At 31.0% G+C, this 61,590-nt stretch overlaps 5 protein-coding genes across 7 annotated transcripts; 2 read left to right on the top strand and 3 right to left on the bottom strand.

The window, feature by feature from the left end:
- Positions 1 to 12,027: 12,027 nt before the first annotated feature.
- LOC107925901 (transcription factor TGA2.3) lies at positions 12,028 to 18,625 on the top strand. Of its 3 annotated transcripts, none has more exons than XM_041105098.1 (13): positions 12,028 to 12,087; positions 12,419 to 12,485; positions 12,720 to 12,911; positions 14,333 to 14,427; positions 14,768 to 14,838; positions 14,942 to 15,133; positions 15,349 to 15,423; positions 16,057 to 16,116; positions 16,308 to 16,385; positions 16,504 to 16,555; positions 16,687 to 16,958; positions 17,126 to 17,374; positions 18,103 to 18,625. In XM_041105098.1, exons 3-13 carry the CDS (start codon positions 12,814 to 12,816, stop codon positions 18,247 to 18,249), a joined length of 1,389 nt encoding a protein of 462 aa, XP_040961032.1. In that variant the 5' UTR covers positions 12,028 to 12,087; positions 12,419 to 12,485; positions 12,720 to 12,813; the 3' UTR covers positions 18,250 to 18,625. The 3 variants fall into 3 exon arrangements, with proteins under 3 accessions (XP_040961032.1, XP_040961030.1, XP_040961031.1); XM_041105096.1 differs by having other exon boundaries at positions 12,070 to 12,124; XM_041105097.1 differs by lacking the exon at positions 12,028 to 12,087 and adding an exon at positions 12,189 to 12,306.
- Positions 18,626 to 27,226: 8,601 nt separating this feature from the next.
- Positions 27,227 to 31,782, top strand: LOC107925938 (F-box protein At2g26850). The gene is made up of 5 exons (XM_016856699.2): positions 27,227 to 28,051; positions 28,925 to 29,004; positions 29,261 to 29,433; positions 29,649 to 29,723; positions 31,334 to 31,782. Exons 1-5 carry the CDS (start codon positions 27,353 to 27,355, stop codon positions 31,519 to 31,521), a joined length of 1,215 nt encoding a protein of 404 aa, XP_016712188.1. The 5' UTR covers positions 27,227 to 27,352; the 3' UTR covers positions 31,522 to 31,782.
- Positions 31,783 to 32,929: 1,147 nt separating this feature from the next.
- LOC121223516 (dual specificity protein phosphatase 12) lies at positions 32,930 to 38,466 on the bottom strand. The gene is made up of 7 exons (XM_041105095.1): positions 38,382 to 38,466; positions 35,658 to 36,160; positions 34,734 to 34,786; positions 34,451 to 34,515; positions 34,264 to 34,342; positions 33,440 to 33,742; positions 32,930 to 33,364 (listed from the first exon to the last, which is right to left on the bottom strand). Exons 2-7 carry the CDS (start codon positions 36,095 to 36,097, stop codon positions 33,210 to 33,212), a joined length of 1,095 nt encoding a protein of 364 aa, XP_040961029.1. The 5' UTR covers positions 36,098 to 36,160; positions 38,382 to 38,466; the 3' UTR covers positions 32,930 to 33,209.
- A 7,541-nt stretch (positions 38,467 to 46,007) lies between these two features.
- LOC107925712 (transcription factor bHLH106) lies at positions 46,008 to 48,638 on the bottom strand. Its single transcript, XM_016856428.2, has 2 exons — positions 48,273 to 48,638; positions 46,008 to 46,684 (listed from the first exon to the last, which is right to left on the bottom strand). Exons 1-2 carry the CDS (start codon positions 48,549 to 48,551, stop codon positions 46,262 to 46,264), a joined length of 702 nt encoding a protein of 233 aa, XP_016711917.2. The 5' UTR covers positions 48,552 to 48,638; the 3' UTR covers positions 46,008 to 46,261.
- A 9,458-nt stretch (positions 48,639 to 58,096) lies between these two features.
- On the bottom strand, positions 58,097 to 61,130 carry LOC107925879 (probable auxin efflux carrier component 1c). The gene is given in 6 exon segments (NM_001327256.1): positions 58,097 to 58,163; positions 58,788 to 58,864; positions 58,958 to 59,115; positions 59,186 to 59,271; positions 59,362 to 59,629; positions 60,029 to 61,130. Coding segments are annotated over 6 exon segments (1,758 nt in total).
- Between the last annotated feature and the right edge of the window lie 460 nt (positions 61,131 to 61,590).

The raw sequence follows: 61,590 nt of genomic DNA, 5'->3' as shown, positions 1-61,590 counted from the left end.
TGATTTGTATCTACAGTGTTGGAGAATTCCATGGGGTGCGTATTGGGCCAACATGATGAGACGGAAAGAAAGAAAGGGCAATATACTATCTCAGTAAGAAATTTACCGATTGCGAAATGAGGTACTCATCAATTGAGAAGTTGTGTTGTGCTCTAATCTGGGCAACCCGAAGACTGAGGCAGTATATGTTGTATCACACGACTTGGTTGATTTCAAAGTTAGATCCTTTAAAATATGATGGAATCGACTGCTTTGAACGGGAGAATGGCTAGATGGCAGATCTTGCTCTCAGAATTTGATATAGTATATGTCAGTCAGAAGGCCATAAAGGGAAGTGCAATAGCCGATTTCCTAGCTAGTAGAGCCTTGGAGGACTATGAGTCTTTGAATTTTGATTTTCCAAACGAGGATTTGATGTATGTGGCGAATACTGAAGAAAATCCTCAAATGGATCACGCATGGAAGTTAAATTTTGATGGAGCCTCGAATGCTACGGGTAATGGAATTGGGGCAGTCTTGGTATCCCCAAGTGGAGATCATTATCCTGTTGCTAGCAAGTTGGACTTCGATTGTACAAATAACATGGCAGAATATGAAGCATGTATTATGGGCATTCGTGCAGCCATTGAACGGAACATCAAAGTACTGAGAGTATACGGGGATTCAGCGTTGGTGATATACTAACTCAAAGGGGAGTGGGAGACTAGAGATCCTAAGCTAATCGGTTATAGAAACTAGTTCTTGAATTGGCTGAGGAGTTTGACGATATCACCTTCTATTACCTCCCACGGGAGGAAAACCAAATGGCTGATGCATTGGCTACTCTAGCTTCAATGATTCAGGTGAATAGACTTGAGGCAATGAGGCCTGTTCAGATGAGTATCTCTGAGACCCGGCTAATTGTTGCAATATTGAGGAGGAGGGAAAAGATGATTGTCCTTGGTATCGGAGTATCTTACAATATGTGAAGAATCGGGAATACCCTGATCAAGCGACAGAGAATGACAAAAGAACTCTGAGAAAGATAGCCATTGAATATGTCTTAGATGGAGAAGTGTTATATAAAAGAAGGAAGGATCAAGTACTGTTAAGATGTGTAGATGCGGTAGAAGCCAAGAAATTTTGGAAGAAGTCCATGAGGGTATTTGTGGACGCACGCCAGTGGTTTCACGATGGCCAGACAGATCATGAGATTTGGGTACTATTGGCCCACCATGGAAGGAGATTGCATTGATCATGCCAGGAAGTGCCACAAATGCCAAATTTACGGAGACAAAATACACGCGCCTCCTTCACCTCTTCACGTCATGACCTCTCCTTGGCCGTTTTCCATGTGGGGTATGGATGTTATTGGGCCAATATCACCAAAGGCTTCTAATGGGCATCGCTTCATCTTCGTAGTAATTGATTACTTTACCAAGTGGGTGGAGGCTGCTTCATATGCAAATGTCACAAAAGCAGTAGTCAGCAAATTCTTGAAGAAGGAGATCATTTGTCGATATGGAATGCCTGAGAGGATCATATCCGACAATGCGATGAACTTGAATAATAGCACAATAGCTGAAGTTTGTAGCAAATTTAAAATTAAGCATCATAACTCATCGCCGTATCGTCCCAAAATGAATGGTGCAGTGGAGGCGGCCAATAAAAACATTAAAAGGATTGTGGGGAAAATGACTGAAACCTACAAGGATTGGCATGAGAAATTATCATTTGCTCTCCTTGCCTATCGAACATCTGTTAGAACTTCTACTGGGGCAACGCCTTTTTCTCTGGTTTATGGAATGGAGGCAGTATTACCCATTGAAGTTGAAATCCCTTCTCTACGGGTGTTATCTGAGCTACAGTTGGATGAAGCCGATTGGATCCAATCTCGGTACGATCAGTTGAACCTAATAGAAGAAAAGAGGCTAAGAGCTATTCACCATGGGCAAATGTACCAGAAACGAATGATGCGAGCCTATAATAAAAAGGTTCGCCCCGAGAATTTCGTGAAGGGGACTTGGTACTAAAAAAGATTCTTCCTATGCAAAAAGATTTTAGAGGAAAATGGATGCCAAATTGGGAAGGCCCTTATGTTGTAAAGAAAGCCTTTTCTGGTGGAGCTTTGATCCTATGTGAGATGGATGGCAAAAGTTTACCAAATCCGGTAAACGCAGACTCCGTCAAGAAATACTTCACATGAAAGAAAGGGGAACCAAAGTGAAAACCCGTAAAGGGCGCTTTGCTTCCTAAAAAAAAATAAAAAAAAATAAAAATAATAATAATAAAAAAACTTTGGAGAGGCTAAGGTGGAAACCCGTAAAGGGCACTTTGAGACCAAAGAGGGCTTGAGTCGAAAACCCGAAAAGGGCGACTCAAGTATTGGGCAGGATTGGAACATCAGGACTTGAGCGGATCAAATTTTGATCAGGGGCATATGATGATCTTGCTTTACCAATAAGAAAGGATATGCAACGTCTTGGAACATTGACAGAGTATTGCAGATCTCCTGAACACATGTCAAACTTAGAAGGGTCTTCGGAAAGTTTGTACAGAGAAACTCAAGCGGCGATAACTGGGGCACCTAGTTCTTATGTGTATTCTTGAAAATACATTTCTTTTATTTTCTTTCTTTCTTCCTTTCCTTTTGTGAAAACGCACATTCTCAATCCACTTCTTTGTTACCTTTCTTTCGCCATCTTTGATGTTTTATTCGAGTTATGATCAGAACTAGCTTTATTCTTATCCATTGTTATGGTCTTTTTGCAAACATGTTGCATAGGAATAATGATTAATGTACTAATAGAACTTTCAGGAAAGAAGTTTTGCATATTACTCTGAGAATTTCTAAATAATATAGGGACCTGAAACATGACTATTGTTTAGAAAATACCAAGTTTAAAGGGTGAAATAGATAGGAAAGAAGAGTCTAAGTTAAAGACTATCCTTTCAGATTTCGTGGTCTAAACATTGTTTGAACAAAATGACAAGCTGTTGTGTTAACTACAAAGCTTAAATGAACAAGCAAGCAATGATCATCAGGCAATAGGAAAAGGTTACCTCGGAGAAGAGAGCCTTCACTTGCTCATAAGACTTTGGTACGACACCTTGAGAATGGTGTAGGAAACCAGAACGGTTCAGATCCTATATCCCGAATTGTGATAAAAGAGGACAGAGGAAAAGCCACACATTTCCACCCTTAGATTGCTGTGAGAGAATGATGGTACAAATTTTGGCGTCCCAGTGGATATAACTTTGAGGTTTACAATAGGGACAGTCTGGCTAAATGTTCCTTCAGAAAAATCAGTCAAGCGAGAAGGCGTTGTAGCACGTCAGTCACAAAACTTTGATAAACTGCGAGTAGTGATAACCTAAGCGAGATCATTCTCAGAAAAATAAAATTCTGAATTCATGCAAACACCATTCACATATGTCTAGTTAGGAGCATTTGTTTCATTTTGATCATGTCATCCTAATCATTAGGCATAATTAGGTTTATTATACAGGTCTTATCTCCCTGAGATTACAGTGGAACAGACCAAAGAATTTCAGATCTTATCTCCCTGAGATTACAGCGGAGCAGATCAAGGATAGTAATCCTATCTCCTTGAGATTACAATGGAGCGGATTAAAGGATCTTATCTCTCTGAAGTTACAGTAGAGAAGATCACATCAGGTCTTATCTCCCTGAGATTACAGTGGAACAGACCAAAGAATTTCAGATCTTATCTCCCTGAGATTACAGCGGAGCAGATCGAAGACACTATCCTATCTCCCTGAAGTTACAGTGGAGCGGATTAAAATAAGAGATCTTATCAGCGGAGCAGATCGAAGACACTATCCTATCTCCCTGAAGTTACGGTGGAGCGGATTAAAGGATCTTATCTCTCTGAGGTTACAGCAGAGTAGATCGCATCAAGTCTTATTTCCCTGAAGATGCAGTGGAACAGACTGAAAACAATAAGGCGTGTCTCCCTAAAGTTGTGGCGGAGCGGACAGAAGATAGTGATTCTTATCATGTCTAATCTTATTCCCCTAAAGTTGTAGTGGGATAGATGGAAGCGAAATCACAAACCTTGTCTCTCTGAAGTTGCAGTAAAGCAGGTTGAGGCCACAAATCTTATCCCCCTGAAGTTGCAGGGGAGCGGGTCAAAATGATGGACCTTACTCCCTGAAGCTACAATAGAGTGGATTGAAGCTACAAGTTTTGCCTTTTGGAAGTTACAGTGGAGTGAGTCGACGCAACAAGACACAGTGGACTAGAATAAAGTTACTTGAAAAGAAGCGTCAAGAGAAGTCAATACTCGGCAAAGACTGGACAAAAATTGGTCTTTCTTAGTCTTTGCTCTGTTATCGTTACACGACCACGAGCAAAGAGGGGCAGCTGTACAAGCCCAAGTTTTGACCCACAAACCCAATAACCCAACTAGCCTAACCCAATACCAGCAGACCCAATTACAATGCCCCCATCACCTACCCTCTGCCATCGCCACCAACTCCGCCGTTCACCTGCTTTCTGCCACCGTCCCATCACCCCACTTGCCTGCAAAGGAGAAAATCACGCAAAGAAGGACAAAACAGTAGTAGAGACAATAGGAAATGGTAAAATGGCTATTTAAAAGCCATTCAAACAGAGAGCAAGAGGATTTTTTTTTTTCGGTACAAAAACCGATTGAAAACATTGTAGAGATTTTTGGTAACGATTTTCACAAAAATAAGAAACAAGAAAATCAAAGGTGATTTCCGACCCTTTTTGTTTTTGCATATTTACCCTTTTTATTTTACTTTTCTTTTTGTTCATCTATTTATATACACATAATATAAATAATAATAAAAAGAAAAGGAAACTCACCGAGGAGAGAAGATTCGGTGAAAGGGGAAACTTTTGGTCTCCCCGCCGCCGTGCACGGCGGCGCCGGCGCCGGCGACCGGCGGCCGGTACGGTGGTCCTCGGCCGGACCCTTGGCCGGAGCTCAGAGAGAGAAGGGGAGGAAGAGAGAGTGTTTTTGGTTTTTTGAAAGGAGGGGAAGAAAAAATGAAATTTTTTGGAAGTTTTTTTGATTATATAGGCGTGTGAAACGACGCCGTTTTGGCCCAACTCCATAACGCCCAAAACGACGCCGTTTTAGCCAAGGGATCCGCGCGTCGACCCGACCCGAAGGATCCGCGTGTTTTTAATTTTTGGGCTATTTACGCGCGCAGTCTCTCTAACTTGTGGCGTGTTTCAATTTGGTCCTATTTCGCTATTTCTTTGTTTTTAATTTGACCACAAATTTTTATTTCTGTTTCATTTTAGTCCCCTGAAGCGCCGCATTTTGAGATTTTGGTCTATTTTCCACTTTGGTCCCTCTTCTTTCCGTGCGTGTTACAATTTAGCCTTTTTTAGTCCTTTTTTATTTCGAATCTACCCAGTATTTTTTATTTTACTTCGATTTAGTCCTCTTTTTAGTACTTTTGCTATTATTATTATTATTATTATTATTATTATTATTATTATTATTATCATCTTTACTATTATTAGTATTGGTATTATTGTTGTTTCTTTTATATCTCCATTCATATTTATTTATGTATCTTTAAATATATATGTCTTATTATATAAGGGCTTGTATATATACATGTACATATTTTACATATAATTGGTTTAATATATATACGTATACTCATATTTCTTTTTTATATATATCTATATACATATACATATTTATTTTTATAAGTATATATATTTATATGTATGTATTTATGTATTTTTGTATATCTTAATTTGCATAGACATATACATACATATTTTCAATATATTTTAAACATATATATATAAATTAACGTATTTATTTGTATACGTATGTATATTTTCATTATTTTTAAACTTTCATTTGTACATACATATTTTCATGTGTCTACTTTATATATGCATTTCATTATTTTCATATTCCATAATTTTATACACCTATATATATATGTACATATTTTTATATATATGCATTTTTTTTCTTTTTAAAATATACTTTATATATATATTGTAATTTATGAATACACACATATTTTATTTTTGTCTATACATATAAATATATATAAATCCCTTTACATTTTAATTGTATTCACTATTTATTTATTTCACTTTCATTATTGTTTTGAACGAATGTTTAATTTATTTGTTTATATACATTGTTATTTTATATGATTGTAGGTTTGACTTTTATTTATTTTATATTGTTGCTATTGCTCGTATCATTTTTACACTTTTGTATTCATTACGATTTTGTCATGTATAACAATGTAATTTGCTTTCACATTTTTTACTACGACTTCATGTTTTTATTTCACTCGATAATAAAATTTGTTTAAAAAATGATATTTTGTGTTTAGATTCGAGGAGGATCGTACCCTAACTTACTGGGTTTCGATTTCCACAATAAATCTAAACACACTAATCTTTTCAAACTCAAGTTTTGAAACGATCTCGGGAATTAAGAAAAGATCGTGTCCTAACTTACTGGGCATGATCCCTTTCCTAAACCCGAGATAATAAAATATCTTTTAAATAAGTAAAATTCTGGCATTCATTCACGTATTGGGAATTTGAGACATTGTATTCTAACTTACTGGATATGATTCTCTTTCTCGAATAATGTGAAATATGCCCATTTTCCTGAAAATTTTCAACGTTTTAATACAAGGATCGTACTTTTTAATTCTTCTAAGTTTTCAATTTTCGACATTAAGACATTAAGTAATCAACTAATGTACCAATTTTGGGCGTATCGAGGGTGCTAATCCTTCCTCGTGCGTAACCGACTCCCGAACCGGTTTTCTGAATTTCGCGGACCAAACTTGTTGTTTTAATAAAATCAAACCGTTTATTAAAAACGACCGCTTTTCGAGGTGATCCAATCACACCTTATAAAAAGGATTGGTGGCGACTCCTGTTTCATTTTTTTTTTTTCAAAACCCAAGTCGACCCCGTTTTTATCCAAAAAATGGTGTCAACATAAGTTTTATTACTATGTTATTTTTGTTGTATTTTTCTGTATTTTTATTTCACCTATTATACGATGCATGGAATTTGAGGTTGAATTTTTGCTTTAGTCCCTTTACTTTCTGAAAATTTTGAATGCTGTCTCTATACTTTTCAAATTTTAAAAATTCAATTATCAGCGGACGATAATTGTTAAATTCATTAAGTTAAGTTCTGTTATTTCTAAAATTTGATGTGATAAGCATATTATCGTAAGTGTAATGTAATGTTAATTTGTTATTTCTACATATTACTTAGTAAAAATTTAATTAATGAATTAACGATTGCCTTTTGCTTCTATAATGAAATTTCGAAATTTAAAAATAACGGGGACTTAGAATAATTCAATTAGTAATTGAATTTAACTGTTTGAGCCGGGATGGATTATATTCTCTCGACTTTTGAAATTCAATCTCTACATTTTTAATTTCAAGAATTTAACGCCTCTATTTGTTTGGTTTACAAATTAATAATACATGCTCCAATTTAATAAAGCACAATTAAGAGAAGAATTAAAAATAGAAAAACAAAATTCCAAAAGTTCTAAAAATACAAAACTTATAATTTTACTTGAGGTGAAGTTGATGCATTGAAGATGATAAATACTCTGACACATTATTTATAAGAAAATAAAAATTGGGCTTTTTCAGAAAAAATCGAAATAAATTAATTATTTATGAAAATCATTCACTTACAAAATCATGTACAAAAACGATCCATTTTGATCAGTGAATTTCGGTGTCGTTGTTGTCACTGATGGCACCACCCTTCATAATGGGCCAGTCATTTGTTGGTTTTAAAAAAAATATTTTTTTGGGTGTTATTCTTGTCATCGGCGGTACTAGATTGATATGTGATTATATGAAACGTTCAGGGATTTGATGAAGCAATTAACCTTTTCAGATGAGATGAAAAAAAGTGCCGCCATGATTGCGGGTCTCCCAATTAAATGCTTTTAAACTTTTAGTCCGTTCCCTTTTGAAATTAAACTTAAATAGTCTTCAAAAAATACAAGAATAACAAAAATAAACCCTTTTCTTTTTTAATTTTTTTAAAAATAATAAAGTTAAAAATTTATATAAAATCTTATTTAAATTACCCAAATATATCCCTCAAGAATTTTTCTCAAGTAAAAAAATCTTATTTAAAACCAGAAGAAAATTTTTTAGGGTTATATTTGAGTAATTTAAATAAAATTTTTATATATATTTTATTATTTTTAAAAAGGATAAAAAATGAAAAGGGTTTATTTTTATTATTCTAATACTTTTAAAAGCTATTTAAATTTAATTTCAAAAGGGAATAGACCTAACATGCAAATAGACATAAAATTTAAAAAGCATTTAGTTGGAAGCCGCCAGCAATCATGGACAAACCCCTTTTTCATCTAATCTAAAAAGGAAAATTGCTTCATTAGATCCCTGAACATTTTATATAATCACACTTTAGTTTAATGCTGCCAATGGCAATAACGGCAACCAAAAAATTTATTTTTTTTAAAACCAGCCAATAATTGGTCCATTATGAAGGGTAGTGCCACCAACAGCAACGACGATATCAAAATTTACTATTCAAAACGAGTTATTTTCGTATATAATTTTATAAGTAAATTATTTTTCATAAATAAGTAATTAATTTAGATTATATTTAAAAAAACCCTAAAAATTGTTTGAAAATATTAAAATATAATAATTATTTTTAATAAATATTGTCAATACATCAAATAACATAGTGAAAAATACATCAACATATATATATATATGAAAGTGACATATACATCACATGCAAGTGACATTAATTTCACATTAAAATCATAACAAATACTTAAAAAATGTGCTTGCGAAGGAATAAACAATCAATCAATTTGCAATAATTTAAGAAAAAAAAAACCCATTACTTTAGTAATTATTTGTTAAAGTGCCTAAGATGTGAATTTTGTCTTTTATCACTACTTTATTAAATGATGATTAATTTTAATATTTTATGTTGAGAAAATCACATCATCCTAGATTTAATTAGAATTGTTGATGGATGTACCAGTTAATTCAATCCGATCCGATACGATTTGATTTGAATGTAAATTTTTATGTTTTGAAATAATTTAATTTAGTTCAAATTTAGTGTAAGTAATAAAAAATTAGACTCGATTGATATGGATATTTTTATCAATGTAAGATGACGTGAGTTCAAGTGCGCTGAAGCGTATTTTCCTTCTGTTTATAGGTTAAGGAGGGACTATAAATAGAGTTGTCTATGGGTCGGGCTAAGTAAAAATTTTAGGTCCAAACTCAACCTGAATAAAAATGCTAAAACCTTTTAATATTATTGTTTTTATATAATAATAAATTTAAAAAATATAATACATCAAATACACTAAAAATATTAAAATAAACGATTCCCAACAAATGAAAAAAAATACTTAAATAACACTAAGATAAATTGCAACTTAGAAAGTAAATACTAGACCTGTCCATGGGCCGGGCCGGGCCCGGTCCACAAAAAATTTTCAGCCCGTTCACTAGGCCCGGGCCCGGCCCGAAATATGGGCCTGAGATTTTGCCCAGGCCCAGCCCGAAGAAAAAATATGGGGCCCGAGCCCGGCCCGGCCCAGCCTGTTTTTAATTAAAATTATTTTTTTTAATAAAATTAAAACTATTTGTTATTAAAATTAATTGTTAGTAAAATTATTAAATTATTAATTGTTAATTGTATTAATTGTTGTAATAAAATCTAACATTTGATTAGTAAATTTATCAAATTATTAATTGTATTATTTGTTGTAATAAAATCTAACATTTGATTAGTAAATTTATGAAATTATTAATTGTATTAATTGTATTAATTGTTGTAACAAAATCTAACATTTGATTAGTAAAACAAACTTGATGTTATTATTATTATTATTATTATTATTAACACTAGTCAAGGAAATGAAAGTAAATAAACTTAAAATAAAAAACTATTATATTTTAAAAATAAAAAATATATATTTAATATTTTTCGGGCCGGGCCGGGCCGGCCCAGGGCCAAAAAACTTGCCCGAGGCCTGACTCATTTTTTAAACGGGCCTAAAATTTTACCCAAGCCCATATTTCGGGCCTATATTTTTACCCAAACCCTCCCATATTTCGGGCGGGCCGTCGGGCTGGGCCGGGCCGCCCAGCCCATGGACTGGTCTAGTAAATACCTCTAAAATAGTAGCAAAGTTAATAAAAAATATAAGTTATACAATATCCAAACAATAACAATAAAATAATAGTAATATAATAGCGAAATAATAGCAAAACAATGAAAAAAGCAGTATTTTCTTTTTTGCAAATTTGGGTCGACCGAACTCAGGGCAAAAAAACTTACCAACACCAGCCCATTTAGAAAATGTGTCTTGTTTTTTTTTTGTCAAAATCTATCTTTTGGGCCTATATTTTTACCTAAACCCTCCTACTTTCCAGATTACCCGACCCATCAACAAGTCTAACTATGGGTAGTTCTAAACCTTGTGTAAAAAAGAGCAGACATGATCAGATTATTCAAAAATAAAACAAAATAAAAAGTTAAAGTTAACAAACATTTTTTTTTAATTTGAAGAATAAAACAGTGGATAGGTAGGTTTGCCTAGCTTCGAAATAGTTACTGGCTTTAAATTTTTGGGAAGAAAACTACAATTCAGTTCATGGATAGTTCTAGTTCATCGTTATAAGCAAAAAAAAAATGTAAAACAAGAAATAAAAAATTTAAAAATCAAATGGTCCAAATTTTAAATTGACTCCTAAATTTTAAAATGTTTTAATTCAATCATCGAAGTATTAGTGTTTATTTGGTTTCTTTTTATTTTATTTTAAATGTTGATTTAGTTATAGTTTAATTTATTTGATTTTTTTAATTTAGCACAATGGATTCCTTTTTTCTTAAAACTCTTGCTTTCTTCTTCAATATCTATTCAAAGCAAAATTTTTGAACATGTATTTTCTCTGATTCTGGTGATATTTTTGCGGATTTGAGAGCTTTGTCAAGACTGTGCCATACTTTAAGCATGCAGTCCCTTGTGAATCATTTCTACCATTAATAGATAAAGTGATCTCAACCCCATTAAAAGTGAAATTTGAGGATATTATTTATCGAAGAGGAAACTCCAAATAGAAGTAATCATTCATGTTGTTAAAAAACCATGTCATCTACCACATCTTGGTCATCAATTAGCTATTTGTTGTCCCCTCGTAAAAAACTAACCAATTAGCTATTTGTTTCCCCCTCGTAAAAAATTAACATTGTTAGTGTTTTGGAGGTAATTTGTATAACTTTTGACAAGTTTAAGTACCAATTTGAATAAAAGAAAGCTTAAACACCAACTCAAGAAAAAACGTCAAGTTTAAATACCAAATTAAGAAGAAGAAAAAAAAGGTGTCAAGTTTAGGTATAACATGTTATATTAAGCCCATCGACAACAATGATTATGCATTAAATACGAAATCAAATCTAATTTACATGTTAAAATACACAAATCAAAATTTAAACATGTGTACATTTATTACATGCGGAGTTAGCATGTAGCATGTTAAAAAAAAGAAAAAAAAGAGAAGAAAAGACAGCGTTATTAAAAATTTAAAAATATTGTTTTTTCAGATATGTCAAAATCAAGATGTTCATTCGATAAGTATATACGATAATGTAAAAGTGGAAATTATGAAAACAAGAGTTTTTAACTTTAAATAAATCGGCTTTAATTCAAACTCATATAAATACAAAATATATTTTTTGAACAAATTTTTAAATATTAAATCCAATACCCTAATTTAAATCCAATAAATTAAATTTTTTATTTTATTTCTCCTGTTTCTATTATAAAAGAATAATTACCAAACATGTTTTTTTTATATTTTTATAATTAAAAACAAATTTTTATTTCTATTTTCAAACTTGTTTTTATTTAAAAAATAAAAATTACTTTTTGCAAATGAAAAATGAAAAAATAATTTAGAAATGATTTTTAAAATTTTAAAGTTTATAAGTAGAAATATAATTACAAATAATGTATATTAGAATCAATTATATTTAGAATTGAAATTACCTGAAGAGTAGCCTACCATGTCAAGGTTTGATTTGCAGAGTTTCTCTGTTTGTTCTGCATATGTATGTATAGATGAATTTTATATTACGTATATTACGCAATGTTTATGTATGTATTGACTAATTCATACATATATAGAAAAAAAGAAAAAAAAAAGACTAATCCTACATATACAATCGAAAAAGTCAAAAATGGAGGAATACTTTTTTAGAAATTTATTTTACTCACTCTTCAAATAAGCTTTGTTAGGGTTTCCCCTTTTCCTTTTGGCTTTTTTTCCCCTTCTCTTCTAGTCTGTTCTCTCCCTTGTTTTCTTGTTCAGTTCATAATAGCTTTTTTTGTTGTTGTTTTTTTAGCTAAACTAGTTATTCTCAGTTCAAGTTCAGCTTTGAATTTCAGCACAGAACCAAAAAAACACCCAAGGTTAGTTTATTTTATTTTATTTTATTTTATGATTTACAGTCAATTATTTTGCTATTTAGTTCGTTTCTAGATTTGGGTTTTGGTTTTTGGACAATTGTACTGAATAGTAGGTGGATATAGTGGAAAATCTTGTTGTTTTATATTTTCTTTTGAGAAGTTTGATTATATATAGCTTATAATTATCATTTTGGGTTACTTTTATCTGAGTTATTTGTGTTATTTTGGTTGACTCAGTGGCCGAAATAGAAAGAGGGGAAAAAGGGGTTTGCTGTAAAAGGATAAAACCAAAAAATTGTGTTTGGATGATGATATGGTTTAGCTGTGATCCATGGGCAGTAGAACGTTGAAAAATGGTGTAGAAAATAATAAAAAAGATTTATCAGCGATGCCGAGCTACGTTCCTTCAGTACCGACTTCAACTTCCAGGTATTTTTAACACTGTTTTATGAGCATTTAGTTTACTTTTTGTATGAATTCATCAATTATTTATATGGGTTTGTAGTAAAGTAGAATTGGTTTGATTGATTGTAGGTATTTAATGAAGCAGTTTGAATTTATAATTTTCGATGAATCGAGAATTAACTGCGTTTTATGTTCTGTATACAAATAAGAAAATATTAGTGTTACTTAAGGGGTGAATCAGGAAATTAATAGATTGTTCTTTTTGTCGTTTTATATCGGTCGATTTGTCATCCAAGGAAAGAATGGTATTATATTGACTGAAAGATTTGCATCGTGATATAGAACCATTAATTTTCTCCTCTGTAGGTGTTAAGGTTGTATGGATATGTTCAATAGTTACCTGTCTCTGAGTGCACTTCGAGTTTGCCATTCTAAGATGGGCGAAGGAGAATTCATGGGTTTTTTATGTTCATTATAAGTATAGGAGGGGGACAAGTCTGGGAGTTAATGTATTGTTTCGTTATCAGCTTGTCACGTGTGGAAAGTATGTTGACCAAAAGGTTCTCATCATGTTATAGAGCCGTTCCTTTTTTTTGCCCTTTGTCGGTGTTAAGGTTGTATGATTATATTCAATAATTGCTCATCTCTGAGTGCACTTCGAGCTTGCCATTTTGAGATAGGCAAAGGAGAATTTGTTACTTTTTATGTTAGTTATAAGTATAGGAAGGAGTCGAGTGTGGAAGTTAATATATTGTTTCGTTGTCAACTTGTCATATGTGGAAAGAATCGTATATGTTGGCTGAAAGGTTCGCATCGTGATATAGAACCGTTATTATTCTCCTTTGTAGGTGTTAAGGTTGTATTATATTCAATAATTGCCTGTCTCTGAGTGCACTTCGAGTTTGCAATTCTAAGATGAGTGAAGCAGAATTCGTGGCTTTTTATGTTCGTTATAAGTATAGGAAGGGGATGAGTCTGGGAGTTAATATATTGTTTCGTTGTCAACTTGTCATATGTAGAAAGAATGGTATATGTTGACTGAAAGGTTCATGTACTTTTTTTTCCCTCCGTAGGTGTTAAGGTTGTATGGTTATGTTTGATGATCACTTGTCCTGGGTTCACTTCAAGCTTTTTCACATTTAAGTATCCCTAGTAATCTGAATGGAATCTCTATTTATATGCTGCTTGACTTTCTAGAGTGCTTTTTTGTTTATCAACTCTCTGTTTTCATAGAACTATTATTATTCAAGAATATGAGAATTTTGCTTTTGCTTTTGCTTTTAATTCAAGTTAGAGTTTCATTAAAACATGCAAACTGATCTTGATGAACTGTTAAATATTCCGATGTAGCTTTTTTTCTTGGCTTGGAATATAGACCAAATCTTGTACTTATTGAATTATACTGCCCTTATATTTAACACATGTTTTAATGACATGAATTTCAGTGGGGCAGAGGCAAATGCCATTCGTTCTTCTCAGCTTCCAGACTTTGGAAACCTTGATCAATTTCGCATAGAGGATGCAATTGATCTTACCAGAAGTATGTAATTTTGGTCTTCAATTTACTATTATTAATGGACATATGCCAGCATTAGATTTTATGTTTCATGGATAATTGCATTGTTTATTGTACTACTTTCCGACTAAACTCTTAAGTTGAATATGTTGTGCATTTTGTTATTATTTCTTTATATTGCAGCACAAATGGATTGACTCTTGTAACTCACCATCTATAACGATGATGTGGGTTGCTTAATGATTTGGTCTAGTATTTATTGAACTTTCCATTATATTGTTCGATTATTTAGCATTTTTTTCTTCTTTTCATTAGGGGCCTTATTTTTATATATATTCAACTGATAATGTTTTTTGTCTTTTAGATCCACTATTTAATCAAATAAAATCAAGTTCCCAAGCATTAGCTGATGCTCAATTTGGTGCTTTAAGCACGGTAGGCATCTACCTCCTTTAGAAAGTTATGGCTGTGCTTCAAACTTTTGACATAAATTTAGTTACTGAGAGTTCTTTTCGTGTGCTTTCATGTATTGTGTAAGACACTTGCATCTGCAGACAACAATCTCTCTGCTGCTGTAGTGGGATCCCAAACGTTACCACTTCAGAAAGATAACCAACCGAATCTTCCACACATATCAGTTGGTCGGGAGAATTGGGGAGATTCCAATATGGCAGATGGCAGCCCTAGGACTGATACGTCAACAGACGACACTGAAGAGAAGAATCAAAGGGTAATGCCTCTTACATATGCAGCAATTAAAACCCTTGCTTTTTGGGGTTTTAGTTTTCATTTCAACTTATTGATCTGAGAATTTACTTTTTGTTTCATCATTGAGAAATAATAAACAAATTCACATATGTAACGTGTGCATGACGTGCATTTATTGTGTTTGAGGATCTGCTTGCTGGTTAATTGTGAATCTTAGTTGACCTTCCTTTTGTGCAGTTTGGAAGAGGTCAAACAAATGCTATCGTGGCTTCCGATTCTAGTGACAGATCAAAAGATAAAACAGACCAGAAGGTTAGTGTATTTTATTTTATTTAAATTTGAAATTAGGATAACCAGAATATTATACTGTCGTATCAGTTTATCCTTGTAATATATATGGTATAAATGCAAATTTAACCCCTGACATTTACTTATTCTGTCAATTTGGCCCTGAATTTTTTTGGATCACTTTAGCCCTCAACTTTCAAAATTTAGTCAAACTGTTTTGTTTTGGACGGAAAAGCTGACTGAACTGTTAACATTTTAATGGCATTGATGTGACAGCTTGTGTGGCAGTCTACATGTACTTCACGGCTAACATGAATAATTTTTCTAAAAACTTTTTTATTGAAATTTGTTGAATGTTTTAATATTTTTTATTTTTTATTTTTTGTGAAATAAACGTGGACTGCCATGCAAGTTGCCACATCAGTGCGGTTAAAATATTTATTGTTCAGTTAACCTTTCCAACTCAAAAAAGCAATTTGACTAAATTTTAAAGATTTAAGGCTAAAGTGATAAAAAAAGGAATTAGGCCAAAGTGACAAAAGAGATAAACTTTAGTAGCTAAATTTATCTTATGCCTATATATATTACTAAGTAGTTATCCTTGTAATATAATATTGATGAGCTAATCATTTTCTCTTCTCAATGACTAATTTGCAGACATTGCGTAGGCTAGCTCAAAATCGGGAGGCTGCAAGAAAAAGCCGGTTAAGGAAGAAGGTATTTGATCGATTAAACTTCTTTAATGTTTTCAATTTTATTGTGTTCCTATCTCAAGATTTTATTATATTCTTGTTTCAAGTACCTAATATGGTAGAGTTCCATTTTGTCTTTATTTTAAATTAAGTTCAGAGATCACTCGTAAAAATCCACCTTTATTCTTAATCCTTTTTTCTGCTTTCAAAATATAGGCGTATGTGCAACAGCTAGAGAGTAGCCGACTGAAACTGACTCAACTCGAGCAGGAACTGCAGCGAGCTCGTCAGCAGGTTTGCTCTATGTTATCCCATCAATATTGTGATGTATATTTTGAATTCTTAGGTTTTTGGGCTGATGATGCTGGCTATTATGCCTCACGTTTCTTTATCTTTACTTCTTTAACTGCAGGGTATATTCATTTCAAGCACGGGAGATCAATCTCATTCGATGAGTGGAAATGGTGCGTAAGCTTTATTTTCATCATCGGAATTTGAAAACTGGTATTATGATTTAGTGCTAGGGGCTCGGAGTTCAAGCAATTATGGATGCCTTTGTTTGACATGGCCCGAACATTTATGGACTGCTATACAGGTGCCTTGGCATTTGACGTTGAATATTCACGGTGGCTAGAGGAGCACAATAAGCATATAAATGAGTTGAGGGCTGCAGTCAATTCACATGCTGGTGACGCCGAACTTCGCACTATTGTCGACAGCGTCACAGCTCATTTTGATGACATTTTCCGTTTGAAAGGTATTGCTGCAAAAGCTGATGTTTTCCATATCTTATCGGGAATGTGGAAAACACCAGCAGAGCGGTGTTTTCTGTGGATAGGTGGCTTCCGTTCATCCGAGCTCCTTAAGGTGAGCTCTGTTCTTCTTTTACAAAGCGATTTCTGGCATGGTGCTTTATTAGGTTTCGATATTCAAGTGCCTGGAACCTAGTTACATACAGACTCGAAGCTTGATTTTCAAGTGCCTGGACCGGTGTTCATCGATAATTTTCTGAACTTAATTGATGTCTTTTGCAGCTTCTTGCAAGTCAGTTGGAGCCTCTAACTGAGCAACAGTTTATGGGTATCCAAAACTTGCAGCAATCATCCCAGCAGGCCGAAGATGCTTTGTCACAAGGGATGGAAGCATTACAACAATCTTTGGCCGAGACATTGGCCAATGGCTCACCTGCTCCCTCGGGACCATCTGGGAATGTGGCAAATTATATGGGCCAAATGGCTATGGCCATGGGAAAGCTAGGAACCCTCGAAGGATTCCTTCGTCAGGTACTTCCCTTCTCTGTGTAATATGGCTTTCTCTACATGTTTTGCAATTTTATTGTGGTGGATAGAGAAAGAAAGAGAGGTGTGTTTGGTGGGAAAGGAAAGAAAATAAGGAAAATGACTCTTCTAAATTTGGATTTAGGGTGCGTATTCTCGGGATTAAGCATCTTTTTCCTTTCATATTTGAATTTTCCGAGTAATAGATAGAAAAATTCACTCTTTTCTCTTCTTCATGTTTCCTACTCAATACACCAATATATATAGCTTTCTGTCAATCCAATTTTCTTTCCACTGTACCGAGGAACTTCTTAATCTCTTGATTCTTTTTAGTGCATTGCTTCCACATTTTACTACATGTTCCATTTTCTTTTACAAAACCATATCTAGGGATTTAGTTTATAGTCTTATATATAGTGTTGTTGGAACTCGACTGATTTAGCAATTTGAATCGGTTGGATCAGGAACCAGCCAATATACTGGTCCAGACAGAGATTAAACCGGCCTCTGAGCAAACCGCTCGGAACCGGGACAAAAAACCGGTGGTTGAGTTGGTTTATAGTTTTATTTATTTAGTTAGTTAGTTATTGTTGGACTGACTGTCAAATTGGTTGAACTGGGAACTGGTGGTTGATTGATTCAACAATCGGTTCTGTTTTTAAAACATTGCTTATAAATTGATTCTTCCAAGGTGATCACCATATTTAATGATCTCTCTTTTTTCAACTTACCAGGCCGATAATCTACGCCAGCAGACACTTCAACAGATGCACCGGATCTTGACGACTCGGCAATCAGCTCGTGCCCTTCTTGCAATAAACGACTATTTCTCTCGGCTCCGAGCTCTCAGTTCTCTCTGGCTGGCTAGACCTCGCGAGTGAGAAGCAAGATAATAAAATCCATCTCCTATGAACAAACCGATTGCCCGCACCACAGCCGCCACCGCCGCTCTTCCTCAACATCAAGCATCGAAATCTTCCTGAGAAACATGGATACATTGTTGTGTCTTAATGTTTTTTTGGTAACAATAACATGACATTTATAAATGTTGGCAAAAAGTTGTTGTATGTTCATTACTTAAAATGTTGTAAAAACATTTAGGGCAAAAATAATAATGTGATTTAGTTTGATGCTTTAGAATTAAGAAACAAAATGAAGATAGGGAATGGTGTATGTAACAAAGGTTAAAAAAAAATAGTTGTGAATGTGTATTCATGAATATTTATATATGAACAATTTACTTGTGTTTTTGTATAATTTTTTTTTTGTTTTTTTACTTTGATTCTTTTTTAACTTTGTCCATATAAATTTTGAAGTGTTGTATATTTGTTAACGGGTATCTGTATTAATTTTTTAGTGTTTAATTCGGGATTTAGAGTTGATTTGATAAATTTAAAATTTGAACTAAATTGCATCCATCGGGCTGTATTTGACAAATTAAATGTAAAATTAAATAAATTTACAATTAGCACTAAATTTATTTCATTAACAAAATCATGAAAATTTTAAATATAATAATATTAGCAATTAGTATTAATCAAATTCACCTGACAATCTGAATTAAAGTTTAAAAAATTAGCATTATTATTTTGGATATCAAAATATATAATTTTAATCAAATACAAGTATTTAATTATATCAAAAAATAATATAAATACCATATTAAAAAAATGTCAAACTCGAGTATCAGATGATATATCGAGTCTAATTAAAACTACTTAATTATTTATTTAGTATAAAAATATTTTATGCCTTAAATATATATTAAAACTGAAATACTTTTGCACAAAAAAATGATTGCTTATTATTATTTTGATCTTTTTAAGGTATAATTGACTTTTTCAATGAGATGCTTTATTACAAAAATATATATATATACATATATAGATTATTTTTTAAATAATAAGATAAATCTCAAAATTATATATGAACTTTAATAAGATATGCAATGCCTTACTTAAAACTTTGATTTTGTACAATTTTATACATGAAATTTTCATTCGATCCAATTTTCATTAATCACCAACATAATCATCAATATAGAACCATTTTACAGTTACACACATATTTCTAAATTACAATCTAATTTTCATGTGATTGATTACACCTAGAGTTGTTCATGGGTCAAGCCAGGCCCTAACAAAATTTTAGGCCCGATTGATAGGCTTGGGCCTGGCCCAACTCGATAAATAGGCCAAAATTTTTGTCTAAGCTCGACACAGATTATATATGCTAAACCCAGTCCCAAATCGACTTGGTTCGTATTAAAGCATATAGTATCGATACAATAGGAAATGTATTGATACATTGACGAGGGTATTGATACTCGGACAATTTTTCTTTAATTTTCAAAATATAAAACCTTAAAATGGTATCGATACCATGCAGTGCGTTGATACTTTGTTAAGGTATCCGAGTTGGGCCCGGGCCAAAAAAGCTTACCTGAGGCCCGACCCATTTAAAAAACAAGCATCATTTTTTGTCAAAGTTCATATTTTGAGCCTATATTTTTGTCCATACACTCCCATTTTTGGGTGGGCCTTTAGGCCTAGTCGAGTGGTTTGACCCATGGACAACTCTAATTACACAAAATCTAAGCTCATGTATCAAATTGCACATTAAATCAAAGTTTATATGTAGCTTTGAGATTTATCACTTAAATTATTAAATAATTATTTTTTATTTTTTATTTAATTATAAAAGATTAAAAAATTTGTATCAATTTGTATGAGCCTATAAGCATTAATACAAACTAATATTTATGGAACATATCATAAATTATTTAATACCAATTTTAAAATCAAATAACATGTATCAATTGATACGACCAATACCGATACGATACCAACAACCATGATAGTAACCCTCGCGATGCCATAAATACCAAAGCTATCAAATGACAGATTTATTATAGTTTTAAAAGACTGTACTATTTATAATTCATCATAATTATTATCTAAACAAACAACTTAAAAGTTGTCTCCATCAATGCTTGTTTTTTCTTCAAGTCAATTTTTTTCTTTAAAAAAAAACAAAAATACAAAATTTTATATTTTAGTATACAATTTGTATTTTTTAAAATATTATAAATTTACAATAAAATCCTTTCTTTTAAGTTTTTTTTATTTCGTGGTTTGAAGAGGTTGAGATTGTGCTTTTGTAAAGTTTTCATAGGTTTTTAGAATCGAACTGTTAGTTGATTGATTTGTTAGTCTAATCGGTTCAATTAAAAATTATTGAAAATTTAAAAATAAATGAAAACCCAGTTCAATCGATCCGTACCAGTTGTCAATCTAACTGATTTAATGTCATTCTATAGATTGGTGTCTTGATTGATTATTGGTCTAATCGATCGATTCAAACATCATGGATGGCTACACGTGGGTTAATTAATGAGAATCGTGATAAGGTGAAACATGTCTGTTTAAGACACTATTGGAGTCAAACTTGAAGGGATTGAACGAGGCATTTGCTGGATGTGATGGATTGATGGATATTGTCAAAGATTTTCCTAATATATCTTTTGCAGATTGTGTGGGCTCGTTAAGTGGGACATGATGCTTAGATGTGATCATGGGGGTGACAGGGGCAAAGCCAGGAAATTTTTTTAGGGGGCCCAAAATGAAATTTTAGTTTTTAATAGTCTATATCTTTATAATTTTTAAATGATTAAATTAAATTTTCATAATTCTAGGGGGGGCCAAAGTAAAATTTTACCTTTACTAATTTAAAATTTTAAATTTTTCTAAAGAGCCAAAACAATAATATTTCATTTTAAGGGGAACCGGGCCCCTGCCAGCCCCCTGGATTCGCCTCTGTGGGGCGAAGTTCTCCTCATGAAGTCATGGTGGGGTTTCTATAGTGGTCAAATGCTTTGGGAAAATATAACAATATTCTTATAAAAAAAAGAGTCAATTTATATATTTAACGACTATCATTTGCTTCAAAGCTAAAATTTTAAATTTCGAAAAGTATAAGAATTAAGAATAATCAAATTGAAAAACATAAATTAAACCTACAACGTTACACATAATACAACACTGATAATAAAACTTAACAAATTTAACTTTACTATTCCAATCAATACCGAAATATTAAAATTGAAAAAAAAAACACACACACACTTAAAACTCAAAAAATATAAAAATTGAAAATTTCCAAATAAACCCACAAATTTTAGCAGGCCTTATTGCTTCACATGAGAAATCCTATGCTAGTGGACATTGGGAGCACCATCATGGAGTAACAATGCAAAATGGATAATAATTAATTTTTTTAAAATTGGATAATAATTTGTATATTATTAATATTTTATTAAATCAAAACCCATATTTCATATTCTATACACGTCGAGTTTTGAGTAAATTAAAATTTTCTTAATTATTTTATTATTTTTTTAAAAAAAATTTGATAGTTGTAGTTTTCTTTATTTATATGATAAGTATATCAGCTCAATTTAAATTTTAATCGTATAAAAATTATGAAAGTGTGTAAGATGATTTTAGTTTTATACTAATAATTTATCGATATATGAACAATGAAATAAGCGGACTAGTAGGGTCAGATCGAACCAAATTAGGGTCAAGCTTGAAAATTTTTTGGAACCAAATCTCAACTTAGCTCCGCCATGGACAGATTTAGTTAAAAACCAACAAAAAAGACATACTTGATAAGGTTTTGAATAAACTCTCAAAATCGTTAAATTGTTAATAAATTTATATTTTGATCACTCAAATTTTAAAAAATTACAAAAGAATCCTTTGATTTTAAACATTTTTGGTGTTGGGGAAAGTTTGGTGGGAAAGTTAGGCCACAAATAATGAAGGGATGGCTTTGATTGTTGTGGCTATAGTTTGGCTCACAAATCAACATCCAATTTTCCCAACCCCCCTTTCATTTCATAATTCATTAATTGCGCCCCCTCAAATGGATAACTATCCTTTTCTCATAAATGGGAGTTTTTGGATTTAATGGGATCTATTCAATTTGGTCCCACCACCACCGGCAACAAATACTATTTAGTCTAATCATTCAATAAAAAGTCTCTTTGATAATGAAAATTTCAAAACCAATCCTTAATTTCGTATTTTATCTTGTATAAATATCTTGGCTTATCTCGAGATGTGAAGTTCGGTTTTTCTTCTCCCAGTTAAACTCCCTGATTAATGTTGATTATTTTAATATTATTTGACCCATAAATTTAGCCTATAAATAGATCTTTTTTCCACTTTAGAAAGATAACTCATAACATATTTGGACATTAGCTTTTCAAGCTTTCAGAGAATTTTATATTTACGTTTTGAGAGTTTTTATTTTCGGGTTTTGGGGTTTAGTTTTATCTCCATTTTTGTACTCTTCGTATTTGCCGTTATAGTGAAATTATTTTTACCCGTGATTTTTTATCATCTTCGGAGGGGTTTTTCACGATATTTATGTTTGATCTTTTCAATTTATTTATTGTTTTACTTGTTCATTATTTAATCGAGTTTATCCCCAACACGAGATTTATTTTTATTATGGTTAATTAATTACTCAGTTCATTGAAATAATTTATTTTGATTGAAACTGTTAATATAGTCGTAACTTGGAATATTAGAAGGTGGGTTATGTTTAGTAGAAATTCGGATATTTGCAGCTAATTTTAATCTAGATAATATTTTAATTTGGGTATTCTAATTACCATCATAATGCAATATTAACCCACAAATATCTATCATCTGAATTTGTTTTAATTTTTTTTAGATAATAAATTTGGATTTGAATATTTGTTATTCAAATATGATTTACGTTCCCGAATAACAAATTCAGACTCAAAATCTAAACGTCGAACCCAAAATTCGATCCTCAACAAATTCAAATTTATTTCCTTTTACCTTAACAATAATTATTAAAATTAAAACAAAATTCCAAAGAATTGGGTAAGCTTAAATCTTGTATCATCAATGACTATATATGATATATTGTATACCAACTAAATTATATTCATTATGAAGCAACCCACCAATATTTGTTAAATTATATACTTTTTGAAATCTCATCATAGATTCTTATCATATCTGTTCTTTTTGACGTAATACCTGAAATTACCTATAACTCCTCCTCAACTCATAAATAAGAAAATAATGCGCTTCAATGTACTCAAACCCACATTCTCTTGTATTAACAACAATATCTATGCCAATTAAGTTAAGACCCAATCGACTTGTTAAATCATATATTTTTTTTATGGCTAAAATAAATAAACAAATAAATTCCTAGGTTTTGGACATGTGGGTTCTCTCTTTACAAATCTTTTGAGAACTGTTCCTTAGATTTTATTCCTACACTATATATATTATATATATCTATTGATATAGATTTTATTTATCTTCCAATCAAGAAGTGCCACCTGTCCTCAAGATTCTAAAATTTTGGTTCACCTCATTTCGATTCATCTCCCCACCAATGGCAAGTTCCCTTGTGGTGGGAACAAAAATTTCAATACATTGTATTTGGATGGTCCAATGAATTTTATATTTTAAGCCACTAAATTTAATATTATTTTTATATAAATCACGATTTTTTAATTTTTTTTTTCCATTAAATTGTGAGATTCATTGTTTGCAAATCATACGTGGGTTTTCTTTTAGATTTTATTTTGATTTAGATCCAAATATGTTTCGACTGTTAATATGATTGTATTTTATAATAATTGATTATGGTTTATATTTGGGTGCTGGGGCGAAGCTAAAATGTAATTTCATCATTGTATTGACTTATATTTTTATAATTTTTAAAGGATTAAATTAAAAATTTATCATTTAAGGTGGTAAAGTGTAATTTGACCATTTATTAATTTATTATTTTATAAAATGTAAAGCTATCGATGTGATATTTTTTTTTTCATTTTAAGGAGTCCTAACTAGGGGTGTTCATTCGGTTAACCGACCGGTTAACCGACCCGAAATTACTATAACCGAATTAACCGACCTTTCAAAAATTTTAACCGTTAACCGAACCGATTTTTTTTAAAAAAAATTTAACCGAACCGAAATTTTTTCGGTTAATAAGGTCGGTTAACCGAATTAACCGAAAATTATGTATTTTTTATTTTTGGTTAAAAATTACCCGAATTACCCGAATTACCCGAATTACCCGAATTACCCGAATTAACCGAATTAACCGAATTAACCGAATTACCGAAAATACCCGAATTTTTTTTATTTTTTATTTTTAAAATTTAAAAAATTTATAAATTATTAAAGTAAATTGGGTTTTAGACTTTAGTAAATTGGGTTGTCTTTTAGTTTTAGTTTTATTGGATTGGGTAATTGGGTAAACTTTAGTTTTAGTTTTATTGGGTTGGGTAATTGAGTTTGGGTTGGGTTGGATAATTTTATTTATTAATTTTTTCGGTTAACCGAAAATTTTCGGTTAACCGACCGGTTTCGAACCGAATTAACCGTTAACCGAAAAATCATAAAAAAATTAACCGACCCCCGACCGAAAAAATTCGGTTAACCGACCGATTAACCGAATTCGGTCGGTTAACCGAATTTTTTCGGTTTTACCCGAATTATGCACACCCCTAGTCCTAACCCCTATCAACTCTCTTGATATCATTTTTGTTCGGATATATTATCTGCAATTATAATTTTGTAACTTAAAAAAAAAGAACGAAAACCCCATCAAAATGCATTGTCAAAATTTTTTTTTTGGTAGAAAATAATAGCTCTAGGCGATTATGTTAAACTATCGGTTCCTTTAGAAGCATTCATGTCTTCATGTAGAACTCCTTGAACTAAGTTTGGCGGATCTATAAACAGTAACAAACTTTGTGTACCATTATTCGCATGCTTAGTCATTTAGTCAGCGGATATGTCGAAATCTTATTTTCTAATTCCGTTTGAGTAAGCCATCAATTAAACGTAGCTCAACCAACCTGCTAGAAGCAGGTCCTCCGACTAGCATTGACTAAAAAATAATAATCAAATTTGAATTTATGAATTAATTTAATAATAAATGTTATAACACAAAAAAAATTTATATCTACTTATAAACAATATATATTGACTTTGATTGAAAATTTTTTAATTACAATTTTCATTTATAATGTTTTTATTTTAAAATGGAAATGACACAAATTTAAGGAACTAATTATAATAAAGTTGATGGGAAATATTAACCATTGCTCGATGACGATGAGCATCTTCTTCAAACAAAAATCGAGTATGATTAGGTGAGTCTTCAAAAATCGATAACCTATTAAGATAATTAGGAACAATTTTGACCATACAATCTGTTAACCTATTTTACGATTCATGTTTATGATTTGTAACTGTCGCTCTTAATAATCTGTCTCCAAAGTTCAAACCCGTTTTTTTAGGTGGCAGTGAAAAGAAAACATAATGAAGAAATTTGACAATTGTGGTGGTCCATAAATTTTAATAAAAATTAAGAAGAAGGAAAAAAACAAGTCATCTAACCAAACTAACCCCTAAAATCCAACTACCAAGGTAGATGCAATCAACGTTGTATTTTATTGTCTTGTCGGCTATTTTTCCTCTCATTTATTTATTTATTTTATAAATATTAATTTAATTTAATTTAATTTAATTACCCCTTTTTCACACAATGTGTTTGAGAGGTCCACTTGCACTTGACAACTCCGCCCATTTCGCTTATTCTTCCCTCTCATTGCTTTACCTTTCTTTGTCAATAATTTAAGAAAAAGAATTAATGGGTCAAATTTAGTTTTGATCCCTCTACTATGCTTAAACTTGAAATTTAGTTATTATATTGTATTTTGATATAATTTAGTCTGTTTAAATGTTATTAATTAATCGAAATAGTTAACATCGATGATAGCTTTTGGTTAAAATGTTGACTTTTTTTTTCTTGCCTAAAAGCATCTCTTTTGATGTGATGCGTATGGGTGATAATGGTTTGATTCGAACCGATTTTGAAAGAAAATGACGGTTTTTATGCGATATTTTTATTTTAAAAATTCGTGTTGGGATTGAACGGAATATAAAAGCTAAGTAAATTGAATCGAATTGAATTTCACGGTCGAACCAGTTTAGTCAATTTGCTTATACATGGTGTTTTGAATTTATTTCAAGTAATTTAGATATGAAACATTTTATTTTATAATATAAAAATTAATTATAAATAAAATGAAAAAACTAGTTCGAATTAGATAATGACAATTTTTCAACTTATGAACCCATAATCGAACTTAAACCAAATGAACTTAATAAACTCGAACTAAAACCGAATCAAACACTATAAGTCAAAATCGATTTATTTTTATTCCTCTCAACCCTAACCAACAATGGTAAGTTGAATTAGATAGTTTTTTAAAAAAATTACATAATCATTTTAAATAGGGGCAAAGCCAGAAAATTTTTTTAGGGGGTCGAAATTAAATTATAATTTTTACAATAGTAAAAATACAATTTCACCATTTTAATAGCCTATATCTTTATAACTTTTAAAGGATTAAATCAAATTTTTATCATTTTTAAGGGGCTGAAGTGTAATTTTACTTTTACTAATTTAAAATTTTAAAAATTTTAAAAGGTCTAAATGAAAAAATTTCTATTTTAAGGGGGCTGGGCGCTGCCAAGTGATATAATAAACAAAATTAACAATTTAAACTAGAATAGTTAACCGTGTTAATTATTTAGACTAATTAATGATATTATAAAAATAAAAAAATCAAACCGTATCATATTAAAATGTAGAAATTAAATCTCAAATTTTAAGATAAAAGGAGGACCAAAATCCAATTTCACCAAACTAATGATCAAAGTGATGAAACACACACCAACCAACATAAAATAATAATATAAATACCTCCTAGTATATATATATTATATAATATAATATGAAATCTCTTTATTTAAAACCTTGTGTTTGCGCTTTGCATTTTACATATTTCCTTCTTCATCTTCTTCATTGCTTTGAGCCTTTTGAAATTTCCATTTTCAGAAAACCCCAACAATGCTTTTTCTATTGATTTCATGTTTCTCCTTCATTCTTTTATCCAAATCATTATCTTCCAAGCACCAACATCACCACCGTGAACGGCGGTTGTTCCCGCCATGGTACGAAGCGTTCACCACCACTTTCATGACCTCATGGTTCCAAAAAGGTACCCTTCAAATCTTCACCTCCACCATGCCATTAAAGAAGCTCAAACCCAAAGCAAAAAACCTCGTATGGTCGTCATCAACGGAGAACCAAAAAGAAGATCACAACAAAACGACGCCGTCTCCGTCGTTGCTGGACTTGCCCGAGCTCGTACTGGACTGCATTTTCGACCGTCTTCAACCGGCGGAGCTTTGTGCCATGTCTGGTGTTTGTTCTTCTTTGAGAGAACGGTGTGTGAGTGACTATATTTGGGCGAAAAGGATGAAAGGGAAATGGGGGAAAGTGATTGGAGATGCTGCTTATAGAGAATGGCAATGGTATATTGCTTTGCAAAATAGATCCAATCTGTTGAATAATCAAAGGAATCAAAGCAATTTGTCGTTTGAATCTGTTGCTAAAATTTGGCCATTCCTTTCTTGGTTTAACATTAAACCCAGAGCTCAAAAAGAGCTGAAAAATGGCGGATTGGCTGTTGATTCGATCATGGCTTGGTATTTGGCTTTGGAAACTGGTAGATTTTCGTTCCCTGCTCAAGTCTATAATAGAGAGGTAATTAATTAATTTAATTTAATTAATTTTTCTTCGTATAGTTGTTAAATGTAGGGATGAAAAAAACCCGACCCGATTCAATCCGATTGTCTTTTTCTTTTCTTTTTAAATCGAGTTTTGAGCCGGTTGGGTCGAATTTAGGAAAACATGTTTCGAGATAATTACTAAGATATTTTTAGTAATTAATTATTTTTTCTTCATATATTTGTTAAATATAGTGATGAAAAAAGAAAACCCAGACTCGACCTGATCCGACCCAATTTAATAGGGTCGTTTTTTTCTTAAATCGAGTTTTGGGCGGGTTGGATTGAGTTTAGAAAGGATAATTATCAAAATATTTTTATATATAATATTGATTTAAAATATATGATATTAAAGTTTTATATTAATATTTGCTTTAAGTATAAATGTACTTAGAAAAAATAATTACTAGTATAATTAAAAATATTTAAAATTATTATTCTGTTTTGGTAGGGGAGAAAATTGTTTTAAGGGTCAAAAATAAATAAAAAATATTTGAAGGATCAAAATACAATTTACCATTATATTAACTTATAATATTTTAAAAATTAAAAAGAATTAAGAGAATTTTTAATTTTGGGGTCAAGACCACTGTCTCTCTCCCTCTGCCCTTGTGTTTTGGTTAATAAAAATAAAAATTATGCATATTTTCAAATTGGGTTCGAAGTAAATTAATATTTAATTTCGAATCGGATTCTATTGAGGCATATTAAGTCGAGATCGTAGGTAAGAATCCGTCTCGTCTCGTCCCGCCCCATTTTTATCTCTATTTAAATAATAGTAATAGCAATAGTAATAAAACATTCATTAGTGGTCAATATTTTAATTTAATTTTTTATTTTATTTTTGCAGAATGGACATGCTGGGTTTTTGCTATCATGTTATGATGCTAAACTTAGCTATGATTCCAAAACTGACACCTTTCAAGCAAGGTATGGAAATTTATACCCTATGTTACACGGATTCGGTATGCGAGTTTCGGATTATTGTATTTGTTGGATACGAGTATGTTTGGATTAAATGTTGTACATTATTTCACGGAAAATGAGAGTTCTTATAATTTATCATGATAATATTCGTTACATTTACGATTGTTATAAATATAAGTTAATAATATAACTGTGATCACAATTTAAATCCCGAATTTAATATATAAGCTCAATGAGGTCGGATTTTTGTACTTTTCAGATACTCGCCTCACGTCCGGCAAACAACAGAGCAGAACATATCATGGGATAGGCTAAGAGCGCCGCCGGTCGATACTTGCTCATATGATCTTCACATTTCCAACTCATTATTTGACTTAAAACCCGGTGATCATATCGAGATCCAATGGAGAAGAAACAGAGAATTCCCCTATGGTGAGTTTCCCAATAATATAAACTCTAATTTGCCGTAAATTCGAGAACTTTCCGTATTCGATAATCATATTAAATTCTGACTATTTCAAAGTACAATTTGGTTGAACCCCAAACGGAAAAAAAACTCTCCTAATACTATCTTTATTAAAATTTTACTTAAACTACATCGAATTTCTTAATCTAGTGGTAAAAAATTTGAGCTTAAATTCTTGTAGGGTGGTGGTATGGTGTGGTCGGTCACATGGAATCATGCAATGGAAATGAATATCACTGCCGTTGTCAAGATACAGGTAAGAAAAATCACTCGATTTGCCTTTTTCTTTTTCTATAAAAGGGATTAAAAATTTGGGGTGTTTTAATTATTATATTAGTTTATAATTTTATAATTTTTAAAAGATTTTAGAAGCAATTTTACCATTTTGAGACTCAATACTCTTTTTTAAGTTCATTTTTATTGTTAAAGTTAGAAAATTGTTTTAAATATAAAAAATGAATATAATTTTTTGAGGGTCAAAAGATAATTTAATCATCACATTAACTTATAATTTTTAAAAACTAAAAGGACTATATAAAGAAATTTTCATTTTTGATGGACCTGACCCGAAGAAAGTCTTAACATAATATTATGTCGATAACTTCCATGTAACTGATAAATTTTTTAATGTTTTTAAGACCAACATTCTCTTGTTAGCATATTTAAGTCCTTTATTTAAAGTGAGAAAAGATGTCAAAATGGGTGCTTTTTTTAAACTATGGATGATAGCTAAAAAGAAAATGATTTTTCATTATTTTATTTAGATTGAAAATGATGGGTTTTCCACAATAAAACCATTTTTCTCATTTCTTTTGATAGATTTTTTTTAATCTAAAATGGGAAAGAAATTTGGATTTTTCTTCCTAACATTTTTTTAGCATTTTATTTTGGGAAAAATGCTATTTTTATCTTTTTGCCCCGAATCTATTATAATTGTATTTGGATGTAAATGTCAAATACGAATTTTTTCATATGATTAAATTATGATTTTAATCACTCTATTATATTCGATTTTGTTAAAGTTTCATTTTTTTTAGTTTAAATAGTAAACACCATTATTTTTCTTTAAAATGAAAGTCATGTTAAAGTATGGAACTAAACCCCATATTTAAGTATAGTAAAGGACCCCATATTTTGATCTCTTTGGGAACTCGAAAACTCTAAGAAAAATAAAAAGTCCGAGCAACATAACTAGCAATGCTTAGGATGAAGCTAAGGGATTTAGTGTGAGTTTGGATGGGTGATGTGGTGCAGTACGTTTATCATAATTTTTTGTCTCACACTATAAATACCATCACCGTTGTTTTTATACTAGCCGTAGGTAAACACACCGCCCTTCCAATTCCAAACTCACCCTTGGTTAAATGAGATGATTTCCCTTTTAGTCTCTCTTGCAAATTTAGACTTCAATTTTAACTCTTTTGAGCTTTGACCAAATGAAAAAAATTGCATTTTTGACCCTTCCAAAGAATTATTTATTCAATTTAAATCATTATAACATTTTTTTCTTTGTTCCCCCGAAATTTCAACTTTAGATTGACCCTCAATACATAATTTCTAGCTTTACCCTTATATACAGGGACGGGGCAAAATGATTATTTTAGTCCCTTGAAGTTTTTAAAATTATAAGTTAGTTTAATGGTAAAAAAAACACTTTACCCCCACCAAATGAAAAATTTTCAATCTAATCTCTTTAGAATTCTAAAATAACAAGCATATACAAAGGTAAAATTGTACTTTGATCTCTTTAAAATTTTATAATTTAATTTTGCCCCCCTAAAAGTAAACTTCTGGCTTGGTCCTACCTGTAGATGCTCTAACCTGGAGTTTCAAAGCAAATAACATTTGTGTTTTTGTTTGACACAGATACTGTGATGCTAGAATTCAAGCAATATCCTTCAAGTTCAAGATGGAGAAAAACAATGATAAATAGGGAAAATCATAGAGAAGTAGGCAATGAAGGTGATGGGTTTTATGGTGGCATTAGAAAGCTTTATAATCAACAAGAGATTTCTATGTGGCAAAGCCTTTGGCCTAACCAAGTCATAGAATAATATATATATACATATATATACTACTTAGGGAAATTTTTGCTTGCCACTGACAGTGTATTTTCGATATAATGACACTGCCCTTTCCATCCTTTGTAAATATATTCCATTAGCACTTTTTTTTTCTCCTTCAATTGTGAATGAGAAAACAGTTTTAAAAGCCATAAAATAGAAAGGTCTTAGTTTTAGAGACTGTAAAATTTAGGGACTTAATTGCTATTTCTTATTTGAAATTTTAATAATTTTTACCTTATGATTTTCTAATACATGGAAAAAAAATTAAATTAAATAAGTATACCATTTATGTACACGCTATTGATCAACACAAGGGTGGTTTAGGGATTGAATTTGAAATTGATATTAGTTGGAGAGTAGAATATAAGTCTTTTGCCATTCTATTTATGGTTTAGTAGACACACACTTTAAAATTGTTGTAGGTTGCTTCATACAAGGTTCTTAGGGTAGTTCAATTTGAAAGAGATATACGGGAGATTAGACTCGAGACTAATGTTAATCGCTGGTTTGAGTACAAGCTTTTCGATGCTCCGCCACTCATTTATAATTGTTGCTTATTGCTTGGTTCTTTCAATATAGAAAGGAAAAAGTTTAGATATTATGTGGAAAATCTCGATTCTCTGGGTAGTTCCAGGGTCGAAGCCAATTCTGAGGAGGCTAAAGGTAAAGGTGGCATCTATTTAAAATAATCATTATAGTGGAATCCTTTTAAATCGATTGTTGAAATAAAAAGTAAAAAACAAAAAAAAAACCAAGCTACCGTTGATCATGTCATGTAAGAATTGTATTAAGAAACATGAAATTAGCTTTTAACCAATTCAACTGATTTCAACATTAAATGAGAGAAATTGATTTTTAGAGAAAGCGGTAACCGATTTAATAGGTCCCTAAGTCACTAGTACAATTTTTTAAACTTTAACATGGCTTGATCAAATGGGTATAGTCTTTTTATTTCTGTCTTTTAACCACAATCGTTGGTTTAAAAAGAACTCCACAAGATCTCACTATAGTAGCATCTCACCTTAAACATTACCGTAAAAATTATATTAAAAATAGCTTAAAATAAATGCTTGACAAATAGAAGGGACTAAAACAGATGATAATACCTCATTTAACCAAGGGGAAGATTATAGGTAGTTCAATCCAAAACATGTATGCTTCATACATGGGCTTATTTAAGGGTTAAATTCCTCGTTCGAACAAGATTTTAGATAAGATGGTTTTCACTTCGGTCCAACTTGACAAATTAAAATTAAACAATTAAAATTTGATTATTCAAATTTAACTATTAAAATATAAAGAAATCAATATTATAAATATTTGATAATATATGAATAATAAAAAATGGATTTTTAGGTGAGATGTATGGAGAAGTCTAATAATAAGACAAAACATATGATGTCTAAACCATTATAAAATAATAATTCAACTGTGCACCACAATGCAAAGACTGCACATATCATACAATCTCTCAAATTATTCAGACAGTCCCTCAAAACTTTAAAGCTTTGAACAACTCATTGGTTTTTTTTTTCTCTTACATAATTGTTGGTCCATATATGAACATCTCATAGACTTTTTGTGCAAGAGAAATTCCAGTCATATATAGTTCTTATTAGAAACACTGGCCGGGAGCCGGCGAGTGATTCGGTTTAGAGCTATGGCGGATAATGATACTACACGGTGCTGATATCGACTCGGCACTTGTGCAGCTGAAAGGCAGGGGTAATCCAGCTTCCGCAACTGCATTGGATTCCTGACCAATTGAAATAACCTAAGCGAGCATCACAATGAGCGCACGACAACTTCCCTTCAATAGCGCCTTCTTCAACTGTTTTTGGACATCGAAAAAAGTCATCAACCTAATCGAGTATGCACTAGCATAAAATGAGAAGCGTATTCTTACCAGCTGTCATCCACCGTAAGGGTTCGACAAACACCGATGAACACTCGGTTTGAGAAGACTTGTTGAAAGGGTTACCGCTTCTCCGTTTGTGCCACTCAAAAGATGACTCACCTTCACCTGGAGTATGATCGACAACGTTATCCTGCAATGCTACAAGTCTTCGGCATTTCTTGCAGCGGTATGCAGTACGGTTGATACCTTCTTTTGGAGTTGCCTCTATAACCGAGGAACTTTCAATAGGCAAGCCGGGATCTGCACCTAATTTAGAACTGTCGATTTTCTCACCACGATTATAACAATCACCTGAAAGCAAGGTACAGAGAAAACGTATCTCAATGATGACAATCTTAAAAGAGATTCTATACACTAGTAGATGGTTACCATATACCAGTTGAATCCCCGGTTTAGCAATAATTAAAAAATTCATAAATATATATAACAGGATAAACCGCCTGTTTTTTGGCAGCGGTTTCTGGTTTTTACTAGTTCATAGCGTTTTGCTTTAGATTCAGTTATATACCACCAGCCGGACCACTGGTTCAACTAGTGGGTCCGGTTCTGCTTGGATCATGGCCAGACTAACCACAATTATGCAAAAATTAGTTCAACTATTATTTTGTTGTTTGACTCAACCCGTAATAGTTGTTCTATACAGCCATCACCATTCATCTGCTAAAGACGATGATTTTCTCTCTATGTTTTGCAACTCGAGATGCCAGAATAGACTACAAAAACTCGAGTAAAATAAATCAGAATCATATTCTACAAAATAATAGGAAAGATCAAGAAAGATTAAATTAAAATGTTTAGAGAGGGGGATGTACCCAACACTTTCAAGCGAAACCGCTTGTATATTGTGCTAGCATGATCGACCTTGTAATCCATTTCCTCAAACATTTTCAACTGCAATGGTGGATAAAACAGAAACTCTTCAAAAACTAGAAGCATACAGCCGCAATGATATGCCTCAAAATATAAATAAATTAATTTTACGTAGTTCCTTAGCATTACCTGCTCTAAAAACCCATCATTAGGGCAAACAAACTCACAGCTTTGCTTTAGAGATTCAAGCGCATCTGCAAGAACAGAAAATGCAAAAGGTGAAAAAGGAACAAGAGGATAATGTGTATAAGTTCCATATAAATATAATATACGAAGTAATTTCGATCTCACCAGTCAAAAGAAACGAGATCGCATCCTAATGTCTAAAATGTGAAAAAAGTAATAGTAGCAACCAGCATGTATGATATTTGGACCCACATTACTCCCAAATAAACAGCAGATTTGTTCAAACCTTCTTTAGATAGTTGCTCGGTTCTCATCAAATATGCCATAATTATAGCCGCACTGCACACAAACATGCAAATAAGGTGTAAATCCTTAAGGCTTAAGGCACGTTCAAAAAATTTCTTATAAACATTGGAAAGTAACATAAAAACAATATTTGACAGGAATATATAATATACACTTTTTGCCATAGGAAGTTGCACCAAAATAACTTTGGGGACCGATTGAACTAAATAATGAAGCCATTAGTTCCCTAAACTTGCATGATGTGAATGAGCTCGAGGCAAATCATAGTAGATCGATATTAATGCTAAAAAATTAAAGTTTTAATAGAATACAGTTATTGATGAGTATTACGAAGCTTATGTTGTAAAGGAAGCACTATCCTAAATATAAGTATTTGAAACTTGTACATCTTTGTTACAGAATCCAAAAACATGAACTGAATAAAAGAAAAGGATAAAGTAACATTTAGTCCCTGAACTTGACAACTTTTCCCACCTGGGTCCCTGAACTTTTTTTTTTGGTCTACATTAGTCTTAGAACTTAGCTTTTCCCAATTTGGTCACTAACTTGTATTCCATAAAAGTGTGATGAGGTGACACTCTAAGATTGTGCCACATCATCAAACCTTAAAAGGAATCCAAGTTCAAGGTCCAAATAGGGAAAAATTGCTAAGTTCTAGGCCTAATGTGGACCAAAAAAGGTTCAAGGTCTAAGTTGGAAAAAGTTACCAAGTTCAAGGACTAAATGTTGCTTTATCCCAAAAAAATAAAAACTACGGTGTTCATTCCCTCTCTTCTCAATGACCAGATTTGATAAGTTATTCAGCAAAGTTTCATGCAATCATCCGTGTTCTCAAACTAGTATTCCAAGTGGAGTAGCCTACTAAACTAGCATCAGAATATGACATTAAAGGATGTGCCGTTACCTTCTTGACACTCCAGCAAAGCAATGCACCAAAACAGATCCCTCTTTTCTGCTTCGATCAATGAAATCAATACACGCATCTAGGTAATCCAACAAATTTTCGCTCTCCATATCTCTAATCGGCACCGCCATTCTCACCAGCTTTAAATCCTTCCCAGCATATTCCAACAAGTACAACAGCTTCTGGGGAGACAAACAACTCTTAGAACCATCACCCGAATGACCCTCAGGAGCTGCAGCAGCATCACCAGACCCACCTACAAAAACCTTTTTGATTTCCTCGGTTGGGATTGTGATACCACTACGCCATTCAGAGAAAAACGATATTGACGCAGAGCTCAAAACTGATAGAATGTGAGTGATCTCCGAGCTACCATTTTGAAGAACTTGTGCAGCATCCCCTATGTTTCCAATAAATAGATTCTCACGAATGAGGTGCATGACAACAGACAAACACAAACGATGGTTTGTATTAGAATTTAACCCTTCTTTTGTTTCACTCAACTGCAAAAATCAGGATTAGATTAGTATATTAACCAGTAACCACAGCCAAAGTGTAATGAGAGAGAATATAAGCTAATAGTCAATGATGCATCGCTTGAATGCATTAAGTACTATATGTTAATTCTAGTAAGCAATTAAAGGTGATCTCCAAATTGAGAAACCAATCGCATCGAGAATTACTTATCATTTACAAAACAACACCTAATTATTCCATTTTTAACATTCAAAACTGATGAAAAGAATTACTTATCATTTACAAAACAACACCTAATTATTCCATTTTTAACATTTTTAATATTACGCACTAGTGTCAAATGAACAAAAGCAAGTTCTTTTCTCCTCCAATTTTCCTTTACTTTCTAGGTAACCACAAAAGGAAGTGAACTCATTGTCGGCAAGGGATGAAAAAAATAGCATTGCCTTATTGCATCAAGTACTATATGCTAATGAAAATAACCAATTAAAGCTCAATCTCCTAAATGAGAAACCAAATGCATTGAGCATTACTTATCATTCACCAAGTAACACCTAACTATTCCATTTTTAACATTCAAAACCACTGAAAACAAAACACTACCCTTTGCTGAACTCAGATGACAAAAGCAGGTTCATTTTCACAGTGAAACAATCATTTCAACTTTCCATTTTCCTCCAATTTTCCTTTACTTTCTCAGTAACCAAACAGGAAGTGAACTCATTTGTAACATTTAAAACCAAAGAAAACATGATACTACCCTTTAGTGAACACTCGGATGACAAAACCAGGTTCTTTTGCACAGTGAAATGATCGTTTCAACTTTCCCTTTTCCTCCAATTTTCCTTTACTTTCTTGGTAACAAAACAGGAAGTGAACTCATTGCAGTAAAAAATATAAGGTAATGTAGTCAAATGATGAAAAGAAATTAGCACTGCCTTAACGCATTATTGCTACATTAGGTAGGAGTATTATTTTTTCCATATGTTTGAGTAATGAGTTAACAATAAACTAATTATAATTGCTAATTTTTAACCACTCACGTAACCTTTTTATGGTAAAGAGAAGGGACATTTTTTTCTTATTTTGAAGAGATCTTATTTTCTACAAGAGTTTTACTCATCCTTCTAATTTCAAGTATAAATTTGTATAATTATTCTTTATTTATGTCAACTATTTTAACACATATATATTAAATAAGTTTTTTCCTCGTGTTATTCCGCCAATAACCAATTGAGTCTAAGTATTATATGTTGACAAAAATAACCAATAAAACTTATCTCCAAATTGAGAAACCAAATGCATTGAGAATTACTTATCATTTACCAAACAACACCTAACCGTTCCATTTTTAACATTCAAAACCAATGAAAATAAAATACTAACCTTAAGTCAGATAACAAAAGCAGGTTCTTGTGAACAGTAAAACAATCATTTCAACTTTCCATTTTCCTTCACTTTCTCGGTAACCAAACAGGAAGTGAACTCATAGCAGTCAAATGATGAAAAGAAAACATTGCCGTAACACATTAAGTAGTATATATTATTGAAAATAATTCATTAAGCTTAATCTCCAGAATAAGAAACCAAACGCATTGAGAGTTACTTATCGTTCACCAAACAACACCTAACTGTTCCATTTTTAACATTCAAAAACAATGGAAATAAAAATACTACCCTTTACTGAACACTCAGATGACAAAACCAGGTTCTTTTGCACAGTGAAACAATGTTTCAACTTTCCATGTTCCTTCACTTTCTCGGTAACCAAACAGGAACTGAACTCATAGTGGTCAAATGATGGGAAAAAAATAGCATTGCTTTAACTCATAAGTAGTATATATTATTGAAAACAATCAATCAAGCTTAATCTCCAAAATGAGAAACCAAACGCATTGAGAATCGCTTATCATTTACCAAACAATACCTAACTGTTCCATTTTTAACATTCAAACTGAACACTCAGATGATTAAATCAAGTTATTTTTGCACAGTGAAACAATCGTTTCAACTTTCCATTTTCATCCTATTTTCCTTCACTTTCACAGTAACCAAACATGAACTGAACTCATTCCACACTCAAAAGACAACAGTCCAACTTCATTTGAAACAAAAAGAAAAAAAAATCAATTCAAATATATATACATAATTCCTAATTCGAATGTCAACAAAAAACAAATCAATCATCTTTATTTTTTTTTCCTTTATTATTTGTATAATTGAAATTATATATAACAGGAGTCTCACCTGAAAATAAAAAAGGAATATTCCGGCGAGAAAATCTGATTAGCTCTTTTTTTTTTTCCTTTCAAATTTTTGCGTTTGAATAAGCATTGACAGCGAAGGTGCTTTTAAAGTACGAAGAACGCGAATGACACGTGCGGATAAGTTCGTCGTACGTGCTGGATTTATTTGACTGTTAACGAATCGGCTCGGGTTGGGTCAGTCTGATTTCGGAGGTTGGGCCGGAAAATGGGGCCCATTAAGAGCTTTCGGGTTGAATGGGAGGCGGCTGGCAGGCGGGCACCACTTCATTAATGTACGGTCGCTAATTTTTTTCTTTTTTAAATCTCAATATCAAAATTTTATCCTTTTCCCATTTAATTATTCACGACAATCGGCCTCAACCAGCTGGTGGTTTTTTAGTTGTTTTGATTTTGACTTGATTTTTATATCGATACAATACAAATGTTAGCGACATGTATTAAGATGGTTTGAGATGTAGAGAGCTACTTGTATGAAGCCAGTTCACACTTCAAAATATATATAAAAAAAATATATTAAATTTTAAATTTTGAGTGAATGAGTCGAGTGGAGAATTCATGTAGCAAAAAGGATTATGTGTTGTTCTCGTGTCCCATTTCTCTTGATGATGAGAAGTATTTATAAGAGAATAGAGCCTAAGCATAATTCTCATCCACTTGAGTTTCCTTCCATGAGCGCAATAATAGAGTGACGTATATCAACTTAAGGCATTGTTGAAATCGCCTAAAAATATCATATGAGAAGTTTGTCGGATGTGATAGATTGATGAATGCGATTAGAGGTCTTTCTTAATATATTTTCTACAAATCATGTACTCTTTAAGTATGATGTTTAAGTGATGGCGTTAAGCTAGGTTAATTTCTCAAGCAATGCACTAGTGATGTTGTGTCATCATGTTTTTAGGATGGTCAATTGCTATGACAAGGAGGCCTATGGTAGACGTATAACAAATACTATCTGTATTAATTGTGTTTTAAACTCGAATTGATTTAGGGTGTATTACTCATGGTTACACACGCATGATATATTTGGGTAACAATTATAATTAGTGGGTATTATTGAATTGAGTGTAACTAAAGTGCTCAAATTACACTCTCTAACTTTTAGCGGAGGATGAGGACTTATGCTCAGATCTAATCACCTCATGACTTTCTAAATATACTCGTACATAAGTTTAAGAAAATGTTTTTATGCATTAATAATAATATATTAATTTTAGGATATTTGTTTTATATTTGTTAATATAATTATATATTATTTTTTAATATTGTATAAATAATACGATAATTTTATGAACAATAAATAACTTCTCATGCATTTTAAAATCATATAAAAATCTAAAATGTCTAATTAAAATATATAAAAAATAGTTAACATATTTTAAAATCTTATAAAAATATAATTAAAAATATATAAAATTAAAAGAGGAGTATTCTGATAAAATTTTCAAGAGTATAGATTTTATCGAAACCTCAACCCAAAACATTATAATTGCAAAACTACCCCATCCCACCTCGAACCTTTCTTTTTTGAACACTTGTATAAGGTGGAGCCATGTTAAAACACTACGGGTTCAAGTTATTTTATCATTCCTATCCATTAGAAAAAACATTAAAATATTATTTGTTTCATAAAAAGAAAGAGATTTACCGATTGAACTTAAGTTTAGTTGACATTATTATTGTCGTTGTAACATTTAAGAAGGTACGGATTCGAATGCACTATATGTATAGTATTATTCGATTTAAAAATTTTGGGGATTACTCTATAGCATGGAAGAGTTATATATATGTATATATATATGAGATTAAAATGATTTTGCACCTAATGCAATTCATCATGTACAATCTTTTTTTATTTTAAATGGCAGGGGAGATTGTAACCATTTCAATTTTTATATTTATAACTAAGGGTAAGTTTGGAGGGGCGATTGGGTGCGGTGCGTTTAGCTTACTTTTTGTCTCACGCTGCAGTATGCTACAATATCTAATCTCACCGCTACCGCTGTTTTTACACTAACTGCAGGTAAACGCATCGCCCATCCAAACTCACCCTAAAACTATTCTTTCAAACAAAATTTTAACATCAATTTGTCTAAAACCCAATAAAAAATGGGCTCAATTAAAAAAACAAAAGGACTAAATTTAACATAATTTATTTAATCTACCATTGAGGTCCAATTCAATTTAAGCTGAATAAAATTAAAATTGGAAATACATACAAACCCCAACTGGGCTCTTCCCATTTTGATAATTAAATTTCTGTTTTTGTATTCCCTTTCATTTCGATTTTTAGTTGGCCCAATTAAACATTAAGCCCAATAAAAAGTTATTTACCACCCTAGATGTAATGCGAGTTCGAGTCGCACTGATTATATTTGTTATTCGGACTTTACATTATTCTTCTTAATTTTGCTTTAGTTGGAGTTTTTTCGGACTCGAATTTTTCTGAACTCCTATAGTTACAAGCTCGGATCAACATGTGCTGATTTATTAGCTTGAACCTTTTTAAACAATTTAATTAAAAATATCAAATTAAAGCACGTAAATTAAATCTACAACTTATGCCTAGAATAACAACTAACAAAGAAAATTTACCCATCAAATACTTAGTTACAACAAGCATGTAGAAATGGAACATAATGAATCATTTTTAATAAATTTTGAATATTATAAAAATCCATTTACTATATTTAAGTTATTATATTATTAAAGTAATATATTATATCTTTATATATTTTATACATTCATTAATAATTTTTTTAAATTAAATAATTATTAATTTTGTATATTTAATACACATATATAATGATTGTATAAAAATTATTTTATATTCATATTTACTTTTATTGCTAATGAGTTTTTAATATAATTTACAAATACATTAAATAATTATCATTTTTATTTATATTTTAAATAATATCATGTAATTATATTAATTATTAATGTTAGTTTACTTGTGATTTTATTTTTATTTTGAATTAGAGTTGTTCGTGAGTCGGGTCACTCGACTAGGTCTAAAGGTCCACCCAAAAAATAGAAGGGATTGAACAAAAATATAGGCTTAGAAAAAAAAAGGCCCATTTTCTAAACAGGTTGAGCCTCGGGTAAGCTTTTTTCACCTGGGCCCAGATACATGTCTTTTAAAAATTTATTGAGAAACATTTGTTTTAATGTTTTTAGTGTATTTGATATATTATATTTTTTTAAATTTGTTTTATATAATAAAATAATTTTAAAAAAATTTTAATACGAGTTGGGCCGGGCCGGAGTTTAGTATCTATAATCTAAGTTGGGCTTGGACAAAAATTTATGTTCATTTTCTGGGCTGGACATATCAATCAGGCCTAAAATTTTGTTAAGACTCAACTCAACTCATGAACAACTCTATTTTGAATCAAATATATCTCAAGTTAGACTCAAATTGTTATAGGCTCGAGTTTAGGTCGATCTCAGCCGCGAATTATTCCAGGCTTGGATTGACACATGGGCTTGTTTTGTCAATTTTATTAAGAAGTACAAAGATCAGATTTACAACTTACGTATAATATCATTTGATACCTCAATTTGATTTTAATGTTCAATTTAACACTCGGACCAAATGACATCATATAGTCCAATAAATGTTTAACACGTACGCTCTAATAAAAACACGAAATGCTTAATTATAATTTAAAAAATTCAAATACTCAATTAAACATTAAATCAAGACCCTAAAACCTTATAGCAAGCATGTAGAGATGGCACATACTTTAAGAAAAAAGGGCATGGGAATGGAAGCAATGATTCCATAAGAGAATGAAGAAGCAAATGGGAGACAAAGAGGGACAGAGACTGGGCACGTCTTCCCGACATTTTTTCACTTTGTTCTTCTTTTTGTCCCCCCCTTCCCTTTTCTTTCTCTTTTGTTTTTTTCCCTTTGATATACGTGAGCAAAGTCATTTTTCCATTTCACTTTTGTCTTCTTCTTTTTTTTTCCTCATTACCCCCATCATTCCTTCCTTTTTCCTTGTCAGCCCCCCTTTATTCACGCTTCCTCCTTTTTTTTTATTGGTTTTATTTTATATTATTTTTTATTTTTAAAAGTAATTATAATTATACGAATATTTAATTACAATTGCAATTGATATATTTATATGCAGTGGCGGATATAGAGATACGATTTAAGAGGCAAGAACGAAATAAAAAATTTTAAATGAAATTTCGTCATTTTAATAGCCTATATATTTATAACTTTTAAATTATTAAATTAAATTTTTATTATTTTTGGGGGTAAATTACAATTTTACCATTACTAATTTAAAATTTTATAAATTATAAATGGTATAAATGAAAAAATTTTCATTTTAAGGGAGTCGAGACCCTTGTCAGCCCCTAAATCTGTATAATTAGGTAAAAGTATTATGGAAGTCTATATATTAGAAGTCAGATTACATTTTATACATGTATATTAGATCAAAGAGCAAATTGATCATTTTTATTAAAAAATAATTTATTTTGTACTGTTGAAATTTGACGTAGCTGACGAAGTAATCAAATAGTGACACATGTACCTCATGCTGACGTATATGGACCGATTTTTTTACAGTAAAAATTGACGAATTTTACTTTTTAATATAACGTGCAAGGATTAATTTTCTCCTTTTTTTTAATAAAATGAGACAAAATACAGTTTAATTCTTGATACATAAACTAAAATTATAATTACAATTAACATATAATTATGATAACAATTAACTATTATAATGCACAAATAAATAAATTAACAATTAAAATAAATTTAAGATGAAACACTAATCATACTAATTTTTCATGTGAAGAAAGCTTACATTAATAGACAATAATCATATGGTCTTTGTAGGGTCTTCAAGACTTTTTAGTACTAAAAAGTCTAAAACCCTCTAGAGTTTAAACTTAAGTAATAACTTAATAGTTATAAACCTACCATTAGTCAAGCATTATAGTACTAAATTATTATACAACTCATCATAATATTTAACTCAATAACTAATTTAATTAACCGGAATAAATTAGAGGAAAAATTATATATTTACATAGGGTGAGACTCGAATCTGGGATCTCAAAATTCTTACAGCCCCAACGTTGTCATCAAGTCAAAACCTCATTGCAAATTGATAACATTGCCATCGATGTAGGAAGACATGAGTTCGAGTATGTTGGAGCGCATTCTCCTCCTATTTATGGGTTGGGGAGAGACTATGGGTAATTTTAGATATTGTTATATATTTTATGCATTATTATTCTCTTGTTTTTTTAATATATATTTTTAATTTTTAATTTTCAAAATATGGAATAATTATTATTATTGGAAAAGGGCTGGTCCAAAAATTGGGCTCCAAGTCCAAAACAAGATCTGTAATTGGTGCCTAAGGTCCATTAAATAAAAATAAAATCCAAAGACAATCAAGACCCAATTTGTGTATGTGAAATTGAAAATTTTTTTAAAAAAATATTTTATTCAAATTAATAAGTTTGGAAGAAATATTTGAAAATGAAATGCAATTAAAGTTTTAAAAAATATTAAGTAGTCCATAAAAAAACTTATATTTAAGTAATTTACTCAATTGATGTCACGGGTTACAAATTCAATTACGAAATTATAAAAATACCCACTTTTTAAACTATAATTAATATTATTATTATATTTTTTTAATTAGAAAAATTAAAAAATATAAATCTAAAAGTCGAACACATGTTCAATACTATTAAAATATAAGTTTGTTACCACACACTATCTATAGTGGCGGAGCCACTAAGAGACTTAGGGGGCCATGGCTTCCCCTAAAATGGTAGATTTTTAATTTAGGTCATTTATAATTTATAAAATTTTAAATTAGTAATGGTAAAATTATACTTTTACCCCCCAAAAATGATGAAAATTTGATTTAACCTTTTAAAAATATAAAAATATAGACTATTAAAATGATGGAATTATATTTTTACTATCATAAAAATATAAATTTAATTTTGGCCTCCCAAAAAGAGTTTTCTGACTTCGCCAGTGACTATCTATATTCATTATTGAATAAATTTTAAACGAAAATATTTTAGATGGAAATGTAAATTATTTTTTTCTTAATTCAATAAGATTAATGTAAAATTATTTTAATTTTATAATACGTAATACATAATCATTTAATTAAGTTCAATAATTTAAAATATATTTGAATATATTTTTTTAAAAATATCGATAAATCTGAAATAATAAACTAAAATACACAGATACAAATACATACCAATACTAGAGCAAGAAAGGTATGTTCATCGGTTTAGAACTCACTACCTTGCTTCGCTCCCTTGATTAAATGGTACAATTTTTTTTAGTCCCTTTTAAATATATATATTTTAATTTAACCCTTTTATTCTTTTAATTTAATGAAAACTTATATTTTTAATACTCTAAAAAGTTTAATAATTCAATTTATTTTATTTAAAAAAAAAGGAATTTGGGTGTAAATAGAATTGTTGAAGAAGCTTTAAAATCTTTCCAAACTCAGTGCAGAAAACAAAATACGTGATCTTCGAAACTCATCGAAACTCACACAAACAGCTGCTTTTTTTACTACTAAAATTCCATCCCTTTACTTTATGGAAATTGATGAATTAGTCCTTTTAATTCAATTTAATTTGTTGGAATTTTGTGAAAAGTTATTTCAATTGTTAGTAAACTCGTGAACTTGAACCGTTGATTTGCTAATTTATTACATACAAATTGCCTTAGGTTGGTGGTTCGAGTATGCAAGTGAGTACGTAATTATCACTATGCACTATACTGTCACTTTTCCTTTGAGTTTTGTAAGTCATACTTCGTATCTGCTGTTAGAGTTGTGTGATACAAATCATTGTTAAAAAAATAAAATACAGTGACAAAATAAGGGGATCTCTGTGGGGCTCAAGGCAAAACAGTGACACATGTAGAATCCGTATAGAACTACACTTCTTTTATTCGGCATTGATTAGAATAAAGTTTTTCAACCTTTAAATAGATGTAGTCGAAACTCCTCTTGTATAATTTATTTTTCAACATTAGTGAATTTCTTATTCTCTGCTCGTGATTTTTTTCCCCGAAATGGTTTCCACGTAAAACCTATATTCTTATTTTTCTTATTTTGTGATTATTTTATTGCATTATCAAAGTCTTTTTTAACATCTCCACCAACTGAGATGCTTCCCTTCTACGAATTCTACATGGTTCTCGGTAAATGAGGGAACCAAAACACCAATATAAGGACAATACCTTAAAATTGTTGGGGCCTCGGCTGGTTGTTCGACAGATTACACTTCAAAAACATATCACGAAAGAGCCACCCTCCCTCAACAAGTTTTTTAAAAGAAAATTCTACATCGATTGACTTTTAGACCAAAAAAAATACATTAAATTAATAAAATCATAAGGATTAAATAATGTCAAATAAAACCAATTGAATATTAGCTCAGTTGCCATCATTGTCGTTACAACTTGGAGAGGTTGTTTGTCTAAGCATGTATTATCCTCCAATTTAGGGGTTTGTGAGCAATTTGGGAATTTGTATTAAAAACAATGTAAAATAGTAAGGACTGAATCTCTAAATTGAGAACAACTCAAGGATGAAAATTAAAATTTGAACATTTATATATAACTGAGCAAAGTGGCACTAAAACCCTAATAATTCTACAACACACAAAGTTCTTTTCCCTATTTTTTCTTTTTCATCCAAAGAAAACACAAAAATAAACAAAACCCACCATGGAATTAAAATACATGTCACACTAGGGAAAAAAAACCCACTCTAAAAAAAAAAAAAACCTTGAAAATGATACTTTTAAACAATGGCTATGGATAATTTATATATATGGTCAATACTACATTATTATTTTATGGTCCAATACTCTTCTCCTTTTAGACCTATCACTCGGATTGGAACGTTCAAGCAAAGATTTCAATGCATTTTGTAAGAAATGGACTGACTCGATGCTATGATCCTTGTCGGCAGATACGATGAATACGTTGCGAATCCGTCCACCGAGCGTCGCCATCTCGGCTTTCAGGGTCTTCAAGTGTAAGGACTTTAGGATGTCGATTAATTCGGGTAAAAGATCGGATCTGTCCTCGCAACACAACGAGGCCTTGAATATCAACCTCCCGTCGCCCGAGTAATCGCACGAGAGCACAGTGATCTCGTCAGTTTCCGATGGCAAGTTGTCGAGCTCAGTTGTCTCGAGGGCTTGCTCTTTTAGTTCTTTTACTCGTTGGACCACCTTTGCTAGAAGTGAAGCCTTGTCTGTCTGAAGAAAAAAACAAAAGATCGTAAAAATCGGATCAGACAAGCCGGTTCAACCGGTTGATTAGAAATCTATTAGTCTAACGATTCAATTAAAAATCGATAATAATAATGTTGGTATTTAAAATTTTTTAAAAATAAATAAATAAGACATGTGGCAAAATCTAAACCTCGCTTTTAGAGTTAAAAATTTTCATCCCATGTGTACCAAATAATTATCTTTTTTCTAATATATCTTATATATGGTCAAAATTTATCATTGGTCCCTCTATTATACTAAAATTTCAAATTTAATTCTTATTTTTAATTTGACATGATTTAGTCCTCTATTATTTATAATGTTATTAATCAGTATAAATAATTAACAAAAAAAAACTATAAATTTTTCCTTAAGATATCCATTCAATCACCAAAAAAATCATTTCAGCATTCAATATTTTAATAAAAAAAGTTAGCTATTTAGGCAAACTAATGACATTATTAAAAAAGAAAAAACGAAAAAGAATCAATAATTATGTCAAATTAAAGTACATGGATTGAATTTCAAATTTAATTATAGTAAAAGGGCCAAAACGATAATTTTCTTTAAATGAAATGTGTTTCCTTTAAAAGCTTATGCACTTTCCTACATGCCCTAGAGAAAAAATAAATGAAATCTTTCCTTTTAAAGCTGTTTTGAACCCTTTTTTTTCTTTCAAAAGCTTTAATGAATCCCAAGATTTTAGAATCTGAAAGAACTCTTAAAATTTTCTAGGGAAAGTAATTTTTTTCCCAGGAAAATAAACAAATAAGTACAACACTATATATGTATATATATGTAATTATTGGTGATTAATTAAGAAATTTGGAATCTTTCTATTTATATATAAAATATTATTTTCAATGATTAATAGCTGAAACGACTCGAAATAATTGTGTTAGGAAAACGTCAAGTCATATTTGACTGTAAATAGTCGAAATTTTCTATGTCTACTATTTTTTTTTCTCGGTAAACAAACAGTCTACAAAGAGAAAAACTCAACGTTCAACCATGCATACAAAACAAACGAATCAAAATGAAAAACCATTTGATATTTTTTTTAGAAAAGTAATTAACACAATTAAGTAATTTACAACAACAAAGAAGCTCAAATTATAGTTTTGGTCCTTTTATTATGATCAAATTGAGGATTTAATCCTTGTATTTAAATTCTGCATACTTTCTCCTTTTACTATAATTTTATGTAGTGTTATTAGTTAGTTCAAACTAAAATAGTTAATGAATTAATTAATGACATGATAAAAGTACACACACCAAACTATCATAGGACTAAACAAATTCAAGCATAGTAGAAGAACTAAAACCAGAATTTGACCAAAGAAAAAAAATATTTTCATACCGAAAACGACATCAAAATTCCACTGCGAAGCATGAAATTTAAAAAAAAAAAGTTTCCAGTCCATCATCGAAAACCCAATTGTGTTAAAGCTTCAAATTACCTAAAAACTTATATATATATATATATGAACACACGCAGTGTAGCACTGTAGCTCCATCGATGCAGAAAATAGCCACCAAAAAAAAATTAAAAGTAATTTAATATATATATTACCTTAGAATTACAAGGGAGAAGGGCTCTAAGCCTGTTGAGATGCGAGTTAATTCTCTCTCTCCGCCGCTTCTCCGCCTCCTTGTGGTTCTTCAACGCCGCAAGTGCTTTATCATGCGGTGTCGTTTCGGTGGTAACACCGGACATCTCCAAAGGGTAATACGTCGAGGAACTGGAGAAGCTTTGCATAGCCGGAAACTCGGAACCGGAAGGAAAGCCGCCGTAGGATCCGACGCCGTTTTCGGCGAGGAAACGGTAGAGCTCGAAATTCTCCGGCTGCATGCTTTTTTTGTTTTTCTTTTGACTTAAAAAGTTTCTGAAATCAAAATGTTTCAGAAATGCTCTCTTTCGGTGGTATTTTGCCTTTAGGGTTTTAAAATATATATAATGATCTCTTAGGGAAAAAAAAAGTAATTCTTTTTAAGTATTGAATATTCGTATTAGATTCCGATTAAATTTAGAGTCGAACTTTTAAATCGAGGTAAAATTCTTCCGACTCTTTTATTTTTCCTCCATATTCGACTTTAAATGGAAATTTAAAATATACATAATGATCTCCTAGAAAAAAAATAGTTTTTTTATGTATTCAATAATCACGTTAGATCCCGATCAAATCTAGACTCAAACTTTTAAATGGAGACAAAGCTCTTCTACTCTTTCATTTTTCTTCCATCATATTCGAATTTAAAACCCTAAAAGTGAGGGGTATAATCGAAATGAGCTAAATTCAAATAATAGTGATCTCGAATTTTGAGCTCGTGATCTTATTTACTTGTTAGACAAAAATACTAACCACGACTTCAAACAAGTTTTGACACAATAAAATTTCTTAATATATATTGATTTCCTCAAGCTTTTTGTTCCGGATTAAATATATATTCGAGTGTTAAATTTCTAAACATCAAATTCTTCGCACTTACAGTTCTTTTTTAAAATCTAATTCAATTGTTAAACCATATATCTAAAAGTTTTTATAAGTTGATACAATGTTTAAAAGCTGCCCATAATCCCATCTCAACCTTCAAATAGGAGGATAAACGTGTTTCAGCACATTCGAATTAATGCACATGTTCTTGTGCTGACAATAACATCACTACTAATCGAGTTAAGACTCAATCAACCACCCTAGTTAAAAAGTATATATGTACAAAGGATAATATAAAAGGTTAGTTAAATTCTCACGAGTTATCAAATTTCGAGACACATATATATATATAAATTATCGTTAGTGTGGAACTAGTGATGAAATTTCAATGTGGGGTCTAAAAAGAATGACTTGCAAAGGACAACCACAATATCTTTTATGTAAATAAATAAATAAAGCTAATGATTTCCTTTTTTATTTTATTTATTATTTTTTCAAATTTTATGTATCCACTAGATTGTCTTATTAGGTGGGTGAAAAGAAAATTATTGATTTTAAAAAAAACATGATTTATATGATAATTAAAAAAATAGTGTTTTTCAAAGGCAGTGGGAGTTTTTGAAAAAAAGGTTACTTTATATACTAGATTTTCAAGAGGAGGGAAGTTTTTGTAGAGAGTTGAATATGGTATATACCCACAAAAATTGGTAAAAAAAAAATAAATGTATATTTTGTATGAAAATTGTATTTTTGAAATATATATATATATACAAGATGAGAAGTTAATACTTGAAAACTTGTTATGGAGTCTCTTATGATGAGATCGGATTGCGTTTTGCTCCCTTTATTAAAAAAAAGAGAACAAATTAGTTCCTAATCCTATACATTAAACCAATGAGTAAATTGGTATTTCTGTTACAAATTTCATCAATTTTTATTGTTAAAAATTGGTCTCTGTACGTCAGCATAAGGTGCATGTCGCAAACTACATGTAACTGTTTGGATATTTCGTCAACCACACTAATCTTTTAACAGAAATGACCAATTTATTCTTTGATCTAACATACAATGACTAATTTGCCCCCCCCCCCAAAAAAACTTATATAAGTTATATCACACTCACGATAAATTAAAAATTTGCTTCCAATTAAGTTAATATCACTTAACTCGTGACACTACCTCATTTAAGAACTTCATAAATTATATCATCCACTATATGTGTGAAACAGAAATATGTATAATGTATTAAAAATAATTATTCTTTAATTAAATCATAGGTGAGGTGGTAAAAGATTTATGTACGAATCTTTATTAATCTCGAGTTCAACCCTTAGACATTTGGTTTTTTTGATTGTTTTATTTAAAGATGTATACAAATATATATATATATTAAAATCAATAACACCATTGTAATAATATTCATTGATTTCTTAAAAAAAAATTGGTTTTTAAGTTGTTTCCTAATTGAGTTTGTAGCACAAGTTAATTGATGTTCGGTTAATTTGTAACACAAACTCAGTCAAATTTTATTTAACTATGTAGATATAAATATATTACGTAAAAATTTAAGAGAAAATATTCGGTACATTGCACTATCAATGGAGTTTTTAAACTCCACAAGTAAGATTAAGGGATTGGCAATTGTCTTGTATGGATATAGTAAACCATTAAAAAGTTATATATATATATATATATTAAAACAAGAAAAACATGTCAAATTTTTAAAATTGCTTGTGGAATAAAAAATATATATTGTCAGTGTACCAAATACTCACCTGAAATTTAAAATGATATATCTTTATATACAGTACCATTTGATCTATGAACTACCAAGTTTTACGTGCATTCTCAGCTAACGATTCTATTGGAATGTGATTTCTTGGAATACAATTGATGGGAATATGATTGCTCGAAATATTGTTTTACAATATATGATGTACATCGAAGTATTCATTAAAATCCCAGGTAAATTATATTGACACGTTTGGTTCACTAAACAATTTTATTTTTAGAAACGTGATGATTTACAAAATTACTCTTATTAATTAAAAGACGACATTGATGTATTTTAGTATTTTTCAATAATATTTATTATTAAAAACTATTTACTTTAAATATTTAATAATATTATTGTAATTGGTAAGTCTTAAAATTTTTATTAAAATTCATAGTTTTAATTGTCAATAACAACAACAAATTAGTAAAATATACTTTTATACATTATCAGAATGAACTAAACGGGATAATATAACATGCCTAGTAATGTATTTAGTAATCTTACATTCCGATAATCTTACTATTAAAGATAATATTATATTCCTTAAATTAGGTGACAAATTTTTTTTAAAATTTTTATGATACTTGGATCAATTGAGATTTTTGGTATAAAATAGGTTGAAAATATTTTTAAAAGAAATTGTAAATGAAAATATTGTGAAAACTTTTTATTTTCCATTCGACATTATGTTTCTTTGAATAATTTCATAATATATTTTGATTTTATCTGTTCTTTTAACATAATGTCTAGAACTACCCATAGTCCCTCTCCAACTTATAAATACGAGGATAATCTGCTCAACACACTCGAATCTACGTTCTCTTACATTAACAACAATGTCCATACTAATCAAACTAAGACTCAATCGACCACCTTACTAAAAAAATCTCATAACAAAGGAATAATATAAAAGAGTAAAAGAAATTGAAGTGGAAAGTCCAAAATTAACGTTTTATTTTCTCATTTGTTGACTTCATAGAATTATTGCAATTTTTGGAATAAATTTATACATTATAAGCATATATATGGGAGATCAATAATCACGAGTTATTCGAGTTTGACTTGAATACTTTTAAATTTCATTTGATAATTATTGAGTTAAATATTAAATTTTTTAATATTTAATTAGAATGACTCGTTAATCTGATTAAGTTTTTCATTTTAATGCATTTTTATAATATAAAATGATATTTTACTATTATTACATAGAAATAATGTAAGTATAAATGAACTCAAGCTAAAAAAATAAACAGATTTAATTGAACTTGATTATAAAAATTGATAAAACGAGTTTACTTGAGTTTGAGTAATTCAATTAAATCTCGAGTCAAACTCAAATGAGTACCGAACCTTAAATTTCAAGTTCAGCTCAACTCAATTACACACCCCTAGTACTTTTTTTTATTTATTTACACAATGCTTAGAACTATCAATAGCCTCTCCCCAACCCATAAACAGGAGGATAATGCGTTTCAGAACACTCGAATCCACGTCTTCCTAGATTGACAACAATATTTATGCTAATCGAGCTAAGACTCAAACGGCCTCCAAATACATTGATCAATCAAAATAACATGTTTTACTATTTAAATAATAAAAATACATTATATTAATAATTAAATAAACTCAATAGTTTCTAATTTCTATGTTCATACTGATTTTTCTCAATAAAAAAAAATGGGTTTCAAATTTCAACCCATTCTTTTTGACTAACTAAATGGGAATCAAATATAAATATATGTACCTTTCGATACTTTCATCATGACCAGCCGAAAGTAAACAATATGATAATACCTATTCAAATTGAAGTCTGAATATCTACTAAAATCCTTTTATAAAATAGTTTAATTATTTGTAAAAAAGTTTATTCAATTATCGATATATTAATGATGATTGAGTTTTAGCTCGATTAGCATCGACATTGTTGCCAGTGCAGGAGGACGTGGGTTCAAGTACGCTAGCTGAAACACGTTATCCTCCTATTTAAGGGTTGAGAAGGGACTATGGATAGTTATAGGCATTACATCAAAAAGAACAGATATGATAAGATCAAAATTTTGTTATTAAGTTATAAATGAATTTGTATTTTTAATTGTTAACGTATTTATATTAGGGTTAATTGCACCATGTACCCTTAAGTATGATTCAAAATTTTAGTTTGTAGCTAAACTTGAAAACGTTTTAAATGAGTCCTCAAAATATCTATATCATATCAATCAAGTCACCCTATCAACCTAGCTGTTAATTTAGGCATTAAATGTCAGATTTAGATACGACATGGAGCATGTTTAAACATGCGATTAAATTATAAACACGTATACATAGGGGAAGGTAGAAAAAAAATTAAAGAAGGGGTAGAATTGAATTATAATGATAGTTTGATGACTAAATTGAAATATTTTAAAATTTAATGTCATCTTAGGCAATTAACTTTTTTTATTATTGTGGTTTTTTTTGTTTACAATAATTTTTAAGAAAACACTAGATAAAGCAAACAGTTATTAATGACTATGATTAACGTACATAAATAATAATTAAAAATCATTTCAAGCAGTATTCACCCATTATTATTTTTTTTTAACAATTTCGATATCTAACACTATCTATAGCTCCTCTCCAACCCATAAATAAGAGGATAATGCGCTTCAGCACACTCGAAGCCATATTCTGCTGCATTGGTAACAATACCTATACCAATCGAGGTAAGACTCAATCGACAATAATCACTCGTTATTAAAACATTACAATAATGTATAGAATACGATGTCTGCATTAAAAAAATAATAAATATTAGTCTTGGTTTAATCAAATACAAAGAAAAATAAATAAATAAATTCTTATTTTGGGAAATAAGAACAAAATTGTTTAGTGGATATTTGCCTATAAGATTATATGATTTTTTATATATATTTGTAGCTAATTGTTTTGGATCCAATCGATTCAAAAACAAGTTTGGACATGAATTTTTCTGGAATCGAGTCGCGGCTCGACTATGCCCAAACCATGAACAGCTCTAATCCAAAGTATTCACTCATGTATTTACAATTTGGTTTACATGTTTTAAATATGCTATGCATTAAATTTGAGCTGATATTTAACGTCAAAGCTGATAGATAGGTTCACCAAAGGACCTCATTGATACAATATTGATATGCTAAGGACTAAACTAAAGTATTTTAAAATTTAGGGGCTACTTTAGAATATCCAAAAAGACATTAGCTAAGAAAGCAAGGTTATTGGATCCTTACCAAATCATATCGTTGGGCCCATTAACATTATCCCAATTACAAATCGGTCAAAATTTGTTGTAGTCCCTATACTTATACAAAAATTGAAATTTAGCCCATATACTTAAAATTTTTAAAATTAAGTCCTACTTTTCTAGTTCAAAAATCCCAATCCAATCATTAACTCCATTAGTATTTTTCATCGGAATTTGCTGACTTGGCATGTTGATTAATACTTCCATTAATATTAAATTGATATTTTAATTTTTTCAACAAAAACAAATAATACAAAAAAATAATACAACAATAAAAATTAGCATTTTTCATTATTTACATGTTTAGATTTTCTTCAACGAAATAAAAATTAATATCAAAATTATAAATTGAAATAAATTAATAATATATATTAGGTTTTATTTTCAATAAATTAGTTTTTTAAATATATATATATTTTCAGATTACTTGTGTGAGTCATTTTCGGATTCTTTCATATTCGAGTTTGAATCGAACGAATTCATAATATTTACTTGTTATGATTAAATCAAATTTTTAAGTTTGGGTTTTTTTTGCATTTTAAATTAGTCATTTTTGTTAAAAATTTCATCAACATAATGTATGCATGGAACGCCACATATCACTGTTTGGTTATTTTTTCAATTTCACCAGTTTTAACAATAAAAATGGATGAAATTAATTTTTAACAAAAAGGACCATTTTTCTGTTTGAACTAATGGACAGGGATTGATTTGCCCATTTTTACAATAGAGGGGTAAAATGCAATCCAACTCCTAATACATTAGCCTTCATGATACTTTTACCAAAGACAATAAATTACAAGTACAATATAGGTGCAAATTACATGTAGAATCCATCTAAATATAAAACACAATAGACAAAAAATTGAACAAAATCGACACATTGCAATTACAAAAGATGAGACCCGAATCGAAGTTTTGAAGATCCAAGACCTTAGCTTTTGTCAAAAGTGTCAAAATTGAAATTTCAAATAATCTGCCACAAATATGTGTGGGCCAAGATGGACTAATAACTTAACTTAGCCCTTGTCCATTTTGTCTCTTTTATTGTAGTTCCTGTTGAAATTGCTGGGCCAAGACAAAGCTAAAGGCCCTTCTACTCCCATTATTTTCTTCCCCCAAATTTTAAATTTTATTTAAAAATAATATTATAAACTTAAATACACTTATCGGTATTTATTTATAAGTCCTCAAAAATTTATTCTATTTTACTTATTGATTAGGTGATTTAATGTAGTTCATTAACGGTGTACGAGACTTATGCATCGATAGTACATCAAATATTATTTTTATATATTTTCTTCTAAATTTTCAATTTTTAACATATATGCAATTGTAAAACAAGTTGGATCGAGACAATTTCAAGCATTGAATATTAGAGTTCAAACCCAACACAATCGAGTCATTTTTTAAAACCTAAAAGTTTTCCCCAATTAAACTTAAACAACCAGCTCAACATTTAAACGGAGGTTAATAAAATATGAATTCAAATAAGTGATTTTTTTAATTATCAAATAAAAAAAAAAGAGATATTTAGTGTTGAAAGGATCAACTCTTTTGGGAGAAGTCTTTAAAGTGTCATCAGTCAGACAACCGACCCAGTTCCCCAACAATCGAATATATTGTCCCCATGTCGAGTTTTATAGTATTCACGGAGGAAGGCGCCTTCGTTGGTAATTGGGTGTGGGGCAACTCAAACCACCAATCGAGGCAACATGTTTGCAAACATTACCTTGGTTGGTGGCTTGAGTTGCAAGTCACCTAGGTACCTCCATTATTATTCACTCACTCAATACTAACACCTCTCTCGAATTTATCTCCACCAATCAATGCACCCCCTCATTGAATCGGACACAACATATGATTTTTAAAAATATTATTTTCATTGTTTTACAAGTTTTTAAAGTTGTTATCTAAAAAATAAAAAAAAATTAATTAAAACAATCTAAATTTGTTGAATTTAAGTAACAAAAATCCAAAAATTAATAAAAGCACCTACTTCAAATTCATTAAATATAATAATTAAAACATTATTATTTGAAACTACATTATTCAAGTAAACATTTTGTAAAAATCAAGCATGTTTATTTGTCAATTTAACAATAATTAAATAAAATATATATTAAAAATCATAAATTAGTCTAATAAATTGACCACTTATTTGTAAGGGAGAGCAATTTTTTATTTTAACCTAAAAAACCAAAAAACCGAGACATCCAATTTCTCGATTTAGTCGTCGGATGAGTTAAGTTGATCAGTTTTAACCTCAATTTAATTGTTTTATTCATTTGGTTAGTTGAATACAAAAAATTGAATCGACTGAAAAACCAATTAATTTTAAATTATTTAAAATATATTTATATGTTATAATATATATCATATAAATCCAATCTAATAACCCAAGGTTCGTTCGATTCAATTTGGTTAGTTTTCTCAGCAAGTTAGATGGGACGACTTTCTCATGTTAAAGTCGATTAAGTTAATTCAAAAAAAGAAAACCAACTAAACATATCGATTAAACGATTGCACTCCCTAATTGTCCAATTCTAAAAACTTTAATTAAAGTAAGATTATATCAATCTTTTAAATAAAAAATTGATGGTACAATCGACTCAATCGATTATGAATCCATAAAAAATCGAGATAATAAATAACCCAATTGTTCAATTGGTTATTTTTGGCCCGATCATCAATTTAACAATAATTAAATAAAAACATTAAAAAATCAGTCTAACTATTGATTTAACCGATTTTTAGCTCAATTCTACTCGTCCATCCCAATTTATAGACCAATTAATTCGATATTTTTCTTTCAACTAATGCTCGAACAAACCAATATGACCGAGTGATTTGATCGATTCTTGAACAAAAAAATTTAAAAAAAATCCATAAATAAAGAGGTCTAAGTGTTGAGAGGGTTTTCAAAGAGCCGACCTAACCAGACCTAAACCTAACCTAAAAGACAGCTATGGGGCATAGACCCAATGCCTTCCTTTTTTTCAACTTGGAACCCTGCAAATGTTTTCTTTTTCGCAGACAAAAATCCCAGTCTCCAGTTACAGCTGGTTCACCCTTTTACACCCCGGCCTTTTTATTACACCTTGCCTTTTGGTCTGCATCCTACTTCTTTTCCCTATAATTTCACATTTAGTCCCTCATTTTATTAACTATTCTCACTTTGGTTTTTGAATTTAGCGGATTATCTCGATTTGGCCCTTAAACGACGATATCTCCTTCTAAAAGTGTACATTATCATTTTAATTTTTCTAAAAAAATATTTACACTTTTTAACAATGTTGGTATTTTTAAATTATATATTTTTTTGGAATTAAAGTGTATTACAATTTACAAAAATCATATTTTAAAGTTTCTTTTTTGGTAAATGATAAAGGAACAATTTTTATATAATTTAAACAAACAATGCTAGCTTTATTACGAATTGTACTTGTATGAATTTTTTAATAGTAAAAAGGACTTCTTAGGTAATATCACCAAACACCAGCAATAAAGCTTGCCCTTTGTCTTGTGTATTAAATAAATGTGGGGTTGGATTTTATTCCGACATAGGGATCCCAATTCCATTAAAAAAAAAGCATATATATTACCTTGAAAAAAAGGTTTAAAATAAAAATATTGCAAGAGGGCTTCACTTTTCATAAAAAGGACCAAAAAAGCAAAAAGGCAAAGGACTGAAAAAAAATTAACATTAAAAACAAAAGTCTATTCCAAGCACCTTTTTTTTTAATATTGTCAAAAAGATAAATAAATAAAAAAGATCAGATAATTTCACTGTAAATCACCATATCAGTTGGACAAAATTATAACAGTGATTTTTTTAAGAAGAGAAACACCAAAACGTTGCCGTTTTCAAAATGATGGGAGGGTTAATTTGGTCAGTCTCCTTTTCTTTCCTCTTGTCAGCTTCAAAGTCCCAATAGAATGTAGTAAACCAGTGTTATGGGAAGGGCAATCAGCATTCCAAATATAACCCTGCAACGAAAAATTATGTATCATCGGTAAAAAATAAAAGCCTACTCGAAAAATGACCAAATCCTTTTTTTTTATGATAAGATATGGATTTGGGAGGACGTTTTGCTCATGTTTGTAATGTTATAGGGACTAGTTGGATATTTTTCCAAGTAAAGAAACCGAAATGCAATAAGGGAATGAAAAAAAAAGGTGTAATGAGAGAAATGAGAGAAGATAAAGACCATTTTGTTCATATTTGTAATGTTCAGGGACTAGTTTGCTTATTTTCTAAGCAAAGAATCTACAGGGTGTTCTATGGTATTTTTTTTTCTTTTCTTCACATAATCAAGTTTAAACATTTCTATTGACAAAACAAACAGGAGAAGGGTGTCATGACTCATTGGTAAAAACCCAGATTGCATTCCGGTCCCTCTACTTAAAAAATGATCAAAATGGTCCTTTTTGGGGAGGACTGTTTTGTTCATGTTTGATATTTGCAAATCTGTCATTTTTTGTCAATACAAATTTGGGGGACCATTTTTTAAACAAGCAAGGACCAATTTGCATATTTTTCAAGTAAATGGATCAAAATGCAATTCGAACACTATATTTACAAGAAGGGAGAAAAGAGCAAAATGATCTTACCCTGTGCTCAATATATCAGGATGAACATTGTACTCCTTTGCAAAGACGAAAGGTACGATCCCTTGTGGAAGAGCTGCCTGAGAAAATTAAAACCCGAAAAACAAATTCTTAACCTCAGAATCGGAATATACTTATTTAACGGTAGAGAATCACCGGAAAGTAGGATTTACCTGCACGATAGCAATGCGGAGAAGAACACCTCTTAACCCAACAGCGATCGAGGCAGCTGCCATAACCGCAGGACCGGTTAGGAACCGAACCGCCATGGCAAAGGTCGCGATCGTGTTCCCGCATGCAATTATCCTTGGTTGAAGTGCCATGAATAAGCCTACAAAACAATGAAACTTGAGATAAACCAGAACCCGAAATAAACAAAATCCGACAACATCGTGACTTACCAAGGCTAAACATGGCCATTCCGAGACCTGCATTGGAAAGAATCGATATCGAACCGGCTACTATAGCAGGCATTTGGATATTCCACCTACACATATGCAACAAAACAAATGAATTTGAATGCAGAGTTCAAGACAAATTTAGTGAAAAGAACAGCCGATGTAATAGTTTTACGCACTTGAACGAAACAAGAGACCAAGTGAGACCGATCAAACTCGAGTAAGTGTTGGGATTCCGGATTAGTTTTCGCCACACCATGATCAATATAAGTCTAGTCATAACACTAGCCGGAGGCATAGCGGCCGGCTTTGTTTCAATCTTCGGGTTAAGTTCAGTCGTGGAACTTGAACCAAGCTTGGAAAGAACCGGTCCTTCTCGATCGACACCACCGTTCGTTGCTGCCTTATTACCGAAAGTGAATTCGTCTCTACCATATTCATCATAATCTAAAACCCCAAAAACATGAGATTAAAGCCAAATCTAAACCCTAAACCCTAGACACAAAATTTCAGGTTTCTTGGAATAAGGTGAATTTCAATTTGGTCCCTCCAAATTTTTTAAAACTTCCACTATGCTTTTTAATTTTTTGAAAAAATTACTTAAGCTCTTCTAAATGCTTTCGAATTTCTCATTGATTTTGCAAAATTTTAATTAAAACCCCAAATTTTTTGGAAAAAAAAAACTCCTAAAACTTTTCAAAAATTCTAGTTAGGTCCCCAAGATCTGCTAAACCCCAAGTCAACAAGACAAAGAACACAATTATCCTAACAAAAAGAACAATCCAAAAAGACAAAAAAACACAATCAAAACATGTAATAGAACACCATAAATCAATGTTTTTATACCTTTATGATGATGATCATTGCCATAATCTCCACCTTTGAAAACATGTATACCACCTTCAGAAACAGGGGAAGCACTTGAACTCCAAACAAACATATGCAAATCCTTTCCACCACCGTCACCGCCACCGTTTGCCTTCTTGGGAGCAGTCACCGGAGAAAAGATTCCAGCACTTGTCGGAGCAGGATATGAACTACCATTTGATCTTATACCATTATTACCAAACACCCCAACGCCATTCTCTTCATCAAATCCTATCCCATAATTTGATTGCCTTGGACTAACATTGTTCTTCCCCCCGTTCACCATTGAATAAAAATCAGTATGGTTAAAACTAGAACCTCTTGGTGTTGGATTCCTAGATGATTGAAGTGAATAAATTTCAGCATTGGTTAAATTAGAAGGTCTTGGTGTTAACCCCATACCGGAATTCAAACCATGTGACCGGCGAGAAAAGATTTCCGATCTTGAGCTAGTTGATTTCCTCACAGTAACATGAAGTTTCCCATCATCACCGACTTCAGCATCGGTTTGTAAAGGTTCTTTACCATCTAATGACAAAACATCAGAATCAACTTTAAATGAAATTATAGAACCAGCAGTATCTGGGAATTGTTCAGCTATTAATAGCTTAGCACCACGATATTCAAACAAGAATAACATCAAAGTGTACCAAATTATACATTGTAAAACCACTATTTGAACCATTAAACTCCCTGAATAATCCCCATACATGCCTTTTAACAAAGGGATGCCCATTACTAAAGTATTGGGGAGTGTTGAGAGTGAAAATAAGGTTATGGACCATTCTAAGGAACCCCTTGAGCTAGTTCTTGACCATATGGCTAAAAGTACTAGGACGATGAGCTTTTGAAGGGTATCAGCGGCTATGAACTTCAAGTTCATGGTGTATGGATTGTTAGTTGATATGAAATGGAATGAAAGTAAAGGGACGGCAAATAAAGCGACGAAACGGTTGATGCCGGAACATTGATCGGGGGTGAAGATTTTCCACCATTTGACTGAACCGTAAGCTAAAATCATGGCTACGTAGAGAGGTACAACGGCGGTGAGGACATGGTAAAGGTCTGTTGCACTGATCATTGTGGGATTTTTGAAAAAAAAATGAAAACCCAAGGTGAAAAACAGGTTGTTTTGGTTATTTTGAGGGGTTGAAGTGGTTAAAGAAGGGGAGAAAAAAGGTTCCTTTCAGCCCATTGTGGTGCTGGGGTTGATGGGTTATAAGGGAAGAAGAAGGGGAAATGCATAAGAATGGTTTTCCGGTGAGTCGGAAAATGGTTTTCAGGCGATAATGGGTATGGGATGGGAGAGAAAAAGGAGGGAAGGGGGAAGGAGTTAATATTTAAGGGAGTAGATGGCAGACAAAGGCAATGAAAGCAAGGAGGTGTTTTTTAAAGAAGCATTTAGGTAGAGAAAAAAGGAAAAGACTTTCTTATATTAAAAAAATTATAAATTATATTGGTAATCACCTGATTATCGATTATAATGTAGATTTGGATGGACAATACGGTAGTTTACTTTTTATTTTACGTTATAGTATCAT

This window comes from Gossypium hirsutum, chromosome D11, assembly GCF_007990345.1.
Source record: "Gossypium hirsutum isolate 1008001.06 chromosome D11, Gossypium_hirsutum_v2.1, whole genome shotgun sequence".
NCBI lineage: Eukaryota > Viridiplantae > Streptophyta > Magnoliopsida > Malvales > Malvaceae > Gossypium > Gossypium hirsutum.
The sequence above is the reverse complement of the archived record's forward strand: the minus strand, read 5'-3'. Positions and strand labels throughout refer to the sequence as shown.

Bases quoted from the DNA above. Each gene is read 5' to 3' on its own strand.
- LOC107925901 (XM_041105098.1), top strand. From the start codon at position 12,814: ATGGGCAGTAGAACGTTGAAAAATGGTGTAGAAAATAATAAAAAAGAT. The intron at 15,424-16,056 runs GTTAGTGTATTT...ACTAATTTGCAG, and splicing joins AAGATAAAACAGACCAGAAG to ACATTGCGTAGGCTAGCTCA. The intron at 16,117-16,307 runs GTATTTGATCGA...TTCAAAATATAG, and splicing joins AAAGCCGGTTAAGGAAGAAG to GCGTATGTGCAACAGCTAGA.
- LOC107925938 (XM_016856699.2), top strand. From the start codon at position 27,353: ATGCTTTTTCTATTGATTTCATGTTTCTCCTTCATTCTTTTATCCAAA. The intron at 28,052-28,924 runs GTAATTAATTAA...TTATTTTTGCAG, and splicing joins CTCAAGTCTATAATAGAGAG to AATGGACATGCTGGGTTTTT. The intron at 29,434-29,648 runs GTGAGTTTCCCA...AAATTCTTGTAG, and splicing joins AAACAGAGAATTCCCCTATG to GGTGGTGGTATGGTGTGGTC.
- LOC121223516 (XM_041105095.1), bottom strand. From the start codon at position 36,097: ATGCACCTCATTCGTGAGAATCTATTTATTGGAAACATAGGGGATGCT. The intron at 34,516-34,733 runs GTTTGAACAAAT...CTGTTCTTGCAG, and splicing joins CGAGCAACTATCTAAAGAAG to ATGCGCTTGAATCTCTAAAG. The intron at 33,365-33,439 runs GTAAGAATACGC...GTCCAAAAACAG, and splicing joins CTTACGGTGGATGACAGCTG to TTGAAGAAGGCGCTATTGAA.
- LOC107925712 (XM_016856428.2), bottom strand. From the start codon at position 48,551: ATGCAGCCGGAGAATTTCGAGCTCTACCGTTTCCTCGCCGAAAACGGC. The intron at 46,685-48,272 runs GTAATATATATA...TTTTTTCTTCAG, and splicing joins TTCTCCCTTGTAATTCTAAG to ACAGACAAGGCTTCACTTCT.